Consider the following 72,089-nt stretch of genomic DNA (forward strand, 5'->3'; position numbering starts at 1 on the left):
CTACACAGAGAAACCCTGTCTCAAAAAAAAAAACCAAAAAAAAAAAATTAGAGTTAATATTTGGGCTTTACCATTTTTATTTAGAAATAACTTAAACTTACATAATTGAATATATTACACACAACTCTCTATACCAGTGGTTCTCGACCTTCCTAATGCAAATCTCTGTGTTTTCATATAGTCGTAGGTGACCCCTGTGAAAAAATCATTTGACTCCCTCAAAAAGGGGTCAAGACCCACAGGTTGACAACTGCTGCTCTATGGCTTTATATGAAAATTATTAGCATTTTTTACATTTGTGTTATGTGTGCATGTGCATTCCCACAGAAATATTTCAAGGTAAAGAAGTTGACAGCTGCAGCTAATTTCAGCACATATTTCTTAAAAAACAAGGAATCCTCTTACAAAACCATGGTTCATAAATCCTCTTATAAAATCATGGTACAGTACAATACCAGCCAGCATGAACAAGGTGGGGTCTGGTAACATACACCAATAATCTTAACACTCAGGAGACTCTGTCTCAGAAAGAGAGAGAGAGAGAGAGAGAGAGAGAGAGAGAGAGAGAGAGAGAGAGAGAGAGAGAGAGCATTCACCTTGAAGTGGTCCAAATCAATGTTTAGTACAGTGATTCTCAACCTTGTGAGTTATAATCCCTTCTGGGAGAGGTCAAATGACCCTTTCACCTAAACCCATCAGAAAACACAGATATTTACATTATGATTCATAACAGTTGCAAAGTTACAGTTATGAAGTAGCAATGAAAATAATTTGATGGTTAACGGGTCACCACAGCATGGGGAACTCTATTCAAGGGTCACAGCAGTAGGAAGGTTGAGAACCACTAGTTTTGTGGACATTTTCCCATTGGCACAATAGTGGTATGTTGGTTATGGAGGCAACAATCTGCTTTCTGCAGAGCTACGAGGCCTGCTCCACAAGGAGTGATTTCATACCTGGTTTTGTAAACTTGGTCAAAAGTTCACAACTGGGAAATTGATAGGCCTAGTAAGGAAACTAAGCTGTTTATGGTTGTGCTATATCAAGCTGCCTTCTAAATATATATGCAGATTTGTGTTATCTCAACTTTGGCCAGAGAAGCTTCTTTTTGCAGCGGGTTGCAGCTCATGCAGAGATTCATAACTGGTCAAAGTGCTTAGTAGAAGTAACTGTGAGTGCTCACCTGTGGATGAATCATCTCTATCAGTTCCTCCTCCGAGGCTCAGGGCACATTAGAAAAGGGAGACACAAAGAGTGTGAGAGCTGCGAAATGAGGGGAGAGGCGCGAAATGCTGACTTCTGGACTGGCATGGCTTTCGCATATATTAACTCACAACAGCTGTGGCTGTTTGCACATGATCAAGACGGTTAAAATCCCTGTGTGTATGGGGGAGGGGTCCTCAAAACTTCACCCTTGGAAGAGGAGCTATTGGCAGTTGCTGGATGATGAGGGAGGGACAATCACTCTCATTTGGGGACATGGGCTAATGGTAGGTTGCACAGGCCCAAGTGGATGGCTCCATACTCATGTGGGCAGCATTAATTAGACTCAGGGGGTTATTTTAACAAAAAAAATGGAGGATGTGAAATTGAGAGGGAGACAGAGTAGGGAACACTAAGCAAGTTGGAAGTAGGTAGATAGTGGTGGATAAATGTGATCAAAATTCATTGTATAAAAAATAAAATATTACTTAAGAAAACACAAAACAAACCCATAGTTCAAATATTCAGTTCAGGAAATCTGATGTTGACACCATTCTATAAATTAAATAATATAGAGTTAATATTCGGGTTCTGTCAATGGTAACAAAAATGTTTTTCTGATTTTTTTTCTAGAGCCAATCAATGTTTCATAACTACACGTAGCAATCATTTTTCTCTAGCCAATTTTAACAAGGATTAATTCTTAGCCTTGTGTTTTCTGAAGCACAGATGTTCTTGCTGAGTACAGGCCAACTGATTTTGTAGACTGTCTCTCGTATGATTGTATTATATTTCACTATGATTAGATTTGGATTATGTGCTCTTCTGACATAATTATGATACAAGTTACTGGCTTACCCCAGTAATCAGATCAATGAACACCCTAACTGCCATCATAGAGCCTTCATACAGTAACTGATGGAAGCAGATGCAGAGATCCACAGCCAAGCACTAGGCCGAGCTACAGGAGTCCAGTCGAAGAGAGAGAAGAGGGATTCTATGAGCAAGGGGCATCAAGATCATGATGGGGAAACCTACAGAGACAAGCAAACCAAACTAGTGGGAACTCATGAAGTTTAGATCAACAGCTGTGGAGCCTCCACAGGACTGGACTAGCCCCTCTGCATAAGTGAGACAGTTGTGTAGCTTGATCTGCTTAAGGGGCCCCCTGGCAGTAGGATCAGGATCCATCCCTGGTGCATGAGCTGGCTTTTTGGAACCCACTACCTATGGTGGGACACCTTGCACAGCCTTGGTGCAGAGGGAGGGGCTTGGAACTGCCTCTACTGAGTGTACCAGGCTCTGCTGACTCCCCATTGGAGACCTTGCCTTGTTTTTTAATATATTTTTATATTAAGAAATCTTCTATTCATTTTACATACCAACCACAGATTCCCCTCTCCTTCCTCCTCCTGCCCCCTCAAGCCTTCCCCCAAGCCCATCCCCCATTCCCACCTCCTCCAAGGCAAGGACACTAAAGTATTGTAAATTACATGTAATAATTTTTCTTAATCACACTTTGGTTGAAGGGATAAATAAATGAACCCTTTTTAATTTCCCCTGGGCTACAAACTAAATGAGACATAAAGCAGAATAGTAAAATAGATATGAATAAAATCTCAACTTTATCACTCCAAGAATGAACTGTAGAGCAAAATTGGACCCAATTATACTGTAACTTCAAAATGTCCTTCCTTAAGCATATACCAATAATATGACCTCCTACTTCCAGGGGAATATCATATCATTCCCCACAAAAGTTAGACTACATGGATCAGAGACGAAGACAGAGACAGAGACAGAGACAGAAAGAGACAGACAGACAGAGAAAGACAGACAGAGACAGAGAGAGAGCTGTGTGTAAATTGGATCTTTGGATCTTTAGGAAGAAGAATGAGCCAGAGTTAGAAGGGAATAAAGTTTATTTGTGTGGCTAAAACTTGTGAAAGATTAAAAACAGGAGGAAGGAAATTAGGCAGGGAAAGTCTTTAAATATGTTCTCAGTAAAGAAAAGTAGAGCAGAATTCAACAGGGAGAGCTTGAGCTCTCACTGCCGATTTGGCAAGGTTTTAGAGCAAACAGTGCCTTTAATAGAGTCTTGCATTAGCAAAAAAAAAAAAGAGAGAGAGAGAGAGAGAGAACCAGATTCTGGAGTTTTTGCTGTGTTTAGCCACTGACCGTACTGCCCAAGAAGAATGTGGCCTTCAAAATCTCAAGGCTGCCAAGTAACTATGTTTTTTCAGTGGAATGGTAAGCCTGACTTGATGATGATCTGGGTGCAAGCTTTCATGCCTGGCATACACACCTACCTGTTCTTTTTCCTACTGCCTGTGATTTTAAAAGTTACTTCACTACTACTGCAAAGGAATGTAAAAAAAGTTCAGCGAGAAACTAGAAGTGTTGTCCTCATGATTGTCTGCCTCAGAGAATAAAGTGGAATCCCTTTGGCACAAAATACAGATTAAAGTAAAGTCCCTTCTGGAAACCAGAAGCATAAGAAATAATCCCATTTACTTGTGTAAGATGGAGAAGAAAAGACAATGCAAGATGGAAAAGAAGGTAAGTGGTGAGGAAAATGGAGTCAATGGTGTCCATTGGATAAAGGAAGGAGAGAAAGTGGATGGGCACTAAGATAAAGAAAAGAGAGAAAAAACAGTGTATCAGGACAGCAAACTTTGGAGAACATAAATGTTAGTTAGACATTTTTTGAAGAACTAGGATATATACCCCTTCATTTTCACTGTAGAATTTTATCAAAATCTTCATTGATTTCAAAGATATTTATGAGAGCGGAAATTTTTGAACATTTTGTCTTACATTTTCTTTATCATGTATGTACATGTACGTGCCCTCATCATGGCACATACATAAAGGTCAGAGCACAACCTGCGGATGCCAGTTCTCTCTTTCTACCATATGGAGCTTGAGGATTGAACTAAAAGCATCAGGCTTGCTAGCAGGTGCCTTTACCCATAAAGCCATCTTTTGGGCATGCAAGTAGATTCTTCACAGGAAATTCTGAGAGATTTTGACATTTTTACTAAATGTATAGGCCATGTGGATGCATTAACTAGCCCAAACAATAATGTACCCCAGCTCTCCATGAAGATGAAGCCCACGCTTTCCACTACAAGGCTTAAACTGCTTTAAATGGCACTGATTTGCAAAGGCAATGAAACAGCCCAGGAAGTTGGCCTTGAACATGCTGTGTGGGCACCATGTGCTTGTGGAGTCCAGAAGAAGGTGTTGAATCCTCTGGAACTAGAGTTATAGCTGATTGGTCTCTGCAAGAGAAGCCTGAGACATGCCCCCAGCCCAAAATTCAACTTACATTTGCTCACCTACTTAACATTATGGAGAAGAAAATAGGTTATTTTCTACAAGACCAATTTTACTTATTCAGAAATATTCTCATAACAGAATTTTTATTCATTAAGTCATTACCTCATTAATATTATTTGGGACAAATCCAAATGTAACAAATGCTATTTGTGCCTCATCATATCCATTTGACATTTGCCGTGTCCATACATTCTGCTCAAAGTCAAGATGCCAGTATCTGATGTCCTTTCTATGATACCTTTATCTGGACACTAGAGCTCTCTCTGCCCCTCCCCCAAAGCAGCCATGAACCAGTAACTGAAGAAATTACTGGATAATTATCCCTGTCTCTCTCATCGTGGGTGATAAATCTGAGGGAAACTTGGCTCATTTTTCCATTCTCTGATTTACTTCTTGATTTCCTTGCTGATATTTCCTGGATTATCTACCAGATAAGTACTTGCACTTAAAACTGTTACCTCAGAGTCTTTTCTAGAAAAACATAAACCAAGATCTAGTGCTTGCAAAGCAAATTTCTGATTGGAAGTTGATTTTCTTTAGAGGTCAGTTTCTGATAACCATGCAGAGACTCTGTACTGGTTGTTTGCGTTGGAAATGGTGGTGGTGGTGGGAGTCAGTCCTCTTGGACCAGAACTGACAAACTATAGTGTGTGGGCCAGATCTAAGTCACCAGTTGTTTATATACAAGAAAGCATCATTGCAGCAAGGACACATCTTCGTGTCGTCTGTGGTTTCTTGCACACTATAATGGCAGAGTTAAATAGTTGTAACAAAAATTGCAAAGCAAACACATTTTAAAATATTTATACTTTACAGAAAAAGGTTATCTCTATCATTAAACTGCTTACCCTTAGATTCACTAAGGAAAAAGAAACCCACAGGTTTATAAATATAAATATCAGAACTTGTGGCAGTGATGTCTCACTAAGTGGCAGACCAATGAAACTCTCAGCTTGAAATCCAGCCTGGTAACTCATGGTTTAATACCTTCTGGCTTTTGATAATGGCATGCTGAGAACCATGGTGTGGTAATTAGGGTAGTAGCAATTAGGAAACATGGGTGGGAAAATTGAAAATGCCTTTTGTGTGTGTGAGACAGGATCTCACTATGTAGCCCTGGCTGGCCTTGGACTTACTAAAATGTCTCTTAAAAATGAATTCCAATAGTCATTAGAGAGGCTTCCTCTGGCAGCTAATGGAAGCAGATGCAGAGACCCACAGCCAAACATTAGGCAGAGAGAGAACTAAAATTTGAGATCTCCTTTGGGTTCCTCCCCTTGGAAGTCAAGGAACCCTGTGGAAGAAGGAGTGGAAGAATAGTTTGAGCTAGAAGGATCAAGGACACCACAAAAACTCAGCCCACAGAATCAACTAACCAGGGCACATAGGGGCTCACAGAAATTGAAGGACAATCATGGAGCCTGCATGGGTCTAAGCTTGGTCCTCTGCATGTTTATTAGGTTGTTAGCTTGGTGTTTCTGTGGGACTCCTAATAATGGTTGTGGGGGTGTCTCTAACTCTTTCACCTGCTCTTGGGACCCTTTCCCCCTACTGGGTTGCCTCATTCAACCTTGACATGAGGGTTTGCCCATAGTCTTATTGCATCTTTTTATGCCATGTTTAGTTGATATCACTGCTCTTTTCTGAAGGGAAATGGAAGAGAAGTGGGTCTGGAGGAGAGAGGAGGTGGGGGAACTGGGAGGAGTGGATGGATTTGAAACTGCAGTCAGGATATATTATATGAGAGAAGACTAAATTTCTTAAAAACCAAATAAATAAATTGGAGTTGATCTCTATACTTGAACAATGTTTCTTTACAAAAATCTTCTATTTTACAATCTAGTTCTTGCTAATCACTCTATAATATTCCTTCCAATCTCAGTAGTAATAATGAATTAATTTGAAATTAATAGACAAGTTATATATATATTCCTAAGATGTGCTGTTCTTACAGCTAGTTTGAGCTTTCGTAACAGTTTCTACACTTACTTGTCAAACTTGTAACCTCCAAGAACTGATAGCACAGTTCTGTGTATAGTATGTGCTCAGGAAAATTACTTGGCTGCTCCACATCCACCATCAAGACCTATAGATGATGCAACATAGTAATCAAATGAGAAGCATATATCAAATATGAAATGATTTTACATGACTTATCTTTAGAGTGTTAATATAGGTTTCACAAATGCTAACACAGTGTATGAAATCTTTAGTCCTGCCCATGAAATCTTGTTTTCAGTTATTTCATTGAAAGAAGTTGCTAAGTCACTAATTTAAAATCTGAATGCTTTCTTAGTACACAATAATGAAACTAGTAAAGAATGTATATGACCCATTTTATAAATTAACTAGATTAGATGAACTGCAGATGCATATATAAGAAATCCTTCTTGACAGACTAGTTACTAAAGACTTGGTTTTTGCTTTGTCAGTCACAATTTAATTGGGAGAAAAAAATGGGTGACCCAGTAATGACAGTCTAGGGTAGGGCACACGGCGACATTAGAATGAGCAGCCTGCTGTTATGTGTATTGTCTCCACACCTCATATCTACTCATTATTTGAAATGCTGTGATCTGATCTTTATTTTAGATTAAGTTCAACTTTCCATGTTATTGATAACATATAGATGAAGATCTAAAGAGAGCTAAATATGCATGTTCTTCGCACTCAAGGACTCTGTAGCCCATTAAGGAGCGAAAATGTGAGGGGAAAATGCCATACAGAATTGTAAGAAAGAGTAAAGTCAGAATAACAGCAACACAAAAGAGAAGGTATTCAACTGTATTTGATGATGAAGATTCCTGGCAGCAGAATCTGAGAGGAGGATGTATTGAAGGAGTGCACTCAGGAGAAACGCATACAGCAGAGTAACTCAGGAGACAGAGTCAAGTAAGGAAGTGATTTTAGGCAATCTCTAACCCTAGCCTGATTGAAAAAAGAGCACGGCACACAAATCTCACTGTTTTTTGTAGCTCTGTGTTGTTTGACCTCTTACTGTTCCAGTTAGCCAAGGGTAATCCTTCTGAGAAGGTCACAGGCATGAGCAATCAGCTGCAGTTCTCACAGGCAGCTGGGCATTTGGATGCCCTGTTTGTCAAGTGGCTCTGGGCAAAGCACCAACCTCATCTCCTAAAAGAAACTAGGTTACACATGCATCTCTTTGGTCCATCCAACATCTGAGCACCTTTCCTGTTGAAGGAAAGACGTCAAGACAAATGAGAGAAACAGGGTCCACTCCATATCAAGCTTCTTATTTTTTGATTTGGTTCTAAATTTTTCCAAGAATGCTACTGAATAGCCTTCTAAAATTTCCTTTTTGTTTTGTTAAGTCAGAGTAGAAGTTTGCACAGCTTTAACTGTATGGTCATCATACTGTAGTTTGAAATTACCTAGACAGCTGGAAAATAACAACGATGCCTGAATTTACCCAGATGTACCTTCACACAAGTACTAGACCAAATAAGTAACATTTTACAGTGACTTCAAAAACTTACTAAGTAATAATTGGTCAAGCCGAGTATAGCTTATGTCTCTAATCCCAGCACTCAGGAAGTAGGGGCAGGAAGACCACTGGAAGTTCATGCCCAGCATGGGCAAAAGAGTGAAATCCTATCTCAGAAAACAAAACAGAATAGTTATTCATCAAACACACACACACACACACACACACACACACACACACACACACACACGTACTTTTTTGGTCTAATAAAAAGCTGAACAGCCGATAGCTAGGCAAAGGAAGAATAGGTGGGGTTGGCATGCAGAGAAAAAGGGGGAGGAAGCCAGCCAGCCATGGAGGAAGCAGGAAAGCAGGATGGGCAATACATAGATGAGGTAAATGAGCCTCAGGGCAACACATAGATTAATTTAAACGGGTTAATTTAAATTAAAAAAAAATGCTAGAAACAGGCCTAAGCTAAGGCCAAGAATTCATAATTAATAATAAATCTCAGTGTCATGTTTTGGGGGCTGGTGATCCAAGAAAGCTTGCTACATTTCATTTTATATAATCTCAATAAATATCCTGTAATAATTCAGATATTTGACATATTTTGTATACGTCCCTGTCACGTTCACAGAAATTACAATTGCATCCTCTAGATTAAAATGTTTACATATTTCAGCAAGTCAATGTGTTGACTTTCTCTGTAGCCTGTCTCTCATTTTGCCTTCATTAATTGAGGACCATTAGTCATCTTGCTTTGAAGGCAACCAAGTGGAACAATACCTCACTAGTCCTTATTGGCGGGTCCTAAATAGTTACATATTCATCACTGAGGCTGCTTAAGGCGTACTCATTTTTAAGTCATTACAATCTATTCCAATTGTGTTTCTTAGTGTGCAGCATTTACATTGCTTTATTATGCAAAGAAAGCTACTGCCTTGAGTGGGGAGAAGTAGACTTCTTCTATCTTATCTGTATTGCCACATTTGTGTTTAATAATATTGCTTTTGGTTTACATGTATTACATATAATATTAATTTTACCATGTGCACTAGGGAATTTATTTATTTTATCATGTGGGATAATTTATTTAATTAATTTATTTATATTTGTCTTAAACTTTTGTTTTGTTTTGTTTTTGTTGTTGTTTGTTTGTTTGTTTCCTGGAGCTGAGGACCGAACCCAGGGCCTTGTGCTTGCTACCACTGAGCTAAATCCCCAACCCCTGTCTTAAACTTTTAAAAGGTTTTAATTTATGTGTATGTCTGTGTGAGAGCATTCAAATGTTTGGGTGCTTGAAAAGGTAAGAAGGAGTCATTGGCTACCCTAGGGGAAGAGTTATTGGCAGTGTGAGCCACATGCCATAGGTACTGGGAGTTGAACTGTGGTTCTCTGCAGGAACATCAAATGCTCTTCACAGCTGAGCCATCTCTGCAGCCCCTGTGGAATGCTTTTTTTATGTATGATTTTTTTTTTCCTTAAAGTTCAGCTTTTGTATTATGTTTATTGAGAATGAAAGCCCAAATTTTAAATAAATTTTAGAAATATAAATAAATATACCTAAATGAAAAACACTACGAAAAAAACACCCATTCAAGGATTTTGTTGGTTTGTCTTTTAAGCTAAATAGATATTCATTTAACAAAACGTATTGGGTTCTGTGATATGTTATGCACCACCATTCTCACTCTCTAGGGTCTTCTCCATCAACATTATCCATCTTCTAACCTTTTCTTCTGCCTCTCTACTGGTTCTGCTGCAGCAGATAAGCATACCTACCCAGGTTTTCCTCTCTTCTTCACCTGCACAACTCCACCCATCCTTCAACTCAATGCCACTTCCACAGCAGGTGTTCCTCAACTCCTTAGGAAGAACTTCTCCTTCTCTGTGCTTGCTTCTTTAAATCTCACCACATAGAATGGTGATGATTTGAGATTTGCCAGGGCAGTGAGATTTTAAAAGCTCTGCTTCAAGATGCAGAATGGCTTGAGAAGCTCCACGTTGAATCTTAAGGAGATGTATATATATTTTAGTTACAGCATTATCAGTAGTCTTCGTGGACTTCCTTTTGCTCATTCTCTTCCCATCACTGACTACCAACTCCTGTCTCTTGCAAGCCCAAACATGTAATGTCAGTGGGGGTAAGAGTTGGCACTTCAACCTTCTGTCCTTGTGCATTTTAGAAGCAAGAGGAAGCTCAGGCTAGAAGCAGGGGCCTCAGGCAGCCTGAGTTGGAGATTATGTACAGAGTTCTAGGGGAGAAAATAGAAACAGAATAGGAGGAGATCACTATGGAAAATTGCTACAAAATTTGCCTACAGTCTCCAGTTTGAGACAGTGAAAATAGTAATGTACCTTTCCCAAATCTGGCACCTGACAGGCCAACAGCATTAAGGCTTTCCTTGGGAAGCATGCAGGACAGAATATTATTTTTTCATTTTTACATATCAACCACAGATTCCCCCTCTCTTCCCTACTTCCACCTTCCAACTTCCCTCCCCCAACCCACCTCCTATTCTCTCCTCTGACAAGGTAAGGCCTCCCATGGGGAGTCAGCAGAACCTGGTACATTCAAGTAGAGAAAGGTCCAAGCCCCTCCCCCTGCATCAAGGCTGTGCAAGGTGTCCCACCATAAGTAATGGGCTCCCAAAAGCCGGCTCACACACCAGGAATGGATCTTGATCCTACTGCCAGGGGGCCCCTTAAGCAGATCAAGCTACACAACTGTCTCACTTATGCAGAGGCCTAGTCCAGTCCCATCGAGGCTCCATAGGTGTTGGTCTAAGTTTCATGAGTTCCCACTAGATTTGTTTGGTTGTCTCTGTAGGTTTCCCTATCATAATCTTAATGCCCTTTGCTCATAGAATCCCTCTTCTCTCTCTTCAACTGGACTCCTGGAGCTCAGCCTGGTGCTTGGCTGTGGATCTCTGCATCTACTTCCATCAGTTACTGGATGAAGGTTCTATGATGACCGTTAGAGTGTTCATTGATCTGATTACTGTGATAAGCCAGTTTAGGCACCCTCTCCCCTATTGCTAGTAGTCTTAGCTGGGGTCATCCTTGTGGATTCCTGAGAACTTCCCTAGCACCCAGTTTCTCCCTATCCCCATGATGTCTCCCTCTATCATGGTATCTTTTTCATTACTCTCCCACTCCATCCCTGTTCCAGCTCGACCATCCCATTCCCTTATGCTCTTATTCCCCATCCCCTACTTGGTATTGGCATAAAAACCGACATGTGGACCAATGGAATCGAGTTGAAGAGCCTGACATTAGTCCACACACATATGAACACCTAATTTTTGACAAAGCAGCCAAAACTGTACACAGGAAAAAAGAAAGCATCTTCAACAAATGATGCTGGCATAACTGGACGTCAACATGTAGAAGACTGCAAACAAATCCATTATCTATTGCCATGCACAAAACTCAAGTCCAAGTGGATCAAAGACCTCAACATAAATCCAGTTACTCTGAACCTGATAGAAGAGAAAATAGGAAGTAGTCTTGAATGCATTGGCACTGGAGATCACTTCCTATATATAACACCAGTAGCACAGACACTGAGAGCAACAATTAATAAATGGGACCTCCTGAAACTGAGAAGCTTCTGTAAGGCAAAGGACATGGAAAATAAGACAGAACAGTATATTGTTTTAAATGCAAGAGAGACACCCAGTGGCCAAGTGTAGATATCAACTCTAAATTCTCAAAGTAAGTGTCCCAGAGTTTACAGTTAATGCTAGTGATGACGAGAAAGAAAGGAAGGAGAACACAAAAAGCATTTAACTGCTATGGGCAAGGCATTCTTACCAATTCCTTGCATACACTTCTGTGTCACCGTTGCGAAGTATCTGTGAAATGAACATTTAAAAAGGACAGAGCTGTTCTGTCTCAGACTTCCAGAGGGTTTTGTCCAGGTTGGTAAGGCGTGAGTGGTGGTGTGGTGGTGTAGAGCAGTTCACATCATGGAAAATCTATGTAGGCCGTCATCCCCTGGGATGGTGCCCTCTGTGTCCAGGGTGCTTTCACTCACTTTTCATTATCCTTCCTGGAAATTCTCTGGTAGAAGCATTTAGAAACATTAGTGTGCTTTACTTGTCTCCTATAAGTAGTTCCAAATCCAATAAAGCTGACCATTAAAATCAACTATTAACCACACCTTAACTCATTTAGTGTCAACAGCTAGATGGGACTGACGTAGTATCCATACATTTCATGTGAAAAGACAGAGTGGGAGGACCTAAAGACTGACCTCAGACCACCCAAGTAAGCAGCTAAACTGAGATTTGAACCCAGGGGATCTGAGGAGAGAAGGCACAACACCAAATTTTATCACAGAAACAGAAAGAAAAGATTCTTCAGGAAAGTTAAAATCTGAAACACTACGAAACTGGATGCTCCGTTTATGCTTTCTTTTCTTTTTTATCTGCTAAACTTACTTTTTAAATGTCACATATGTATACTGTATTCACATCTTCGCCCCACTGCTCCTTTCGTGCCCTCCACTCCCTCTCAAATTCATAGCTTCTTTTTCCTTGATTGTCATTGTTTTACACACTCACACATGCACACACACAAATTCAACCTGCTAAGTCAGTTTCCTGTTTTTATTTGCTTATATGGACTTTTACAGAGACTGCCCTCCTAGTATTGAATAATCAGGGGGGTCATCCTGAGGAAAAGTGATTCTCCTTCCCTCTGCAGTTGTCAATTGCCTGTCATGAAGCAATTTCCCCCATGAGATTTTCCTATCCATATCGACATGTCAGCTGGGGGCGGAGTGCATGCTTTCTTCAATGAAGCAAAGATCAATGAATGGATATGTGTTTCAACAGAGAACATTGGAGACAAGCTCAAATGTCCTCAAAACAAAGAAGTACAGTAAGAAAAAGAAGTATTGCTAGAGCATTTCCATTTCCTTGGCACTAAAAATGATGCTATAATCTTAACTTTTAATAAAATGCGCAAGTGTTATGGGAAAAATGAGAAGGATAATACAGAACAGCTAAATGTGTTGGAATTTTTTTCATAATAAATTTTTTTATTTAGGTTTGGTCAGTACAAGTGAGATACAGTGGAGTCACAGGGCAATATGCATTAACAGGACACAACAGTTCATAAAAACTTAGTAACTACGCCGGGCGGTGGTGGCGCACGCCTTTAATCCCAGCACTTGGGAGGCAGAGCCAGGCGGATCTCTGTGAGTTCGAGGCCAGCCTGCGCTACCAAGTGAGTCCCAGGAAAAGGCGCAAAGCTACACAGAGAAACCCTGTCTTGAAAAACCAAAAAAAAAAAAAAATAAATAAAAATAAAAACTTTAAAAAAAAAAAAAAAAAAAAAACTTAGTAACTATGTACACAGATTTCTTAAACATTGAGTCACCTAAAGATTCATGCATAGATATATGGTGGAAAAACTGACACTGAAACTACTATAGGACTCCAAGTCCAAACTACTGTACTGGGCAACCCTGGCAGTCCTAAACCCACATCTACTCTAACAAGCCTGAATGGTGCATAAGTATATAACAGCAAGAGGAAGAATGCCCTTACACAGCACGGGCTCTAGATAGACACAGATTTATACAGACATCGTCGTTATAGATTCCCGTTTACAACTTCACATTAACTCATATGAAAATAACTTGACCCTACACAAAATGTTCTTTTAGCAACGTTCAAAGTAATTAACTGTTACAATCTTCAAAGTGGCAGAGGTATTGAAGCACTAAAAAAGAAAAACAAAACAAAGCAAAAAAGGAACCAAAGAGGAAACACACCCACAAAAGGGCAAATTGTGACAAAAGTATGCATTAATTTTTGACAGTATCCTCTCCCAAATTAAACGACACTGTGTAAAAATTACTGGAAAAATATTACAAAACTGAACCCTGTATATTTACACTTGAGTCCAAGCCATTCTGAATATGGAGGGAACCCACAGGTCGATTACTTTTCCCACTCACTGCTTTCTCCTCTTGGGGGTGGGGACTGGAAGTCTGTGTCATTTGAGTGATGTGTGAGAGAGTTTTCACTGCCCATGGGAGAGTCTACACTTTCATACCCCGAACTGAGTGGGTTTATGTAACTACTACCTCCTCTGCCAGTTCTCTCCTCTGAGCTGTTGGAGGCCTTATTACCATTCCCTGAAGAAGAAGGAAAGTCATCCTCAGTTGTGTTCCCCTCCCTGTGAAATCCAGACCCAGACGTCCGCTGGCAGGAGGAGCTGCCATTACTTGGTCCATTTGCCAGACGACTGCAGTCCTTGCTTGTGGCCTCGGCCTGACCTACAGGTTCAGGATATGTAGTCCTGCTGGTGCTTGGGGCTGACGCTTGAGAATGCGGCTGGTGGTACTGCTCCAACTGCTCCCGTGTCTCGTTCAACTGTTGCTGAAGAACTAGAACGGTGCTCTGCATGCCCTCTACTTCTTTGTCAAGTTGAGTGATGAAGTCATTCAGTTCATCCTGACTGCTTTTAACCTCCTCACTCTGCTTCATGCTGTGCAGTACGGCCCTGGGACAGCTGCCTTCTAAGCTCTTGATTCTCCTGGATAAGCATTTGACACTTCACCGTTAATTTTTTGCCTGTTTGGAAATGATTTGAACAATTAAGAGAACTTAAGCCACCCTTGTTTAAAACTGCACTTAAACACTGGGACAAGCTGGAACATTTATCTTCTATTCATCTCAGACTCCATTATCACCAAGTGGAAATTCAAACTGGTGACTTATAGATGAAAATAAATTCACCTCCAGGCTTGGGTGGAAGCATGAATACTATAATGCCTCGTTTATCTCAATGAGCAAGTCAGTCTGCTAGAATCATCACACCAAGTCTTACTTGGGCCAGCCCAGAGTTCCAACACATTATTTCCCCAATCTTCTGGCAGAAACCTTGTGAAACTGTCCCACATTATGGTCTACTGCAATATCCTGGGGCCAAATGCCAAGTCTCCTTGTCTTTTATACCACCTAGAATAAAGTCCTTTCAACAAGACAGCCTTTCCCTCCACTTTGAAGAGCACAGAATAATTTTCCAAAGTGTTGATCTGCTCTCCACAGCGCCCCCAAAGTAAAATATTAAAGAATACAACAAAATTATAAAAAAATACAACTATTTCAAGGCACATTTAATTTAATATCAAGAATTCAATACAAAAGGCCCAAATGCAAATGAAAGCTCCATTATGTAATAGAGGGCTCAGAGCTAATGGATAAATATATGCACTACCTATACTGGTAGTTATGACTTGATTGTCTCACAGCTTATTAGAAGTTGGTTCTTAGCATGTAAATCCTTTAATGGCAAAATTCTCCTCATTTGACCCAGTAGTTCAACGATCATGAAGTCCACAGTCTTATTGGCATAACTGATGTACAGTGTCTCTAAGTCACTATGTTCAAGGTTAAGAGCAATGCATATTCCACTTTTACATTTTACTGGAATTTTACATGTCCAATTCATGATTTAAAACCTCTAGGTTTTCAATCCCCCAAACTGTCTGAAGACACAGGGTACCACAGACTTAAGACTTCTGCTTTCCCCTCTATTTTCTTCAAACGGAAACATTTCTCAAGTGTCTACATGTTCTAGAAGGGGAATTTTTCGAAGGTGGCCTCTTCTTTGGAATAGTCCAACAGCATCAGGCTCTGAAGCAAGGGGAAGGGGAAGAGAAAAGCTGAAACACAAGGTCCATCCGGTAAGTTTTACATTAACCATTACAAGCTGGACAGTATAAGAATGTGGCTGTTTTAGCCGGGCCGTGGTGGCTCACGCCTTTAATCCCAGCACTCGGGAGGCAGAGGCAGGCGGATCTCTGAGTTCGAGGCCAGCCTGGTCTGCAGAGTGAGTTCCAGGAAAGGCGTAAAGCTACACAGAGAAACCCTGTCTCAAAAAAAAAGAAAAAAAAAAAAAAAAAAAGAATGTGGCTGTTTTGGGTCAAAAAGTCTGAGTCTTGGTGTGGAAACGAGTCCTTGGCTGTCCCACCACAGCTTTCTCGAGGTGGGACTGTCATGTCAGGGAAGTCTTGACTGGGGAGTATGATTTGTTTACCTATCAGGTGTAAACGTCCAGGCACTCAGTCCATTTGGGGCTTGTTCCAGCTTGTCTTAGTCTGTTCCAGTTCACCTTTCATTTTTAGGAAAAAGAGGTTGGTCACTGGGTCTACCATCATAGATCGCAGTTGGGCAACACTCGGCTGCTGGACTTGCTTGAGGTACTGGATTTGAGTAGTACACTCTTGCATCTCCTGTTCCTTGGTTGCTAATCGCATGACAAGAATGTTTTCCCTGCGTGCCAACTCCTGCTGTTGCTGCCTTAGTTTTTCTTCACATTCTCCTAAACCAGTCACATGGTTTGAATTAAGGTCTGTGTACTTTCCCTCCAGAGCTTGAACGTATGCTTCCTATTGTTTCCATCTTAGAATCAACTCATCCCATGCCATAACTCTGAAGTCTGTTTTCGCTCAAACGGACCTTTTTAGGAAGAGGTTCTTCTTGGTCATCTTGCACCCTTTCCAGTCACATAGGCCGAGGCCGCGCAGCAGCCGCCCTCCCCACCCCCCACTCCCACCATCCCGCTCCTCCCCCCTCAGCCCTGGCAATGGCCTTTAGCCTCCATTTGCGGGTCGCGCAGCCACAAAATGGCGCTGAAGGAGGAAAGCAGGCCTTAGGATTTACATGAGAGGAATTTCATGCAGCCAAGTAAGGAATGGAAGGAGAGAGGGAAAATATTTTAAGGGAAATGGGAAAAAGTAGGGTTAATGTTACATATTTTCTGAGTGGAAACTTCTGTTCACCTAAGACCATCAGAAAACACACCATTCATGACAGTAGCAAAATTACAGTTATGAAGTAGCAATGAAATAACTTTATGGTTGGGGTCACCACAACACAAGGAACTGGATTAAAGGGTCGCAGCACTGGGAAGGGTGAGAGCCACTGGCTTAGAGAGAGGGTATGGACATGTCAGTTGTAGATCTAGGGCAGCTGGCTGTTAGAGGAGGGCTCCTCTGAGAGTACTCAGGGGGCTGCTCTTCCCACTTTGACTATTACCTCTTTACCTTACCAGGTCCTAGTCTGTCTAAGGGAAGTCAGGGCAGGAGCTGACGCAGAGGCCGTGGGGGAACACTGCTTGTTCCCCATGGCTTGCTCAGCCTGCTTTTTTTTTACATCCCAACCTCAGTTTCCCTTCCCTCCTCTTATCCCAGTCCTTTCCACTACCTTCCCTCTGCCCCACCTCCCATCCACTCCTCCTGTTTCTGATCAGAAAGAGGCAGGCCGCCCATCAACAAAGCATGGCATATCAAGTTACAGTAAGACTAAGCACCTCCCCATGTGTTAAGGCTGGGTAAGGTGACCCAGGATGAGGAGTGGGGTCCCAAAAGTCAGCAAAAGAGTCAGAGACAGCCCCTGCTCCCACTGCTGGGAGTCCTGCAGGTAGAACAAACTGTACAACTGTCACCTAGGGCCTAGGTTGGTCAGATGCAGGCTCCCTGGTTGTCAGTTCAGTCTCTGTGAGCCCAGGTTAGTTGATTCTGTGGGTTTTCTTGTGGTGTCCTTGGCCCCTCTGGCCCCTAAAATCCTTCCTCCCTCTCTTCATTCCCTGAGCTCGGCCTAATATTTGACTATGGGTTTGTGTATCTGTTTCAACCAGTTGCTGGATGAAGCCTCCCTGATGACTTTTGGGGTAGGGATCAATCTATGAGTATAGAAGAATAAGGTTGGGCATCACTACGTTGACATTTTTTTCTCCAGTCATGTTTGGTTCTCTCCTAGGTCTCTGGGCCATTCAGCCTCTGGGTCCTGGCACCCCAGACAGTGTCAGGGGTGAGCTCACTCTCGTGGCATGGGTCTCAGGCTGTACCAACTGAGCCACATAACCTTCGACCTACAGTCTGTCCGACCTATATGATGTGCTGGGGTAAGGATGACACAGATTGTGGGAGTGGTCAGCCTGCTTTTTTTTATACAAGTCTCCCCATCTGCCCATGGGTGGCACTAACCACCGTTGGCTGGATCCTACCACATCTAACATTTAACAACAAAGGGCCCCCACATACTTGCCTACAGGCCAATCTGATGAAGACATTTTCTCAACTGGGGTGGTTCTGTGTTCGCAGGTGAACCTGGCTTGTGTCAAGTTGACAGGAAATTACCCAGAACAGGGATATTTATTATTTTGTTATTGTTGTTCCTGCTGCTATTGCTGCTTCCATAGCCTGTGGGCATTTATCTCTGGGTTTTTCAGCCTTTTAATTCCAATTTATGCCTGGGGGGGCTTTCAACTTTTTAGCACTGGGTCCCAGTTGCTCCGTTAGTTTCTCCAGACCTTAGGCTCCCAAATTCTTGCGCTGAGCAGCTTCTCTGCCCCTTAGATTTCTAGCCTGAAGATGGCCATTGCAGTGATCCCCAGCCTCTACCCATAGAAGCAAAGCTAACAAATCCACTATTATACATACACGTCCTTGCAGGTCTGTCTTGACAGGTTTGTAACTGATTACCCACCTTCAATGTTCTCCCATGCTTCCATATTGCTATATTATTCAAAGCAGCCTGAGTCACTTAGGGGGTTATATTTTATTTTCAATACCACAAATATGGATACCTCTGGGGACCTCAGGTATTTTAGCCCTTCTGTGGAGGTCGTAGAGTTTTTGTGGTATTGGGTCACTTCAAGGGAAGAGAGATGTTATTTGGAAATCACAGAAATAAAAGTAGTATGAAAGGACTGTGTGTGCACCCGCTGGTGACACTGTGGTTATGAGGAAGCCAGGTTAAGGTTGACTCACTTCTATTAGCCCAGCAACCCAGGGTACTCTAATCACAAGTTCTGGGTCCTTCTCTCTCTCTCCCTAGAATCAAGAAACCTAGTGTTTGTATATGTTATTGTATGAAAAGTCTTCAGGTGAAGTTGAAGGTCCCCGTTTTTAGTTTATGGTAGTGATAGAGATAAACTTGAGGGCCTCATAGGCCAACTAAACACTATAACTGAAGAATACCTGGTCTAACATCCTGTCTTTTCTTCTTCTTCTTTCTTCTTCTCTCACACATCCCAACCAGAGCCTCCCCTCTCTCTGTTGCTCCTAATTTCCCCTCCCTCCCCTCTCCCCCAGATCCACTGCTTATTTTAAGCCCCGCCCACCTCTGCTCTACTTGGAGCTCAGGTGCATCATGTGCTTACCACACAGGTACCAGGGTTTCAGGGCACCCACCCTGTCACACCCCACCTAACCACCTATGCTCACAGGGTTTATAAAAGAAGGTGGTCTCTGGGGGCCCTTGGATCACCTTTCCCCTCCACCCTTTGGAGATTTTGAGCTGTAAGAGGATGGGCCAGGGGTGTGAGAAGGGAATCCTGGATAGACATCTTAAACCTGCAAAGGGATAAGCCTTTATTCTTTTAAAGTAAGTAAACATAAGTAAACTGGACACTTTAATTTGACTGAGATCAAGTAACTTTATTGGAAACAATGGTAAAGGGGGAAGGAAAAAACGAGGGAACTTGCTGGAAGGGCAATATGGCATCCAGTCAGGTAGCCTGGAGAAGAATCCAGGGTTGTGAAGAAAGTCCAGCTCAGTTCTCTTTTTTGATGTCAGCCAGGGTAAGTTTCCCAAATAGATATTCAATCGTGCGGTCTTCTGGAGAGCCCATCTGGCGCATGTTGTTCACGTAGCGGCTCATCTCCTTCAGGACTTCAACTTGCTTGTTCAAAAAGTTCTTCTCCAAGAAGTTACGCAGATGGGCATCACTTTTGCTAGTGGCTAGCTGGTGCAGGGCCACAAGGCTTTGGTTGAGGGTCAGCTCCAGTTGAAAGGCACGCTCCATGGCTGGAAAGGCGCCAACCCAGTCGTCGCGGTCTGGCTTGTTGACGGTGCGGAGAACGATGCGGCCACCACGCTGGTTTTGCAGTGCCAGGAACATCTCAGCATGCGCGGTACACTCGTGCGACTTGTTCAGGAAGAAGCTTGTCAAGTTTCCCAGAGCCACATCATCACGGTCAAAGTAGAAGGCCATGGACAGGTAGACGTAGGAGGCATAGAGCTGCTCTTGAATGTGGCTGTTGACAGCGATCTCGCAGTCACGGTGGTAGTTCTGCCTCACTTGAGACACTGGAAAGACCATCGGTGGTGTTGTAAACAACAGCGGATAGAGAGCCCTGGTTCTCGAGAAGCGAAGTGGGCAGCGGTGGCGTCGACGGTGGCGAGATCGTCGCAGAAAACCCATCGTGGGCAACAGGTCAACCCAGCAGCTTGGGCTCCTGGCTGAACTAGTAGCGGAAGCACGAAGTGTATAATGGAGATTCAGATCCGTTAAAAGGCGTTAGAACGTGAGTCTGAAGTTCTATAGCAACCCATGTGACTTCACTGATCATCTACCATACAGCATTTTGAAAAGTTTTAATAAGTACATTTTAATAAATCACCCAATTTCTTTAATCAAGCTATGTGAATATTGTTTAAATGTGATTGTTTCATTAATGCAGTGCTTTTCATGATTCCAGCAGTTATGTGTAATATAAAGTTTTAGTTCAGTGACAGCTCTCCTCAGTGACTTCAATGTACATACAAATGACATTCTTCAGTGAGGAGTGACAAGTTGAGTCCAGGGGTCATAGCCTGGTAGACAATCAATGGATTCAGCAGCTCTATCCGGCCTCTCTGCATATTTCAGCTTTGCAGTAGCCTAGGCAGCATCCAGGGCCCTGCTTTCTTTCTTGCATTGCATGTTTGTTCCCTCAGAACTAGATACATTCGTGTATCCAGATTGCCTCTTTCTACTTTATTGATGTAATTTTTTCTGTGTATCGTGGTGTCAGAGTGTTCTCTGGGGATATACATGGTATGCTTTCGAGTGGACTGAGGACTACTCCACTGGCCAAAGCTGGGGCCTAGCTAACACTCTGCTTAAAATTGTGTGCTATTTTGGCTTTTCTTTTGACTCACAGTTATTTCATTATAGTTTCAGGAAATGAAAAGAGCCCATACTACTGCAATGTATTGCCCTCACTACACAGGAATGGGAAACTTCACAGGGTTAGGAAACTACACAGGCCTGGGAAAAGGTCGACACAAAGATGAGGAAGACAGAGTCTTGTGTTTGGAGAATTAGAGACACTTATTAATCTCATAGTCAGTCCAGAAATCTTGATTTCATTGTCACTTAGCTTTCTACTGAGGTATTTTTCATTCTCTAAGTTACCCAGTCTAAAAACATACTCTATTTCTGTCCTTTAAAGAGTCCCAGCATTTTCTAATTTGCCACCTGTACCTTCTCAAGTTTGTTTTTGTTTGTTTGTTTGTTTGATTTCCAGAGCTGAGGACTGAACCCAGGGCCTTGAGCTTGCTAGGCAAGTGCTCTACCACTGAGCTAAATCCCTAACCTCTCCTTCTCAAGTTTGTTTGTGTAGTAGGTATGTTTTGTGTGACTAGTCAACTACCATGTCTCAAGTGTCCTTTAACATTCTCTTGCAAATACAGATAATTATTTCTTGCACAGTTTTCATAAGTTTTAAATGCTGGCATGACTCCTTTATTCAAGCAACCATTAGACTATTATATGTTATAGTCATGACTTATATAGTCATAGTTATATGACTATATAATATTATATGTTATAGTCATGACTTATATAGTCATAGTTATATGACTATAACATATAATAGGGAGAAAAGAATATAAAAAGGAAAATAATAGTAGTGATAAGCATAATCAGTGATATAAATAGGGAATATTTAGAAACATGTTTTAGTTTTGAGAATTTCATGTATAAGTACTGTTTTACATCCTATCTCCCCTTCTTCTCTTATCTCAGACCCCTCCCATGACCCCCTAACTTTACCTTCTCAAATTCATGACCTATTATTCTTCAGTTATTATTGCCACACCCATTCATAAATACAACCTGCAAAGTCTGTTTTAGTACTGCTCATATGTGTATGTGTTTAGAGCTGACCACTTGGGATTCAATAACCAATTAGGGGGTTCATACCTGGGAAAGACTGATACATTCTCTCTCTCTCTCTCTCTCTCTCTCTCTCTCTCTCTCTCTCTCTCTCTCTCTCTCTCTCTCTCTCAACAGTCATTAATTGTCTCTAGCTCTTCATCTCTGTGTGTGGCCTTGTGAAACTTCCCCCTTCCACACTGGCATGTCAACTGATGTTGTCATAGTTTAGGTCTCATTTAGGCGACCATATTGCTGAAATTTCACGGATGCAGCTTCCCTGTCACATATAGAAAGCACTATATTGGAGCAGACACTCTGGAATAACACATTTCCAGAATCACCTTTTTTTTCAAATGCACTTGTATTCTGGACAAAGATGAGACTTATACAAACATAAATTTAAGTGGATGTAAATTTTGTAACTTATGTCCTCTGACATCAATGGCATTAGGTCAGAAATCATAAAAAGATATCCAAGCTGGGCATGGAGGCTCACACCTGTATTCTTAGCACTCAGAACACTAAGATACTAGCATTGGTGTTAGTTTAAAGTCAACCTTGGCTACTTGGTGAGTTCAGGCCAACATACACTATAGTGTGAGACCCTCTCTCAAAACAAAATAAGCCACCAAAAATGATATCTGAAAACCTAAAAGTGTTTAGTGACGAATAATACACATTTAAACAATTCTGGTGTCATTAGGATCTCAGTCTTAACTCCTATTATTTCTCTGGTCCTTGTGATCTCCCATGACAGTATCTGGGTGAGATACACAAAGTAGGATTACTATAGAAGACAGGTCATGTTGATTTCACAGAATGGTGCATGCTCAAAAGATAAGAGTTTACAATGATCAGAGAGATCACTGTGAGGACCTAAATTTTAGGTAGGCATTACAGCATTTTTCTTTTTTAAATTGGTTTATAGGATAAAAATGCACAATCATGGGTTTCATTGTGCCACTTTTATTATACACTTTGCTCTTATTGACCCCCCCCCCTCCTCTGCCCTTTCTTCTACCCTGCTTACAACCAACAGGGAGCTAATTCTAGAATATTTAAGGAATACTAGATAATTAAATACCAAATGTCAATAAGTGGGCTAACAAACTGAGTACACAGTTCTGAAAAGAAGAAACATAAATGGTCACTAAATACTTGTAAAAGTGTTCAATCTTCTTAGCCATCTGGGAAATACATATTAAAAATTCTTTATATTATTTTGCTAGGAATCTCCAAAATAACTAACTTTTCTGGAGGAACTTTGTCCTGCCCAGGTGACTGACAAGCCTATTTAGATTGACTGTCTCTAAGAAGGGAGATATCGTGCCTTTGTTCTTTATCTGAAAATCTTCTGTTGTATAGTAATCATATAAATTTTAAGGCTCCTGGAGCCAGGTTTATTTATATACTAATGACCTTCTGAGCAGTTTTGGGTGTCATGCTTTCTTCTGGGACATGAGCTATAACTCTATTCCCATTCTTCTTTTCATTCATTAAAGCCCTGCTGTCCTAGTCATTGATTTTATGAGATGTTTTTATAAAGGAAAGGTCCAAATCCAGTGTTCTCCAAACCTGTTAGTATCTGTCCTGCTGGCTTTTGTCAACTTGACACAAGCTAGAGCTGTCTGAGAAGAGAGAATCTGGAATGAAAAAATGCCTCCGTAAGATTGGCCTGTGGACAAGCCTGGGGGACATTTTCTTGGTTGGGGCCTGATGTGGGAGGGAGGCCCAGCCCACTGTAGGCTGTGCCATCCCTGGGCAGGTGGTCCTTGGTTGTATAAGAAAGCAAACTGAGCAAGCTAAAAGGAAAACAAGCCAGTAGGCAGCACTCCTCCGTGCTTTCTGTTTTGTTCCAGGCCTGACTTCCCTGGACTACAAACTACAAAGTTGCTTTTCATCATCACAGAAACAGAAAGCAAACTAAGACAGAAATTGGTACTAGAATCATGGGGCATTTCTCTAAAGACTGAACCATGTAGTTTGTGGACCAGGGAGGATTGTGGGACCGTATGGACCTTTGGACTGGAATAAAAACATTGAGTGTTCAGATCTTAATAAGCTTTCATAGGGACTTGGAAGATAATCCCGAGAGCAGGGCAAATGACAGGTGCCTGGCTTGTGAAGTTCCAGAGGGAAGTTTGAGGCTCCCTTAAAGACTGTACCTCTCAGTGCTATTCACGTACTATTTTTAGTTAAGAACCTGTGGTTCTTGTCAGTAGGGTCTGAAGAATTGTCTGTGTCTAACAAGAGACCCAAGACAGTAAAAATTCAACTTCCTTTTCTGGGACCATGGGTATTGGTCAGTGAGGGCTGAGAAATCAGCTGTGATTAAGAACAGACCAGCATAATTGAGGTGAAATCGTGTTAAAATATTTTCTCAAGGTAAGCATACAGAAGCTGTGGTCCAGAGGAGCCCAAGGCTCCATCCCATGCTGCAGCCAAATTTGGGCAGTGTCCCAGTTGGTACTAGTTTTAAAGGCATGGAGGAGTCACGAGGAGAAGGCAAGGCTTGGTGCCATGAGATCCCAGAAGAGGCCATTAGCTGTAGCAGAAACCCTAGGACTGAAGGGGTTGTGGAGAGAAGCTGGGGTTTGGGACCATGTAGCAAGGTCAGAGTCCCCGAAGACAGGCAGAAAACCATTAGTGAAGGTGCTGATTGGGAAGACACTAGCAAATACTGGGGATGCCAGGGCCATGAGATGACCACCAAGGACAGCAGCAGCAGTGCAGTGGGGCCAGCCTGAGCCTGGGAGACAACTATGTGAGCTCTGAAGGACATATGCAAAGAACTGGAGCTGCCCAAGCCCTTGGGAGCCCAGAGGATTGTGAGTGGGTTCCAAACATTAGACCCTGCGCTTTTGATTTGACTTTGATTTGGTTGTGACTGTGCCCTGATTCTTCCCTCTTGAAATAAAAAAATGTGTAGCTTACTTTTTACTTTACAGGAGCCCACAGTTAAGAGACTTTGGATTTTTAGAGACTTGGGATATTTTAAAGAGACCAAACTTTTAAAGATTGTGGGACTTTTAAAGTAATATTATGTTCTGTATTGTGGTATTAATATGAAGGCTGGGGAGAAAATGAAAGTGTATGGTTTTGTTTGTTTTTGTTTTGCGGGGCAAGGAAAGGGTTTGTTTTGCTTATGCTTTCAGATTGCTGTTCATAAGGGCAGGAACCTGGAAGTAGGAGACGATGAGAGGCCATGGAGGGGTGCTGCTTACTGGTTTGCTCAGCCTGCTTTCTTTCCTCCTTTTTTTCTTTTATTTATTCTTCTCGAATACAATACATCCCGCTGCTGTTTCTCCTCCCTCCACTACTCCTCCCCGACACCCCAGCAACCTCTTCTCTCCCCCAGATCCACTCCTCCATTTACCTCCAGAAAAGAGCAGGTCTCCCAGGGATATCATCTGAACATGGCATAACAAATTACAACAAGACTAGGCAATTGGGAACCAAAATGAAAACTCTGCCAACTTAATTATTTTTTTAATTTTTAATTTTATTCTTTACATTCATTACACCCCAACTGCAGTTTCTCCTAACTCTACTCCTTCCAACCCTCCCTTGCATGTCTCACCCCTGCAACTCAGACTAGGCACAAACCCTCATGTCGAGGCTGAACAAGGCAATCTAGTAGGAGGAAAGGGTCCTAAGATATGCGGAAGAGTCAGAGACACCCCCTCTCCCACTGTCAGGAGTCCCACAAGAAGAGCAAGCTACACAACTGTCACATATATTCAGAGGACCTAGCTCAGACCCATACAGGCTCCATGATGAGTCTCTGTGAGCCCTATGAGCCCTGGTTAGTTGATTCTGTGGACCGTGTTCTCTTGGAGTCCTTGACCCATCTGGCTCCTACAATCCTTCCTCTTCTTCTGCATGGTTCCCTGAGCTCCAGATTTTTGTGTCAAGTTCACAAAAGATCAATTGCACTGGTTTGGGGTTTTTTTGGTTTTTTGGTTTTTTATCAACTTGACACAAGCTAGAGTCATCCGAGAAGTGGGAAACTTAACTAATACCTAAAATTGGCCTACAGTAAAGCCTTTGGGGCATTTTTTTAACTGATGATTGATATGGAAATCCCAACTCCCTGTGGGTGGTGCCGCCTCTGGATCCCAGATTGTATAAGGAAGAAAACTGAGCAAGCCAAGAGGAGAGCAAGCCAGTAAGAAGCATTCCTTCATGGTCTCTGCTTCTGCTCCTGCCTCCAGGTTTCTGCTTTGAGTTCCTGGCCTGACTTCCCTGGATGATTAACTACAAACTGAAGTTGAAATTAACCCTTTCCTCCCAAAAATGCTTCTGGTGATAATACTTATCACAGCAGTAGAGCTGCCACTGAGGGCCATGTCTGTGTCTGGGCCCTACACCAGGGTCTGCATTGATGTCCATGGCTCCTGTTACCACCAATGTCCATGCAGATACCTGGGATCTGGTCAGCCACCTGAGACCTTGTTGGTGTACAAGGGCTATGCTGCCACTGGCACCATATTGAACTGGGTGACTTGAGCTTCCACCTGACCATGGTGACATCTGGGACTGAGCTGCTTGCTGAGGACCCTGTCTGAGTCCTTGGTCTTCCTGCAGCTGGGGTCTGTGTTGACCTCCATGGCCCACTTTACCACAGGGGCCACAGGAACCATGGGTGTTGAAATCTGAGGCTCGTGATGAGCCAACACCACCCTTAGCTGGAGCTGGGAGAGCTGGCCCTGCCCCTTGCTGATGACTGCAGCAGAAGAACTGGCCATGGCCCTCATGGGAGTGCTGGTCCCACCCCTCACCACGTGTGGGGGGGTGTAGAAGATCTAGCCCCTCCCCTTGCATGAGACGGGTGGTCCCAGCGGCCTGGACAGACCAAATCAGCTACCACCCAGACCCACATCCAGGGCTTTAAGTTGGCCCACCCCAAAATCTACCCCATCCATAACCTGCCAGAGTGTGTGAAGGGACCGGTCCTGCAGAACTATAGCCACAGGATCTCCATGACTCGGGGCAACAGCAGGACATCTGAGAGGAATTCCAGTGAGGGTCCAGTATTGATGGTGTCCAAAAGCTAGAGACTTTGAACCATTACAATGAACATTTGCAAGTAAAGCAGAGTGGACAAAAGGGTATACTGTGTGACACATTGCAGCTCCCAATGCCACTAAGACGAATGAAGAAGTGTTGGAGAGGTGGGAAAGATGGAGGAATGTTTGTTTTGTTTTTAATTTTTTTATTGGGGGGGCACTGCGGGGATGAAGGGAAGATATGCAAGGACTTGGAAATGAGTGGGATTGAGGTACATGATGTGAAATTCCCAAAGAATCAATAAAAATTTACATTTAAATCTTAGTTTTCTATTATGCTGATAAAACAAACCCCATGACCAAAATCAACTTATGAAGAAAGGATTTCTTTTCTCTTAGAGAATTTAGTCCATCATCCAAGGATGTCAGGCCAGGAACTCAGGGCAGAAACCTGGGGATCGGAACTAATGCACAAAGCATGGAGGAGTGCTGCTTAGTGGCTTGTTCAGTCTATTTTCTTATACACACCAGGACCACTTGCCCAGGGGTGGCACTCCCATATCAATCATCAATCAAGAAACTACAAGATATCTACTTTGAGAACTGCCCACAGTAACCGGAGTTTTAAGGCAATAATAGCCTTAGTTCCAATAGCCCCAGCAGAGTAGAGTAAGCCAACTGCTTCAATATGCCAATTAAAGAAACACACAATACTAAAAAAAACAGAGAAAGGAGATTTAAGCTGTGTGTATTGGACAGAGGAACAGATAAAAAGGATCCAGTGACCCCCAAGTTCATCTGAGTACCACTAAAAGAGCTTTAGGTTTTACTATAGGAAGAAATGTATTAGACAAGAGGTCAGGGTCAAGGTGTGGTCCCACCCATCATTGCCTCTACTCTGTCCTGCAAGGTGGTCCAATAAAAAGTTGTTCATCTGTTAATATTAATCAATGGCTGATGGACTCAGTCTGGTTCCTACCAGATGACCTGTTCCCAGTCATGTGTAGCCTCTCATTCACAGACATCATTATCTAAAAGAAGAGTCTATCCTGTTTTTGAAGATTTGTTGTTACTAGAATCTAAGGTGAATAGTGGTTTAGGAAAATGACTGTACCTTTAGCATTAAAGGAAGATAGCAGGTTACGTATTACTAGGATTCCAGAAAGATATTCTGTGCCTCAGGAGCGTCATTTGAGTAAACGTCTGAGTAAATGAAGCGTCTGTGGTAAATGAAATGGGTGCAAATGGAAGCAAAGATGCCAGGCTTCCATCCTGCTCACAGATACATTTTGGACTCAAGGGAGGAGTCAGTGTTTTTTCTCTTCTTTTGAAAAGCAGCTTCTAAGTGTTTGTTGCATCTCCAATTACAGGTCAGGGAGTACCAGACAGTTTGGCTGGTAACTTTACATTAGGTCTAGGTCAGAACTTCCTTCCCACTGCATTATATCAAAAGACATTGGATCAAAAGCATGGGGTAACTTAAAAGTCTCTGACAGGCTATAGGTCAAAGTAAGTCATATTACTCAAGATTTCTTTTTTGAATGATATGACTTGCATGGATATAACCAAAAAGCAATTTAAAATAAGATGACCTTAGAGGTTGGAGAGATGGCTTAGTGGATAGGAACCCGTGTTGCTTTTACAGAGGATCAGACTTCAGTCCCAGGACTTGCATCAGGTGGCTTACAACCACTTATAACTCCAGTTACAGCAGAGGGGATCAGACCCCCTTTTCCCACTGTCTCAGGCACCTGTACATACGTGGTATACAATAGCAAGCAGGCATACACACATAAATGTAAATAAAAATTAAACATGAAATTCTATATATTCTTTTTGTAAATTATTTTCATTTCTCTGTTGTTAAACAAAAGATACAAATCCTATATTTAGATTAGAATAATGTTTGACTAATAGTTTTTTTCCTTTTTAAGTTCCTTTTGCAGTTTCTCCATGTAGTTTCTTTTCATTGTGGTTTTGTCGTATATGCTCAAACAAGAGCTTTTGGAACAGTTTTGCTAGGCCCTGTCCTTAGGTCAAATTCTGTAAGCAAAATGGTATGGCTTTTATCTACAAGTAAGAACACAAATAAATAAAAGAACACAATAACAGACTCTGAGAAAAAATAGTTAACCAACTGAGAATTTAAGGGAATTTTATTATCCTGATAAAAGTCATAAGTAGCATCTTAGAAGTAAAAATATCACAGCTTTCCTCTGAAGATCAGGAAAAAGACAAGAATATTTCTCTTACCCTTTCACTTGACATTGTACTAGAAGTTCTACCCCAGTAAGGTAAAGCAAGAAAAATAAATGAAAAGAAAATGATTATATGCTAAGAAAATCTATTTAAAATAGGAAATAAAAAGACATTAATGCAGGAAAGAAATACATAAGAGTATTGCTTATTTGCAGATGAAACAATCTTTTGGGGTGGGGATTTAGTTTTTTTTAGACAAGGAAACAAAAACTAGCAGTCATCGCTTTTCAGACAATGCACAATTATTCAAAATTAACTAGTACTGGAAGGGCAGGGAGGCACACCAATGGGCCTTGTCTCATGTGAGTGCATGTGGGTAGGTGCAGGGCGTTTGTCATTATTGCAGAAGCAAATTTCAACTTTTAATCTTTAGTTTGATTTAAACATCGCTGTGCAGAAAGAGCTCTGGAGAGGCGTTCATAGCAGCACACACCTGCGGCTCTTCTTCGGTTCTGGAGGCTCGAGGGCAGCCAAAATTGCTTCATCAAACACATTCTTCAGGCCTTTCTGTGTGAGGGCGGAGCACTCCACATACTTGGTCGCCTTCAGATCCCGGGCCAGCTTTTCGGCAATCGCGGCAGTGATAGGCTTCTGCTTGCTCTTGGCAAGTTTCTCAAGAGTAGAGGGGTCATCTCTGAGATCAATTTGGGTCCCAACAAGCAAGAAAGGAGTCTTGGGACAGTGGTTAGTTATCTCAGGCACCCACTTTTCTTTCACGTTTTCAAATAAGGATGGAGAAACCACGGAAAAACATACCAGAAAAACATCTGTGTGCGGGTAACTCAGCAGTAGCAGTTGGTCATAATCCTCCTGCCCTGCAGTATCAAAAAGTCCAAGAGTGTATGGCTCTCCACCAATCATAACTGTGACGGCATAGTTGTCGAAAACAGTTGGCACATATTCCGATGGAAACTTGTTTGTTGTGTAGGATATCAGGAGACACGTTTTACCAACAGCCCCGTCGCCGACAACAACACACTTAATTGTCTGCATTGCGGAAATAGTTCTGTATCCACTTTCAATACTTCAAATTAGATGTTGGCCTCCGCTTCTCCTCCGGGGTGTTGGTAGCCGAAATAATCTTATATGGAGAAGATAAAGAAAAACAAATAAAATGATGAGCAAGTTCACAATGCTTCAGAATACAAAATACCACCCCCAAATCCTTGTACTTTGAACAGTGGTGATGAACAGTGTGAAAATGAAGTTAAAAACACAATTCCAAGCCGGGCGGTGGTGTAGCACGCCTTTAATCCCAGCACTCGGGAGGCAGAGGCAGGCGGATCTCTGTGAGTTCGAGGCCAGCCTGGTCTACCAAGTGAGTCCCAGGAAAGGCGCAAAGCTACACAGAGAAACCCTGTCTGGAAAAACCAAAAAAAAAAAAAAAACCCACAATTCCAGGCCTCATCCCCACCTCTGTGGTAGGAAACATGCTGTAGTCTTCCTTTCCTTTCTGACCCCCTCCCCAATGGATCACTAAGATCTCCCCCAGCATTCCTTTTCCCAATTCATCCCATTTTTCCAGCCTCCAACACCAGCATGCATTTGCTGTGAACACACCAGGTGAGCAGACCAAGGGAAACAGATAAGCTAACTGAATCCCTCCTCTCCTCCAAATCCAGTCCCCCAGTCTCATCCATAGCACTGCAACAGAACACCAGCTAAAGCCTTCCCTTCGCCCCTAGCCACATCTCCTGTGGATCCCAGAGATCTTCCCCTTATAACCTCACTCCCTCCACTTATTGCTTTTCCCAGCCCCCAACTCCAGCAGGCACCTCTGCTAACCCAAGGGCAGCCCCTCCCAGGGCAACAGTACGTGGAAGGCAGACACACAGCTCTCCTACTGCTCCTGAGATCCAATCGCTCCAGTCTCATCCCCAGCTCTGTAGCTGGAAACCTGCTGTGCTCTAGCTTTCCTCTCTGACCCCATCCCCAATGGATCACAAAGACTTCCTCCTCCAACCTTCCTTCCCCCAACTCATCCAGTATCCCAGCCTCCAACACCAGCAGGCTTTCCCTGTGAACACACCAGCTGAGCAGGCCAGGAGAACAGGCAGCAAACACACAGCCATCACACGCTCCAAAAATCCAGAGAGGAAACAGAAACCAAGGGACAAAACACTCACGGAACAAAGACAAATCCAGAAATCAACACCCAGACCTATAATCATCTCAATCCCAGATGCTCGGTCTCCAGCATAAAAACAAAACCAGTAACAGCTAGGGCAACACGTCTCCTTCAGAGCCCATCTATCCTACACAGCAGGCCCTGAATACTCCAACATAGCTGAAGCACAACAAAAGACCTTAAAAACCAAACTATATGAAGATGATAGAGGTCATTAAAGAGGAAATAAATCCCTTAAAGAAATCCAAGGAAACAAATAGTTAAAGGAAATGAATAAAACTATTCAAGACCTGAAAATGAAAACAGAATCAACAATTAAAGAATTATTGTTATAATAACAAATTATTTTAATAATAAAGAAAGAAAACCCAAACTGAGGAGATTCTGGAATTAAAAATTTAGGAATTTGAATAGGAACTACAGAGGCAGGCTTCATTAACAGAGATGAATGAGAGAATGTCAGGGATTGAAGATACAATAGAAGAAATGGTTAAAATATGTTAAATCTAAAAAACTCCAGACAGAAAACATGCAGGAAATCTGGGACACTATGAAGAGACCAAATCTAAGAATGCTAGAAATATAAAAAGAAACACAGGTCAAAGCTACAGAAAATATTTTCAGCAAAGCCATAGAAGAAAAATTCCTAACCTAAAAAGGAGGTGCCTGTGTTGGTTGGTACAAGAAACATACAGGGGGCTGGAGAGATGGCTCAGTGGTTAAGAGCACTGGCTGTTCTTCCAGAGGACCTGAGTTCAATTCCCAGCAACCATATGGTGGCTCACAACCATCTGTAATGAGATCTGGTGCCCTCTTCTGGCCTGTAGGCATACATGCAGGCAGAATACTGTATACATAATTAATAAATAAATAAATAAATAAATAGAAACATACAGAACATGAAATAGATTGAACTAGAAAAGAAAGCCCTCTTGCCACAAAATAATCAAAACTCTAAATACACAGAACAAAGAAATAATATTAAAAGCTGTAAGGGAAAAAGACCAAGTAACACATTATATATGCAAACCTATTAGAATTATACCTGACTTCTCAATGGAGACTTTAAAAGCTATAAGGGCCTGGACAGATGTGCTACAGACTCTAAGAGACCACAGATGCCAGGTCAGACTACTATACCCAGCAAAACTTTGAATCACCATAGATAAAAAAAAAAGATATGCCATGATAAAGTCAAATTTAAACAGTATCTATCTAATAAATATAGCCCTACAAAAGGTACTAGAAGGAAAAAACTCCACATAAGGAGATTAACTACGACCATGAAAACATGGGAAATAAATAAGTTCACATCAGCAAATTAAAAGAATGGAAATACACACCACCACCACCAACAACAAAATAACACGAATCAACAATCGTTGGTCTTTGGTATTTTTCAGTATCAATGATCTCAATTCGCCAATAAAGAAAAAGACTAACAAAATGAACGTGAAAACAGTATCCACCCTTCTGTTGTATGCAAGAAACATACCTCAACATCAAGGATAGGTATTACCTCAGAGTGAAGGGTTGGAAAAAGATATTCAAAGCAAATGGACCTATGAAACAAGCTGGTGTAGCCATTTTAATAGCTAACAAAATAGGCTTCAAACCAAAACTAATAAAAAGAGGTTGGGAAGGACACTACATACTCACCAAAGGAAAAATCCAACAAGATGACATTTTGATTCTTATCATCTATACCCCAAACACAAGGGCACCCAAGTTTGTAAAAGAAGCACTACTGCAGCTTAAATAATATATTTACCCTCACACATTGATAGTGGGAGAGTGCAGTAACCTCCGCTCACCAACAGGCAGGTGATAGGTGATACAGACAACAGCTAAACAAAGAAATACTGTAGCTAACAGACATTATAAACCAAATTGACTTAGCAGATATTCACAGAACATCTCACCCAAACGCTGTCAGAGCCTGAGGACCAGTCGACTGGGTAGCTGGTTGAAGGCGCGCGGATTGAAGAGACAATGAAGAAGACAGAACAGAGTCGAGAGGTCTGCCAGTCAATGCCGGACAGTCCCGAGTTTATTTCACAACCAGCTTATATACGGTCTTGAAGGACAGAGGTAGAACAATGCACAGCACAGGCATTCAACCACTATCTAGCCTGTCCTTGAGTCAAGGAGTAGGCAGTTTCATTTTCTATCTCAGTGTGCCTTCCCATGGGCTAATCAGGTCTTTCTCACAGCCCTTCAAGGAGACTCTACGGGCTAATCAGGACTTTCTCACAGCCCTTCAAGGAGACTCTACGGGCTAATCAGGACTTTCTCACGGCCCTTCAAGGAGACTCTGTGGGCTAATCAGGACTTTCTCAAGGCCCTTCAAGGAGACTCTACGGGCTAATCAGGACTTTCTCGTGACTCTGGAGCAAGCAAGCCTGAACTCGATTGACTCAGAATAGGCTTCAGATTCAAACTGGGAAACTGAGTCAGTTATGAGCTCCCACAAAACACAGAAGAATATACCTTCTTCTCAGAACCTCAAGAAACTCAAAACAACTGACTACATACTTGGACACAAAGCAAATCCCAATAAATAAAAGAATCTCAATAAATAAAAGAATCCCAATAAAAGAATCCCAAAGCAAATCCCAATAAATAAAAGAATCCCAATAAATAAAAGACCACCACGGATTAAAGCTAGATAGAAACAACAGAAAGCTTGCAAATTAATGGAAACTGAACAACTCTCTACTGACTAAAAAATGAGCCAAAACAGAAATAAAGAAATCAAAGATTTTCTAGAATTCAATGAAAATGAATATACAGCATACTCAAACTTATGGGACACAATGAAAGCAGTGCTAAGAGGAAAGTTCATAGCACTAAATGCCTGTGTGAAAATTGGAAAGACCTCATACTAGCAACTTAACAGCACACCTGAAAGCTAGAACAAAAAGAAGTAAGCACATGCAAGAGTAAGACAGCAAGAAATAATCAGACTAGGGGCTCAAATGAATCAATAGAAACAAATAGAACAATATAAAAGTAATGAAACAAAGAGTTGGTTCCTTGAGGAAAATCAACAAGAAAGAAAAAAAAACCCTTATCCAAATTAACCAAAATGCAGGGAGAGGATATCCAAATTAACAAAATCAGAATGGAAAGTGGGACATAACAACAGACACTGAGGAAATACAAAGAATCATTAGGTCATACTTCAATAAATTATACTCCACCAAATTGGAAAATCTAAAAGAAATGGATAATTTCTTCAATAGGTACCACTTACCAAAGTTAAATCAGGATCATGTAAACAATTTAAACCAATCTATAACCCCTAGTATAATAGAAGCAGTCATTAAAAGTTTCCCAACCAAAGAAGTCCAGAGTCAGGTGGTTTTAGCAAGAATTCTACCAGACTTTCAAAGAAGAATTAATACAAATACTCCTCAAATTTTTCCACAAAATAGGAACAGAAGGAACATTGCCCAATACATTTTATGAGGCCACAGTTACTCTGATGCCCAAACCATACAAAGACCCAACAATGAAAGAGAAAAACAGATCATTTTTTCCTTTATGAACATAGATGCTAAAGTACTCAAAAAATACTTGCAAATCGATAGCAGAGGAGCCCCCAACTGGATCAGGCCCTCTGGATAAGTGAGACAGTTGATTGGCTTGAACTGTTTGGGAGGCACCCAGGCAGTGGGACAGGGACCTGTGCTCATTGCATGAGCTGGCTGTTTGGAACCTGGGGCCTATGCAGGGACACTTTGCTCAGCCTGGGAGGAGGGGACTGGACCTGCCTGGACTGAATCTACCAGGTTGGGCTGAATCACCAGGGGAGTCCTTGCCCTAGAGGAGATGGGAATGGGGGATGGGCTGGGGGGAGGGAGGACAGGGGAATCCGTGGCTGATATGTAAAATTAAATCAAATTATAAAATAAAAAATACTTGCAAATCGAATCCAAGATCACATAAAAAAGATCATCACCATGATAAAGTAGGCATCTAAGAGTTTCTATTGCTATGAAGAGACACCATGACCATGGCAACTCTTATAAAGGAAAAAACATTTATTTGTGGTGGCTTACATTTTCAAAAGTTTAGTCCATTATCATCATGGTATGACATGGTGGTGTGCAGGCAAACTTGGTGTTGGAAAAGGAGCTGAGAGTCCTACATCTTGGCCAGCAGGCAACAGGATCTGAAATGAACTAGGCATAGCTTGAGCATAGGAGACACCAAAGCCAACCCCCACAGTGACACACTTCCTCCAACAAGGCCAAACCTAATAAAAGTGCCAGCCCCCATGAGCTTATAGGGGCCAATTATATTCAAACTACCACAGTAGGCTTCATCCCAGAGATGTAGGGATAGTTTAATTTATGAAAAATAAATACATGTAATCCACCATATAAACAAACCAAAAGAAAAAAAAACACATGATCATCTCATTAGATTCAGAAAAGGCTTTTTGACAAAAATTCAACATCACTGCATGATAAAAATCCTGGAAAGATTATGGATGCAAAGGACATACCAAAACATAATTTACAGCACAAGTACACAATTTACAGCAAGCCTATAGCCAACATCAAATTAAATGGAGAAAAACTCAAAGCAGTTCCACTAAAATGAGGACTAAGTCAAGGTTTTCTACTCCTTCCACATAGATTCAATTATAGCACTAGAAGTTTGAGCTAGGGCAATAACACAACTGAAGATCAAGGAGACACAAATTGGAAAGGAAGAAGTCAAAGTATCTTTATTTGCAGATGATATGGTAGTATACATAAGTGACCCTAAAAATTCGACCAGGGAACTCCTAAAGCTGATAAACACTTTCACTGAAGTGGTTGAATACAAGATACACTCAAAATAATCAGTAGCCCTCCTATATAAAAATGACAAATGGACTGAGAAAGAAATCAGGGAAACAATATCTTTTACTATACCCGCAAATAAAATAAATACCTTGGGATAACTCATAAAAGTGAAAAACTTGTATGACAAAACCTACAAGTCTTTGAAATAAAATATTGAAGAGGATATCAGAAGATGGAAAGATCTCCTATGCTCATGGATCTGTAGGATTAACATAATATAAATGGCCTACCAAAAGCAATCTACAGATTCAATACAATCTACATCAAAATCACAACACAATTTCTCACAGACCTTGAAAGAACAATACTCAGCTTCTTATGGAAAAACAAAACACCCAGGATAGTTAAAACAATCCTATACAATAAAGGAATTGCTGAAAAACTCATCATTCCAGATTTCAAGTTGTACTACAGAGATATAGTAATAAAAACTGCATGGTGTTGGCACAGAAACACACATGTTGATCAGTGGAATCTAATTGAAGGCCCAGACATAAATACACACACCTCTAGACACCTATTGTTTGATAAAAAATTCAGAAATACACACTGGAAAAAAAAGCATCTTCAACAAATTGTGCTAGTCAGATTGGAGGTCTGCATGTAGAAGAATACAAATAGATTCATACTTATCACCTTGCAACTCTAAGTGGATCAAAGACATCAATGTAAATCCAGTTACATTGAACTTGATAGAAGAGAAAGTAGGAAGTAGTCTTGAATGCATTGGCAACAGGAGACCACTTCCTAAATATAACACCAATAACAAAGACACTGAGATTGACAATTAATAAATGGGACCTCCTGAAACTGAAAAGCTTCTGTAAGGCAAAGGACACAGTAAATAAGACAAAACGACAGCCTACAGAATGGGAATAGATCTTCACCAACTCCACATCTGAGAAAGGGCTGATCTCCAAAATATTTAAAGAATTCAATAAACTAGACATCAAAATACTAAGCAATCCAATTAAAAATGGGCTACAGAGATAAACAGAGAATTCTCAACAGAAGAATCTCAAATGGCTGAAAGACATTTAAGGAATTGCTCAACATCCTTACTCATCAGGGAAATGCAAATCAAAATGACTCTGAGATATCATCTTACACCTGTCAGATGGCTAAGATAAAAAACACTGATAACAGCTCATGCTGGTGAGGATGTGGAGCAAGAGGAACACTCCCCCACTGTTGATGGGAATGCAAACTTGTACAGCCACTATGGAAATCAGTATGGCAGTTCCTCAGAAAGTTGGGAGTCAATCTACCTCAAGATCCAGCTATACCACTCTTGGGTACATACTCAAAGGATGGTCAATCACACCACAAGAACACTTGCTCAACTATGTTCATTATGGCTTTATTCATAATAACCAGAAACTAGAAACAACTTACATGCCCCTCAAACAAAGAATGAATAAAGAAAATATGAAGAAAAGAAAAAAATAAGGAAAAGAAAAACATACATACAATGGACTATTACTCAGTTGTTTAAAAAATGGCATCATGAAATTGTTAGACAAATGGATGAAACCAGAAAAAAATAGTTCTGAGTGAGGTAACCTGCTGGTAGCCATTAGCTATTTCAGAGGAACAGCAGGTGGCAATTGAAGTTCAAGTGTCAGCCTACCAAAAGAAAAACTCTGATGGGCATGTCTTGCTTAACCAAAGCTTGCGAGAATACACACTCTGGGATGTCTTTTGTTTCTGTTGTGTCCTTACATGTTTGCTGCTACAATGTGTAGGTATAGGGAGTGCCTACTACCTGTATTGTAGTATGTCTATCTCATGATAACATCTTGATATACTGGGCATCTATTATGTGGATTGTCAAAAAGATGACTCCTCCATAAGCTGTATAATTTTAATGTATAAAAATGAATACAAAGATTTTGTTACATAGTCAAGGCCCAAAATTCCCCCTAGAAGCTGCTTCTGATCACAGCTCAAATTAATGATAAACTGGGAGCCAGATTAGCTCAAATTCCTCTAATTTTATTGCTGAAACACCACTAGCTGATATAAAGCTTCAAAAGAACTTTAAATTAGACCTGATGTCTTGCTAGTGTTTTTTTAGATAAACGTTTCCAATATTTTTATTCACAGGGGCACACAGCTGTACTATCTGGCTAGGCTGTAAATACAAAGACAGCCCAATTATTGCTAGCTGGCAAATGATTAAGTCTTTGCACCCATTCCTGACCTTAATTTGTGAAAATAAATTCTGACTAGTCAAGGCTACAGAAAGTAATTTGATTCTGAAGTCCCAAATGAGGGCTGCAGGTGTTCTTGGATAATTAGAACTTTTATATTGCCTGTAAAAAGACATGATAGGACAGAACAATGCAGGGGAGCAACGAGAGAGTACAATGTGAGGTAGCAACAGAGTAGTAGAACATGAAAGAAAACAGCATAATAAAAAGAACAAGATGAGAGAATAAAGAAATGAAACCATCAGAATAGGTAAGTGTGCTTTTTTCCCTAACCCCTCAGATAAAAAAATCTCAGTTTGTGCTACACTATGGACTTTCCATTTAAGCCCTGTCTGCAGCCTGGAAACTGGTTACAGGCTGTGCTAGTAACCCAGACCCAGGAAGATAAATGTGGTATGTATTTGCTTATAAGTGGATATTAGCCATTAAGTGAATGATAACCAAGCTACAATCTAGAGACCCAGAGAGGTTAGGTAAAGAGACAGACTCTGGGTGGATGCATGGATCTCAATGGGAGGAAGAAATAGAATAGATTTTATCTGGGGATGAATGGGATTGGGAGGGGGGGAATCAGATAGAGGTGGACATAGGGTAAAGGGAGAGAGTGCTGGGTTATATCCAGGAACTTTGCTGTACTCATTTTGTATTATTTGCTCACATTTTCTTTTTTCCCAGCTTTAGCCAGGACATCAGTGGTGGGAGTAAATATTCCCCTTTTCCTCCAGTTTAGATGTCCCATGTGTTTTCTTTTGGTCAGTGGTATGTGAGAAGATTAAAAGTTTGTCACATTTTAACAGAAGCTGAAATGTCTTTACATGGTTGGACTTTGCCTCTCATATTTCTCAGATTTTCTACTTAAAAGACACGTATACAGTTGGTGTGTCACAAAGTAACACAGAGAGAAAACCTCTACTCAACCCTAACTCAACTCAACCCATAAACAAGCCTAACAGATAACAGTTTAGTTGTAGAAGAGTCACTTTGTAGATTTCTGAATAATTTGGGGAATGTTTGCTATATGACCAGAGGTAACATTTCAAAAGGCAAGATTAATCAAAATTTTATTATTAAAGTGATTCATTTCTGTGCAATGATAGCCAGAATTGGGTTATTCTCATTGATGATCATATGATGGCTATAAGTAATGTAAATAATGGCAAATTGATAACCAAAAAAGTTGCTTTAGTATTGCAATTCACTTTAGGAAATGCTTTATCAAAACTTGGCCAAAGAAGAATATTCTATGTGTAGTTTTCAAGACTCAATGCTGTAAAGATTAATTTCTATATACAATATGATGATTTTATTTTTAAAGTAATGTAAAGGAAAAATTCCTCATAGGTGTAAGGTTTTTTGTCTTTTGTTCTCTGCAGGGTATGTGAAGTTAGGGGGTTTTTGTGGGGGAGGGTTGGTCTTTTACTAAAGTATCATTTGTAGGGCTGGACAAATGGCTCAGTGGTTACGAGTACATACGTCTGTTCCATAAGAACTGAGTTCAGATCCTAGCACCCACATTGTGTGTCACAAAACATCTGTATCTCTAGCTCCAGGGGATCCAATGTCTTCTTACCCTCTGAGAGCACTGGTACACACATTCACATATACATATACACATATGTACATATACACATATGTACATACACATGTATATACAAACATACACATATATGCATAATTAAAAGAAAAAAAAAGTAGCATTTTAAAGACATAATAATTCTTCCCACCTGAAAGATGCCTGTATCCTAAACCTTGGGACTTATGAGTACATTACCTTATCTGATAAAAGAGAGTTTTCAGATATGATTAAAGACCTGGAAATAGGGATATTATCATGACTTCCTTCAATTGGCCATATCTAGGTCCTTTAAAGAGGAGAAATTTCCTTGAGGAGAAGAGACTTACTGGAAGACTGAATACTAAGCCCACAAGGCACGTAGTGTAGGCAACGTTCAAGGTGAGAACAAACAAGCAAATTATAAGCTGGAGCCTCAAAAAAAAAATGAATCATTATTTACATCCATGTTGGACTCCTGATCTACAGATATAGAAACAAAATTTGTGGTAATATTGCAGTAGCAATGGGAAACTAACGTTTGATGTGTCTGTCCTCTCAAAGGCAAGAGAGTAACAGTTTCTTAAAATGAGAATATCTTTTGAGAACTATTCACTTCATTAGCCAATTTGTTGCTTGGGCTTTTTGAGTTCCTGTCTAGTTTTCTGAGTTCTTTGTACATTCTAGATGTTAATCTTCTGTCAGATATAAAGCCAGCAAAGTTGCTTTTTTTCGATCTTTATGGCCTATTTCTTTATTAATTTAATTAACTGTTTCCTTTGATAGATGAATGTTTTTAATTTAATGAGGTTCCATTCATCAATGGTTGGAATATAAGTAGAATATAATATAGAAAAATTTGTAAACGTACTAATTGTATTAGTTGCTATACTGAAACACCATCATCAAAAGGTACTCATGGAGAGTTTATTTGACTTACGCTTCCTGAGGGAGAGTCCATAATTGCAGGGGAGGCATGGTAGCAGATGGCTAAAGCAGGAAGATGAAAGAGCTCTTCTTCAATCAGAACGGGAAGCAGATGGTGAACTGTAAGTGGGTTGAATCTGTAGCCTCTCAGAGCACTGCTCCAAGTAATGGACCTCCCTCAGCAAGGCTGCACCTCCTCTCCACACAGGGCCACCAACTTGGGACCAAGTATTCCAATGCCTGAGCTGTTGGGGACATTTCTCATCCAAACCACCACACTATCCATCAGAGGAATTCAAAATAAAATGACAATGTGACAATGAGATTACATCTTACCCCGTCAGAATGGAAATCCTGAAGATAGCAAATCACAACAAATGCTAGTGGTGACATGGACAAAAGAGGAAATGGAAATGTATACCCACTATTGAACTTGGTACAGAAGTAGCTCAAAGACTAAAAAGAGATCTCTGTATAACTCATCTATATAACCCCTGTGTATTTAGTCAAATGACTTCAAGTTAACATATCAGAGATCCTTACACATCAATGTTGATTGCAATACTATTGATCAATAGCTATTTTGTGGAATTAACCTAGGTATCTATCAACAGAGGAACGAATAAAGGGAATGTGGCATATGCACACAAAAACAAAATTTTTCCAGCCATAAATGCGAATGAAATTATGCTGTTTCTAGAAGGGTGGAGTTTAAATGCTCTAGGGAGAAAGGAGACTAATGACAAGGGATGGTGCTACAAAGGGGAAGGAAAGGATACAACAGACACACACTTGCATGAAAATATAAATAAATTTGTAAAATGTTGATGTGTTTTAACATCAAATCACCTCATAGTATGGAAAACTTGCCAATTAATATATACTATTTTAAGTACTTTTATGTGGATTCCATTCCTTTTGAAACTTTGTGAATGTAAAGACACATGAAGCCTGCTCCATAGGAGAGAATACACTCCTGGTACAGTAAATCTGTTTAAAAGCCTATGACTGGGGAGGGCACAGGTCGTCAATCTGCCTTTTAAATGTGTCTGCTTATACCAATAGTCTGTTTATGTCACTGCTCTCAGCCTTGATCAGAGAAGCTTCTTTTGTAGAAGGTGATGATTAATGCAAAGACTAATTGAAATGATAAAACTTGGCAAAGTGAGTACCTTCAGTAGGCCCTGCCAAAGTATGCCACCAAAAGAACACGACATGCACAACAGAGTTAGTGTAAGAGGTTTATTGGGGGACAGGGAGAGTGTGTAGCTCAAATCTTAAACGGTCTCATTAAAACAAACCTGGGAGCCAGGTATTGGGGTGAACTCTGAAAGATCAGAGAAGCAGAACAAGCCACAGCTAACCTCACCTCAACAACTCCTCATCCGATTCTGTTTCCTCAAACTGGAAGCTTCTGAGTCCTCATCCGAATGGATCTCAGCTAAAAGCCTAAAAGCTTAAAAGCCCTAGTTCCTAGTCCTCACACCTTATATGCCTTTCTGCTTCCTGCCATCACTTCCTGGGATTAAAGGCATGTGTCCCGATGCCTGGCTGTTTCCAGTGTGGCTTTGAACTCACAGAGATCTGGATGGATCTCTGCCTCCAGAAGGATAGGATTAAAGGCATGTGTGCCACCATTTTCTGGCCTCTATATCTAGTGGCTGTTCTGTTCTCTGACCCCAGATAAGTTTATTAGGGTGCACAATATATTGGGGGACACAATATCACCACATTTGTGGAAGAGTAAAAGGCCATCTTGGAGTAGAGACCTGAGATACGCAGACAGACAGATAGACAAGAGAGCAAGAGGAGCAAGAGAGAGGCCTGTGACTGACAGACAATTTTAAGGGGTGCTCACATCACATAACCAAAGGTGGAAAGGCACTTGGCAGCAGCTGATGGTGTAATTGCTGCTGCCTGCTAAGGCAGGCTTCCTGTTTCCTCACCTTTATAAAAAGATGAGAAAGTAGGAAGGGGTGGCTGGTGAGGCAAGAATGAGGGAGCCGTGTTCTCGCGACTGCTTCCAGCTGTCTGGGGACATCTGCATCTTTGTGGACCAGAGAAAGCTGTGATGCTGGCCAAGTCCTGGCATAGCTGACTGTTTCACTCACTGTCCAGGCTCTGTGGGACCTTCAGTCACTAGGAAAGTGAAGGACTAGTTGAAGCAGTCTGTGAGGCTGGACCACTCAGGGCTAGCCACTTTGAAGCTGTCTGGGATGTAGATTTTTGAGGCGACACCTGAACCTGGCATGATGCTGGAACAGATATATATGGGGCAAAAAAATAAAGTTAAAGTGTTTAGGGGGAAATTTTTTCTTAGGTCCTGGTAATTGAGGAAGGGGAGTCCCAAGACCAGAAAAAGGTGGGGGAGATCCCACCTTCAGGAATAAGAGGAATAGGCAGGTGGGGAAACAGGCTGTTAATTGACAGTACTTATCTGGAGTCCATTTGACCCATGAGAAGTGGATTCAAGTTGATTCCCCAAAGTTTACAAGAATTTTGAGTTACAAAAAGGTAAGTTTTAGACAGATTCCTGGAGCTTGCAAGAATTTGGAGTTTACAAAGAGAGCTGAGTTTTATACACATCAGCATTCCCACTGTTTATAATCTGTACTGAAATCCACATTGTAAACAAGGCAGTAGACTCATGCCTTTGAGTCACAGTAAAATCTTGGAGATACAGAAATGAATCTGGGTTAAAAGCATGAACATTCTTTCCTCTATCCAGAAGACAGGGTATATATAGACTAAACAGACACTTTCTGCACAATGAGAAGCACTTTTAAGTCTATACTTAGAAGACAATCAAAGGGAATTTAAAATCTTGAGCTTGTGATTATGATCAAAATAGTCGTGCTTTACCAGAGCTAGATTAATAGTCTATCAGAACTCTATTGATCAATGTTAGGACTATGGACTTTTGAGGTCTTAATATAACAGTAGCATAGTGAGAGGAAGAAATCTGAAATGTTTTCTATTCTTTTTATACACCTTTAATCACTTTTAAAAATCACCACTTAAGCTTTCACATCCTCAGACCTCTATAACTTGCATTTATACACCTTAAGTCACTTTCTTATGACAATTTAAGCTTTCACTTCCTTGGACCTTTATACTTGCATTTACATGCCTCAAAAAAAATACCTTCTTAGACCCTAAACCATTTTCTTAGATCCTCACAACTTAAATTTTCATATCCTCACATAAACTTTACACCTTAAAACACCTCCTTTCTACCTAATCATTCACCAGGAGACACATGTGGTTGATTCCTGAGGGTAGTCATTGTAGGGGGAGTTCCTTAAACTAGGAGAGTAAGGCCATTCCTTAACTCTAGGAGAGTAAGGTCCATGACCTGAATTTTACACATAAAGGGAACTGAGAAGGTAGCCGAAGCCTTGATTGCTGTTGTTTAAACTGGCAAAACTATCACTAGCCTAGTTGTCAATGCCATCAGAGTTCTTAGAAGGATAAATTTCACCTGAGTAAGCAGAAGTGCAGACTAAGCAGCTTCCGAATCTATTCAAAATGACAGAGACTTCCCCATTACTTAGATGGGTTACTTTAGGTTCTGGTGGTCTCCAGAGCTTCATTGGGAGCAGTAGTCTTAGGTCTTTGGCTGTCATACAGGACAGCATTTAATCTTTGCCATACAGAGCAGCATAGGTCTTTGGCTGCCAGACCCAGGTCTGAGATTTTTCTTTAGAGGAGTAACTTGGGGGACTGACCTTACTTTGACCAGGCAAAGTAGGGCAGTCTACACAAAAGCATCCACAGTGTGGACAGAGCTCTGGCAGCAGGCGAGGCATGGGGCAGTTTTCCCCAGTGGCTAGCATTAGCACAATCTAGGTGGAGTTGTTGTGCCCCATCTGTCTTTTTTGGATACTTTAAGGGTTCCCACTAGGAGGGGGGGAATTTCTGTCTATTATGGGAAGCTTAAACATTTTAAATGCCATATTTTGCAGATCTCTGAAGCATTTGAGGACCACCTATGTATTAAGTATATCTGAATAGACAAACTTTGCTTGTTTCTAATTAGTTGTTTTAGGGTTAACTTTGAAAACATACACAGGGGGCTAGGTAAAGCTAATTCTTGTAATTAATTACATTAGTACTTATCATGACTACAATTAAAGAATTTGATCATTTATAAGGTGACTGATTATTAACTGATATTCCTTAACTATCCATAACAGTTTACAATAAGTTAGTAGCTTTCATAAGGCAAGGACTTTAAGTTCCATTCCTGTTTGGTTTAACCTTTAAAAATAACAAATTTTGAAAGGAAGCTCTTCTAGCATCAAAATAAAACTTTTTAATCATATATACAATCCATCGAGAGACTGGCAACTTTACTGATCCTTTTATAGTATACCATGAAATGAAAATAGCCACTCCATGGTGAAAAAGGGAAAAAGTTCATTCCAAACTGTCAAGGCTGTTTCCTGGGAAAGCAAGGAGAGGCAACAGGGCAAAGATATTCAAGGTTAAATGGGAACAGGAGAAAGGGGCCTTGTGAGCTGGGGTGGGGCCCATGAGCAGGGGCTGTGGGAGCCTGAAGACTAGCATTGCCTTGACACGTTAATAGGCACCACAGTCATACATAAATGGAAGGGCCACAAGATCCTCTTGCCTGACATAAGAAAAATGACTCCGTTTTTTGCAAGCAGGAACTTTCTTTAAGCCTCCGAGGAAATAAGGGCTTTTGTTTAAATGCCTGACCTTGGGAAGAGGACTTTCTTGGGGAACCAGACATCCCATTATAGAATATTGCAGGGGTTTTTGTATGGCTTAATTTATCCAAATAGCTAAAGCTTAAAGTGAGTGAAGACAAAGCTAGACAAATATTACTGTGAACCTAAGTAGATGTTAGGAATTTATAAATCTTGATTATCAAATGTACCTTATTTATCAAATATATGTTGTTACCCATTCAATTTTTCTACTAGCTTGGTGTTAAACATTTAGCAAAGATATAAGTAGTTAGACATGTCTTAAATCAGCTTTTGTTAATCTGAATAGACCTTCACAACCTTAATTTTTTATCACCATATAGAGTAGATTGTAAACCAGAGTTGAATCCCATATATAGTATGTTGTTGTAAATATAACCTTAAATTTTTATCATCATATAAAAATCTATACCAATCCAAAATATTTGAGACTTATTGTTGCTTCCTTAGTCTAAAAAGAGATTCAATGATAAACTAAGAGCTCAGTAGGACTAAGAAGTTTTATAATTGTTGCTTTATAACATATGGTCATCTTAAGATGAAGTCACATGATCTGCACTCTTTAACCTTAGTAAAGATGGTTGCCAGCCATGTGGCCACCTACATCCTGATGAGGTCACCAGACAAGATGGAGGAGAGCTGCAACTGGCATCTCCAGCTCTGACTCCCACTTTCCAACAGTTTAAGGAGGGAGAGCAGACAGAAACAAACAGGCCTTGAGCGAAGAAGAAGAAGAAACAGGGAGTGGAGAATTCCTTCTCGTTCCCCTGATCACTTGGTCTGAGGTATATTGAGGCCAAAAAGGAGTGGTCAGAGGTTCTCCAAAAGATATCCCATGGGGATCAAGGAGGTGTATGACACAGTTCCCATCCATGAGGAAGAGAGAGCTCTGAAGCCTGAGCATCCTCAGGATCCAGGGAGGACCAAATAAAGAAGGCAAAGCTGTCTAGTGGGTCACAGCTGTCCAGGTGAGACAGTTGTCTGGTACCAGGCTTCTGAAAAAAGTCAGAGGGTGAAAACCATGCTCAAGAGCAAATCTTATCCAGGGAAGTGGTCAGAGACTCGGGGATGTGTTTAAGCCAACGGAGGGGGAGGACTTAGCAGCTGCCACTGTGGAATGGAAAGCAAAGTGATCGGTGGATGAGAAAGCGGATCTGTTGCAGGAAGAGTGGGTGGGTAGGATCTAGACCAAATGCCAGGAAAGTCTCGGAAGTCTTGGCACCAATGAAAGGATGAAACACTGCAAAGTGGCTACCTTCAGCGGGCCCTGCCATGGTATGCCACAAAGAGAACGCGACACACACAACGGAGTTAGTGCAAGAGGTTTATTGGGGGAGAGAAAGAAGGAGAGTGAAAGAGCAAAAGGCCACCTTGCTGTGGGGACATGAGAGAGGCAGACAGACAGATAGACAAAAGCACAAGAGGAGAGAGAAGACCGCGACTGATGGACACTTTTAAGGGGTGCTCATGTCACTAACTGATGGTGGAAGGCACCTGGCAGCAGCTGACGGAAGACGTAACTGCTGCAGGTGCTGAGGCAGGTGGTGGTGGGAGCTAACACACTAATAGCTGGAAACAGGAACACAAGTGCGAAAGCCAAAAAGACATTTACTGAACAGTAGGGGAAGAAGGAGAGAGCAAGTTCCTTAGAGTACCACAAAGGTGCTGTGACCAAGATAAAATCATCAGAACTGCCCAACAGGACAGTCACAAGGGGGACTTGCCAATGCCTCGCTTTTTGTTTGGGCTTTTAGAAGGAGCTGTTCAAAGAGGAGTGGGACTGTAGTGGGTGTCGCCATGACTTGCCTATCAGCATGCTGACAGCTGCCTCTGTAGTTTTTCCAGGAAATAGAATGTTGTCAGCTGCTGCCTGCAAATGATAGTCCCCAAGAAACAAACTGCCAGAGCAAGAGCTAGGCAGTGAAAGCTCTCCTATGCTGAGAGACACCTACAAGTCTTGCAGGAACTCTAAGGATGAAGCATTTGTGGACTTTTTGGTTGTTCACACTCCTGCAAGTATAGTCCAGTAAGAAACTCCAATAAAAGTCTTCATTTGCCAAGTTGGACTTTCATAGAATTGTTACTTTAATCTGTCATGAGATTGCGTGAATAGAAGTTTCTCCTCAGGAGAAGAGACACAACACCTACATAAAGAAGACTCAGTTCAAATTAAAGACAGCAACACACACTTCAGACACTGGACAGCGTGTGTAAAGGATATGTCTCTCTGGAAGAGTGTGTAGCCTCAATGGACGGCTGCATCTGAGAAAATAGTAAAAGAAATAGCAGACCAAGGCAGATCATTAAAATAAGGAAGTTTCAAGCAAAGTCTAACATTTAAAGGGAGTAAAGACAGAAAGTCATTAGGTAAACTAAAACATTAATTTGGTGCCATTAATGTCATACAGAACACTGATAAGATTGTTTGGAAAGTATATGATATGTTTCCATATTCTGGAAAAAGTAATTAACAATGTACAGCTTTTTCAGACATGAAAGGCAGTGAACAATTCATAGAGGGTAACTAAATTAATGGCTTGTGTGGGTGCAGCTCTAGGTTTGAGGATCCACTTCCTGGAGAGGAAGTACGGTACATGGCATCATGCACCAAACAGTTGGTATTAACTGCTTCCATTCTTCAGTCACCACAGACCAACTGTGCCACAGAAATTCAAAGTTTGGGCTGGGTTTGCACAAGAACATACTGCATGCCTCTATATGTTGGTGGAGAGGAAGGAGTCTGTGACAGCTGGAATGTTTGGGGCACTGCTGTCTTTGCATATAGAAGATATATTTTGCATGGAAGGAAAAAATTCTTTGGTGTTTGAGATTGCATTCTATATTTTTGTCCATTGAGACTCTTAAATATGTCTACAATTTGGAAACAAACCTCATTTTCTATACTCTTCCATGTTAGAAAACTAGATTTAAAGTATATTTCATTATTTATAAATTTAATGTTAACCCTTGCTGTTATCACTAAGTAAAATGGATACTCTGAATAACTTGGAAGTGATTTCAATGACAATCACCTACATATTAGATGGGTTAAGTAAATACAAATCTACAATTTTGTAAGTTGGATGTCTCTCCTTTTCTTTTGAAGTCTCATTTGTCAAAGTGAATGACATAAAAAAGCTAATTTTAAAAGTTAAAATTAAAATATTTTTCATGTAGTCAATGAACATTTCTAGGAAAAGTATAACAATATGTTTCTTATACATAAAAACAAAACTGCATACTTTCCTATTTATTTTAATTCTGTATGGTAGCCTTTTTATATACAATAAAAGTTTTCCATGTGGTTACTTTCATCAAAAGTGAAAACAGCCATCCCCCTGTGACCTCAGAGGCTCCCTGAGACACAGACTCCACCAGGTCTGACTGGACCAAGAGGTGAATGTCTCCTCTCCCAGCCTGAGAGTCCTGTCTTTAGGACCCATGCCCCAGGGCCACAACTCATGCCTTCCTTCCCCCACCCATCACTGCCCCAGGTACAGGCCAGCAGGGAAGACTCCTGCGGGCAGGCATCCACACCAACACCCCCCATCTGACCAAACCCTGCAATCTACAAGACCCACTCTGTACCCCAAACCCACCACCACCACCCCACCCCTGGCAACCTCAGCGGCTCCCTGAGACACAGAATCCTCCAATGCTGTTTGGACCAAGAGCTCTGATTGGACCCAGAGGGGACCCCTGGCACAGACACAGCCAGCACAGAGTGGATCAAGAGCAGCTCGCTCAGACACAGGCACCTCTTGCACCTATTGGAAGAAGAAATGAGTAGACACCAGTACAAAAACACATACAACAACATAAACAGCAATATGGCACCACCAGAACCTAGCAGTTCTACATTAAGACCTGAACATCACAACATAAAGGAACCAGAAGAAAACAACCTTAAAAATAACTTTAATGAAGATGATAAAGGCCTTTAAAGAGGAAATGAAAAATTCCCTTAAAGAAATTGAGGAAAAGATAAACAAAAAAAATTGGAAGAAATCAATAAGTCCCTTAAAGAAAAAGCATTAAACAGGTGAAGAAAACAGTTCAAGACCTAAAAATTGAAATAGAATCAATAAAGAACACAAACCAAGGGAATGCTGGGAATAGAAAGTCTGAGTAAATGAACAGGAACAACAGATGCAAGCATAACCAACAGAATATAAGAGATGGAACAGAGAATCTTTGGCATGGAGGATATAATAAAGGAAATAGATTTGTCAGTCAAAGAAAACACTAAAGCCAAAAAAAGTCATAACACAAAGTGTCCAGGAAATCTGGAACACCATGAAAAGGCCAAACCTAAGAATAATAGGGATAGAAGAAGAAGAATACCAACTCAAAGGCACAGAAAATATATTCAACAAAATCGTGGAAGAAAACTTTCCCAACTTAAAGAAGGAAATATCTATGAAGATACAAGAAGATTATAAAATACCAAATAGACTAGACACCCAAAAAAAAGTTCCCTCACCAAGTAATAGTCAAACCACTAAACATACAGAATGAAGACAGAATACTAAGAGCTGCAAAGGGAAAAGGCCAACTGACTTATTTTTTTTTAATCTATTTTATTTAAAACGTATTACAAAAACTTAGATTTATTTGAAAAATCAATGATAAATGAAAATAATGTAGACCTTTACATGATTACCAAATAATCCACACTGTGATCATTTCTTTGAGGGTGTTTTGTTTACTTCTTATATTTATTAGGCAGGGGTATTGCTCCTGTTGGCATATGAAAAATCATCAAATAGAAATACGGGTATTTACTTTGTTTTAAAATCAACTGTGTAGTACTACAGGCATTTACGTGATCATCTCTGTTAACTCATTCCTTCTCTGATATTTCCTTCCCTGATAATGTCTTACAATTTGGCAAGTGACTTAAAAACGCAGACCAATCAGAATAACACCTGACTTCTCAATGGAGGCTCTGAAAGCCAGAAGGTCCTGGACAGATATAATGCAGACACTAAGAGACCACAGATACCAGCCCAGACTATTATACCCAGCAAAACTTTCAATTACCATAGACAGAGTGCACAAGACATTCCAAGACAAAACCAGATTTAAACAATACCTATCCACAAATCCAGCCCTATGGAAAGCACTAGAAGGAAAACTAAACTGAAGGAATTCAGATGCACCCACAAAAATACAGGCAAAAATAATCCCACAGTAGCAAATCCCAAAAAAAGGAAATACACACACACTACTACCAAAAGAGAACAGGAATTAACAATCACTGGTCATTAATATCCCTTGATATCAATGGACTCAATTCACCTATAAAAAGACACAGATGAACAGAACGGACATGAAATCAGGACCCATCCTCCTGCTGCATACAAGAAACACAACTCAACTTCAAAGACAGATATTACCTCAGAGTAAAGGGCTGGGAAAAGACTTTCCAGTCAAAGGGACTTAAGAAGCAAGCTGGTGTGGCTATCCTAATATCTAACAAAATAAACTTCAAACTAAAATCAATCAAAAGAGATCAGAAAGAACATTACATACTCATAACAGGAAAGTTCCACCAAGATGGTTTCAATTCTGAACATTTATGCCCCAAACACAAGGGCACCCACATATGTAAAAGAAACATTACTAAAGCTTAAATCACACATCAAACCCCATACATTAATAGTGGGAGATCTCAACACCCCACTTTCACCACTGAACAGATCTGCCAAGTTGAAACTTAATGAAGAAATAAGGGAACTAACAGAGGTTATAACTCAAATGGACTTAATCAATATATACAGAGCATTCCATCCTAACAAAAAGAATATACCTTCTTCTCAACACCCCATGGAACCTTCTCTAAAATTGACCACATACTCGGTCACAAAGCAAATCTCAACAGATACAAAAAAAATGGAATAACAACCTGTGTTCTATTAGACCTCCATGGTTTAAAGTTAGAATTCAACAACAACAGTAATTACAGAAAGCCTACAATCTCATGGAAATTGAATAATGCTCAACTGAATCACCAATGGGTCAAGGAGGAAATAAAGAAAGAAATTAAAGACTTCCTAGAAAACAATGAAAATGAATATACCACATACCCAAACTTATGGGACACTATGAAAGCAGTGCTAAGAGGAAAATTCATAGCACTAAATGCTCACATAAAGAAGTTGGAGAAATCTCACACTAGTGACTTAACAGCACACCTGAAAGCTCTAGAACAAGAAGAAGCAAACTCACCCAGGAGGAATAGATGCGAGGAAATAATTAAATTGAGAACTGAAATCAATGAAATAGAAACAAAGAGAACAATACAAAGAATCAATGAAACAAACAGTTGATTCTTTGAGAAAATCAACAAGATAGACAAGCCCTTATCCAAACTAACCAAAAGGCAGAGAATATATCCAAATTAACAAAATCAGAAATGAAAAGGGAGATATAAAAACTGATAATGAGAAAATCCAGAGAATCATCAGGCCATAGTCATGTATTCCAAAAAAATTAGAAAATCTAAAAGAAATGGACAATTTTCTGGATAGCTGCCACATACCAAAGTTAAATCAAGACCAGATAAACAATTTAAATAGACCTATAAGCCCTAAGGAAATAGAAACAATCATTAAAAGTCTCCCAACCAAAAAAAAAAAAAAAAACAGAGCCATATGGTTTTAGTGAAGAATTCTACCAGAATTTCAAAGAAGAGCTAATACCAACACTCTTCAAATTGTTCCACACAATAGAAACAAAAGGAACATTACCAAACTCCTTTTATGGGGATACAGTTACCCTGATACCCAAACCACACAAAGATTCAACAAAGAAAGAGAATTATAGACCAATCTCCCTCATGAACATTGATGCAAAAATACTCAATAAAATACTGGCAAACTGAATCAAAAAACACATCAAAAAATTATCTACCATGACCAAGTAGGTGTCATCCCAGAGATGCAAGGATGGTTCAACATATAATAATCTGTCAATGTAATACACCATATAAACAAACTGAAAGAAAAAAAAAACACATGATCATCTCATTAGATGCTGGAAAAGCCTTTGACAAAATCCAACACGCTTTCATGATGAAGATCTTGGAGAGATCAGGAATACAAGAAACATGCCTAAACATAATAAAAGCAATTTACAGCAAGCCAACAGCCAACATCTCCAAATTAAATGGAGAGAAACTCAAAGCAATTCCACTAAAATCAGGAACAAGACAAGGCTGCCCACTCTCCTCATATCCATTCAATATAGTACTTGAAGTTCTAGCTAGAGCAATAAGACAACAAAAGGAGATCAAGGGGATACAAATTGGAAAGAAAGAAGTGAAACTTTCCCTATTTGCAGACAGTATAATAGTATACATAAGTGACCCCAAAAATTCATGAGCATGGAACTCCTACAGCTGATAAACACCTTCAGCAATGTGGCAGGACACAAGATTAACTCAAAAAAAATCAGTAGCTCTCCTACATACAAATGACAAACAGTCTGAGAAAGAAATCAGAGAAACATCACCCTTTACAATAGCCACAAATAATATAAAATACCTTGGGAACTCTAACTAAGCAAGTGAAAGACCTGTATGACAAGAATTTTAAGTCTCCGAAGAAAGAAACTGAAGAAGATATGAGAAAATGGAAAGACCTCCCATGCTCATGGATAGGTAGGATTAACATAGTAAAAATAGCAATTTTACCAAAAGCAATCTACAAATTCAATGCAATCCCCATCAAAATCCAAACACAATTCTTCACAGACCTGGAAAGAACAATACTCAACTTCATATGGAAAAACAAAAAACCCAGGATAGCTAAAAACAATCCTGTACAATAAAGCAACTTCTGGAGGCATCACCATCCCTGACCTCAAGCTCTGCTATAGAGCTATAGTAATAAAAATAGCTTGGTATTGGCATAAAAATTGACATGTGGACCAATGGAATCTAATTGAAGACCCTGACATTAATTCACACACCTATGAACACCTGATTTTTGACAAAGAAGCCAAAACTGTACAATGAATAAAAGAAAGCATCTTCAACAAATGGTGCTGGCATAACTGGATGTCAACATGTAGAAGATGGTGAATAGATCCATATCTGTCACCATGCACAAAACTTAAGTCCAAGTGGATCAAAGACATCAACATAACACCAGTTACACTGAACCTGATAGAAGAGAAAGTAGGAAGTAGTCTTGACTGCATTGGCACAGCAGACCACTTCCTAAATATAACACCAGTAGCACAGACCCTGAGAGCAACAATTAATAAATGGGACCTCCTGAAACTGAGAAGCTTCTGTAAGGCAAAGGACACAGTAAATAAGACAAAACAACAGCCTACAAAATGGGAAAAGATCTTCACCAACCCCACATCGGACAGAGGGCTGATCTCCAAAATATTTAAAGAATTCAAGAAACTAGACATCAAAATACTAATCAATCCAAAGGAGCTACAGAGCTAAACAGAGAATTCTCAACAGAAGAATCTCAAATGGCTGAAAGACATTTAAGGAATGCTCAACATCCTTAGTCATCAGGAAAATTCAAAACAAATGACTCTGAGATACCATCTTACACCTGTCGAAATGGCTAAGATCAGAAACACCAATAACAGCTTATGTTGGAGAGGATGTGGAACAAGGAGAACACTCCTCCACTGTTGGTGGGAGTACAAACTTGTACAGGCACTTTGGAAATCAGTATGGTGTTTTCTCACAAAATTGGGAATCTATCTACCTCAAAATTCAGCTACACCACTCTTGAACATATACCTAAGGAATGCTCAATCATACCACAAGGACACATGCTCAACTATGTTCATAGCAGCTACTCCATAATAGCCAGAACCTGTAAACAACACAGATGCCCCTCAACTGAAGAACAAATAAAGAAAATGTGATACATATACACAATGGAGTACTACTCAGCAGTTAAAAAAAAAATATCATGAAATTTACGGGCAAATGTATGGAACTAGAAAATATGATCCTGAGTGAGGTAACCCAGACTCAGAAAGACAAACATGGTATGTATTCACTCATAAGTAGATACTAGAAGTAAAGCAAAGTTAAACAGACTACCACCCACAGCCCCAGAGAAGCTAGCTAATAAGGAGAATCCTAAGAGGGACACATGGAATGTCCTGGGAAGGGGAAATGGATGAGCTCTCTATGAGTAAACTGGGGGTGACAGTGGGGGTAATAGAGGGTAGGGAATGGGGGATGAGAGCATGGGAGAATGGGATGGTCAAGCTGGAGCAGGAGTGGAGTGGGAGAGCAATGAAGGAGATATCTTGATAGAGGGAGACATCATGTGTATAGGGAGAAACCTAGTGTGAGGGAAGTTCCCAGGAATCCACAGGGATGACCCCAGCTTAGATTACTAGCAATGGTGGAGGGGCTGCCTGAGCTGGCCTACCCCAGTGATCAGATTAGTGAATGCTGGAACTGTCATAGAGCCTTCCTCCAGTACCTGATGAAAACAGATGCAGAGAGCCACAGCCAAGCACCAGGCTGAGCTCCTGAAGTCCAGTCGAAGAGAGGGAAGAAGGATTCTATGAGCAAGGGGCATCAAGACCATGATGGAAAAAGCTAGAGATACAACTGAACCAAGCCAGTGGGAACTCATGAACTTTGGTCTGGCAGCTGTGGAACATGCATGGGACTGGACTGGGCCCTCTGCATAGATGAGGCAGTTGTGTAGCTTGGTCTGTTTGTGGGGACCCTGATAGTGGGAATAGGATCTATCCCTGGTACATGAACTGGATTTTTGGAGCCCAGTGCCTATGGTGGGACACCTTGCACAGCCTTGATGCAGGGGGAGGGACTTGGACCTGCCTCAGCTAAATGTGCCAGGCTTTCCTGACTCCCCATGGGAGGCCATACGTTTTCAGAGTCGGGGATGGGGATATGCTGAGGGGATGACTGGGAAGGGGGGCAGGAGGAGGGATGAGAGAGGGATCTGTGCTTGGTATGTGGAATGAATACAAAATTTCTTAATAAAAAAGAAGTAAAAACATAATGTCTCAAAGTTAAGTTATCCAGCAATGGTGTTATTTGAGTGTTGGAAAATATTACCAAGGAAAGTTGTAGAATACACTTTAATAAATACTATAAACGCTGGAGGTAATTTTTATGTGGTCTGTGAGTATAAGCGTTGTGAAATACCATGATCAGAGTATGGCATGTTTGTTGCTGTCTTAAAATCATATTCCCTACAGAAGACCCTCAGAAGACTGTGCATACTAACACTCCTTCTTGGATGGGGGGGGGGCACTCAGTAGATGATGCTCAAGTTTCTGCCCCTTCATGAAGGTTTATTATATGTTATCAATTGTTGGTGGGTAAGGTTCTTATTTTGTAGTATAGCTACTCTAAAGTTGCCCATATTCATGTAGGAAAGCCCTCATCCATCATCCTGTAAGTAACCCTAGTTAAACTCTCTGGTTCACCAAGCTAGACTAGATACTATATATGGACAGGTCTAGGACACTGGTGAACTTTGATTGCTTCACCTACTTTAAATCCACTCTTCCTGGATTAACAGGATCTTCTCAATCTTACAATATTTCACATGTGTGTGTAGTTGTTTTTTGTTTTGTTTTGTTTTGTTTTTTTACTCTTTGGGGGCCCTGCCACCCAGGTCCCAAATAAATACACAGAGACTTATTCTTACTTAAAAATGCCTGGCCTTAGCTTGGCTTGTTTCTAGCCAGCTCTTCTAATTAAAATTATCCCATTTCTCTTTAACTACATTTTGCCTCTGGGCTTTTTACCTTTCTTTATTCTATATATCTTTCTTTCCTTCTTACTCCATGGATGGCTGTGTGGCTGGCCCCTGGTGTCCTCTTTCCTCCTTTTCTCCCTCCTCCTCTCAAGCCTAGATTTCTCTCTGCCTGGCAGCCCTTTCTTGCCTTACTATTGGTCATTCAGCTCTCTCTTGGACCAATTGGGGTGTTTTAGACAGGCAAAGTAACATAGCTTTACAGAGTTAAACAAATACAACATAAAAGAATGCAACACATCTTTGCATCATTAAACAAATATTCCACTACATACACAAATGTAACACATCTTCAGCTAATACTCCACAGCATGTATTTACTGTAATAATAGTACTATATGTGCTATGCCTTAGGTCTTGATTTATCAGTATACACAGGAGTCTACCTAATGAAGCACAGCACTCATAAGCTGCCTCTCTAGACTCCTATTCCTTCTCCTGGGACAGGCCCCTGATTTGAGTACTTGATACTAACCACCCACAGCAACTCCTCTTCCTGCTGACTCTGAAAGCACAGATATGTCCAAGGCTTCTTGAATTTCTCCTGGCATGGATCCACGTTTGTTTGAACTTGAACTTCATGACAAAATTAGGACCCTACTGTTACTGCTAATCTGTGGAAAGTTAAATGGTTCTGGCAAAGAAGGGGCTTAGGTAAGGTGGGATGCAAAGTTACCAGGGGTAAGCAAGATGGTGTGTGGGGATTGGTCAGTAAGGCAAGTCAATTCCTGGGTTGAAGACCACTCCCACAAGATGAAGGACACTAGCCCAAGCCATGGAAGCCATGCTGCCAGAGTGAAAGCAACATCTCTGACAGGGAAGGCCTTCAGGCATCTTACCTGGCATCCCCACCAACTTTACAAAAGCTTCCTTAGTTCCCAGAAGAAGTAGGACCCAGACTAAAGCCTCCATGAAGAAGAGAGCACTGAGGAACACAAACTTTGAAGAGGCAACATAACCACAAAAATTTTAATGGTTTATCTAGTTTCACTTTGTGTGCATTGGTATTTTGCCTGTGTGAGGGTATCAAATCCCCTGGAGCTGCAGTTATACACAGTTGTGAGCTGTCATGTGGGTGCTGGAAATTGAACCAAGTTTCTCTAGAAGAGCAACCAGTGCTCTTAACTGCTGAGCCATCTCCCCAGCTCCACGAAAAGTTTTCTTAATTTTCAGCAATAGAACCATTGAGTATGATAGAATATGAGACTATCACAACAGATTACGTCATCAAAACCTTTTTTTTTCCTTTGGATTATCAAAACACCCATTTCCCTTTTATGAATACACTCCTCTTTTATAAATATATGCTTAGTACGAATTGTGTGCTACCTCTGACCATAAGCAATTATAGAAAATAGTTCTATGATTCTCATCAAAATGTCTTTGAGTTTAATGGCATGGATTCCTTTTTATATATGAGGAAACTGACTCCGTGAAGTACAAGGTCACAAAGCTAAAATAGAAAAATCATCTAATTGCAAAATTGATTTCTGACCCAAAATATGGTGCTTTTTGATGATGCATGGACAGCATTGAATGAAGTTTTACAATAGGAGTCAAATTGGCATTATTTTGATTATGTGTTGAGGGAGGTCAGAGACTTAGTCCATCTTTGCCACCACAGCTCTTCCAGTGAACCACTGCATGCTGGCATATTTCTAATCATTGCTACATTTACTGATATTTGACTTCCAAAAGAAGTTCATTCATGTTTGCATTCAAATATTTCAGTGGTTATGTTAAAAATGGAATGGTATGTATGAAGATACATATCATGGGATAGGGGGGAGGTTAACATACTGAATGACCCACATCATTAAAGTCTCCAAGGCATACGTGGTTATGAAAAATTATGACAAATGCATGTAATGCAATAGAAATTGTCTATTATATACAACCAGGAAAATGACTTTGGGGAAAAAATAAGTCACCAGTGGCAGAGACAACTTCACGATATTTGTGAAGGGTGAAGATTATAGAAATGTGTGAATTGTTAACAAGCCAAGGAATGAAGTAGAATTAAATTCAATCTAATATTTGAAAGTGTTTTCCCCATATCTGTTCTTCTACCAACTATATGAGCATCCATTTTGTCCTCTGCATCTTCTAGTTATTAAGAACCTAACTTCAGGAAAAAAATGAATCCAAAATGGACTCAACACTTAAATGTAATATCTGACATCATAACACCACTATTTGGAAGAAAAGAGCACAGGGAGAAATGACTTGGATATTTGTATGAGAATTAACTTTTTGGATATGATATTAAAAGCATAGTCTATGAATGCAAAGAAACACAAATGAGGTACTTCAACACTTTCTTCAGGGAAAAGAAACAAATAGTAAAAGGTGCTATGAGATTGTAATATTTGCAAATCCCATATGTGATAAGGACTTAATTGTGAAAATATTAAATCATAACTGTGGGAGCCCGTTTTCAGGTTCCTTGTGGCTTTACCCAGCAGGTCCGCATAGAGGATGATTAGGACCACGGGCCTGAGTGCAGGTGTCTGAGATGGTCTGCACTTGGCTGTGCTGGGGGAGGAGGTCTTTTGCTCCACCCATTGGCGTCTCTATAAATACCCTGGAGCAGAGACAGTCAGGGCCCATTGGAAAAGGTTCAAGGCCCTCTCAAGGCTATCCTTTATTTTCTATCTGTTTATCTTCACAATATTCTCTGCAATATAAAGCTTTCTATCAAATATTTCCTGCTGCTCACACTCAAGAAAACGCTGGGGAACTGTGGGGTTGGTGGGTAAACGCCCCAAACATAACTGTTCTCACAAAACATATACAAAGAGAATAAATAAAAATATCCACTGCTTTGTTAATGTTCTGTACAGACAAACAAGTTGAAATTAATATTGCAAAACACCAAAATGAATTTGAAATTAAAATAATTAGTAACAGCTACTATCACAGAAGATGAATTCACATTTATTTGGCTATTGATTACAAGTTTTGGTGGGCAAAATAGTTGCAACAGTTATTTCATTAAGTTTTAATCCACAGAGAGCTATTCAAGTTTGCTTTTATTCTGTGCAATTGCAGTGTTTTCAGATTCTTCACACATTGTATCATCACTGGATCTTATTTAGACTAATTGTTTTTATTAATGGTTTTATGCATTCTTATAATTGATTCATGTAATGATGTAATATCTTCAATGCTACAAAAACTGTGGAAAAAGTACATGTGAATGTTGATCCCATAATTGATAAAGTATCTAACATATTTGTGAAGGCATGACAGATCAATGAGAATTATTTCATTGTGTATAATTTGATTGATGGGTAAAATTCAAGCAAGATATAGCCAAATAAGACATAATTAGAAAAACATCTAGTTATTTTCTTTCTTCTGTTCCTTTGCTTTTTCCCCTTCTTCTTTATGTTCATCATCGTCGTCGTCGTCGTCATCATCATCACCTGTATCCATGATCCAATAACAATCTTTAAACGTGTTTGATGTAGGAGTACATTCATAACCCCATCTCCTCTTCATAAACATCTGCTCCAGGGAGCTCGGTGTAGTTTCTTCCTTGCTTATGAAGTATCTCCAGTCAGTTGGTTCATAAGTTTCTCCAACAATTTCTGAATTACCAGTGTTTTCACCTTGAAGTTCAAGTTCAGTGGAATCTGTTATAGAGTCTTCATTTTCTAGTGTTTTCAACCGGTGATTTTTCAGGTATGATGATGATGATGATTCATACCTAATCTCCTTGATGGTTTTATGAGGATCGTGTTGTTTTTGGAGTTTTGTGTCGAAGTTGGAGTCCTGTTTGGAGGGTCTGATGTCCTTCCCTTTGCTCGTTTTCTTGCCATACTTGACATCAAATGTAGGTGGATCAGTTTTCTTGGCAGATGATTCTTCATGGCTCGGTTGATTTTCATATCCTGTGTCAGTTTGTTTCATGGCATCTCGATAATGTTCAGCCCAATCACGGACGTCATCCCCTCCTTTGTATATATATTTGTAATAAATAGAGCTAAGCATGTCCTGGCCTCTGTGTTTGCCGTCATGGAGCCAAGTGCCTTCGCATGACCAGGGAAGCTTGTGAGGTTCCAGATCTAATTTGCCTTGGGACTGTTTGCCGGTGTTGGTGGGCTGCTTGGTTGCTTCCCTGTAATCTTCCCAATATGGCCACTTGTACTCCAGAATCCGGTTAGGTCTTGGTGTTTCCAGCATTTTGATTAGTATGTCTGCAGAATTCTCTTCTCCTCGAGGCCAGGGAGTCAGCAGATTCTGATTCTGGCGGAAACCTATGTCGTCCCAGAAGGTTCTTCGTGTTTGCTGGACCGGCAAAAGTGGATGATACACTCCTGAGTCATCAATTTGCTTTCTCGGGCTCTTGTTGGCAACTGGACTGGGCATTCCGCGAAAAATCGTAGGGAAAACGGTACCCTCCATGCTGCGCGGGGTCAGCTCTTCACTTGCTGTGCCGACTTTCCTGAAGTCATCTGGCCGTTCCTTAACAGAGGGTCGGTGCTGGCCCTCCACAGAGGTGGGCAACCTCAGCGGCTCTCTCTTGTGCTTTACGAAACACTTGGAAGAGTCCTTCCACCCAGACTTGCCAGTCGTGTCTTGAGACTTTATTGTCCGCCGGGCCTGGTTTCCCGGCATCCTGTGGTCTCCCATATTCCTGACTGTGGGGCCACTGCCTCAACCTCAGGAATTTGTTTTGTTGCGCCTACTCAGTTGCTAGGAGATCTGGACTGAATATCTAGGATTCTACTGTGACAAGCAAGGGAGTGTCCGCCAGCAGACTCCTCCATTCTGTTCTACATAGTGTGGGCAAAAAAAACACAAAAAACAAAAAACATGCTTTATTTATCAGTCTTTTTCATGGACTTTCAGATTGTTCCTGTCTTGACCTACATTTCAAAGAATGTTTCTATGGAAATGTGTATTCAATATTATTTTATATTTACTTAAAATCATACACAATATACATAAGTGTGTGGGGGCGCGCGCGTGTGGGGGCGTGTGGGCACGCGCGTGCGTGGGCGTGTGGGCTCGCGCGTGTGTGGGCGTGTGGGCGTGTGTGTGTGTGTGTGTGTGTGTGTGTGTGTGTGTGTATGTGTGTGTGTATTAAAGAAAGTTGAGAACTGGGCTGGCAATGCTCCCCTCAAGAATGATAGATTAGCAAACCCCAAGAGTGGGCACCAGAAACTTCCTTTTGAAAGGTTGTTCAGATAAGTACAAGTAACTCCCTAAACAAAATAGATTATAGACAACCTCTTGCCTCTCAGGGGTTGAGGGTAGGCCCCTGTTGCTGAAGACATCATATACTTAAGATGCATGACTAAGATGATTTGACCTGGATCTAGCCAGAAAACCTCTTTTCCTACAGTCTCGCTTGCATGGTTCCAGAAAATACAATGCAAAGTGCCTAGGGAAGGAAGCAATTAAACACCTCCCACCCAGCTGCAGCGCTCATGAACCATGACAATTACCAGCATGGCAAGCTAGGCACAAAGGTACAGCATTTGATTGTCAGACTATATAGTGACTATGTTAATCCTTTGCAGAACAGATTCTATTGAGAAAGAATATGGGAAGCAAGACATTCCCAGGATTATTGCAAGGAACATTCCAGTCCATATTTTCTCTTAGCCTTGTCAGAGGACTCAACTATTTTTCACAATGAGCTGCCATTTTTATTAATGTGTAAATGATTCTGTGATAATAAAGTTCTAATTTAGCTTTTTAAAAAACCATTGCGTGCAGCTGCCCTGTGTCAGCTGAGAAGATGTTCTATAGTTTCTTCCTGGGGAATTTTTCTGTCCCTTAGAGTAAGAAAGCCTGTATCTGGCATGGCAGGGATGTTGGAGAGTTGTTGCTCACCGCATCAACTCTGAAACCACAAGGACTCTGTTGCCTAGGTTTTACAGAGCTGTTCAAAGATAGAACATTGAGGTTGGGTGCTTCATTTGTTCCCTAGCACTGCCTAGGAACCCTGAATGCCAGCTGCCTTCTACAGCTACATGGAAATTAACCCATACCTTGGCAGATTGGACTTATGCCTTACTTCACTTATGTACTACTCTATTTCTGCTTCTGAAGCTCGCCTCCTTTATTGTATGTCATCCAGTTCTAGCCTTAAGTGCCTGTTTCTGGGCATCCTAAGACTTGTATATTATGTGTTCCTTTTCCTCACTATGAATAGTCTCAATTTTATATTAGAAATATTACTCACTGTTATGTTGTATGTGTGTATGGTGTGTGTGTGTGTGTGTGTGTGTGTGTGTGTGTGTGTGTGTGTATGTATGTATGAGAGGGGGAGAGAGAGATACAAATCTTGCATGCTTTTATAAAAGTTAAACATTTAAACCCTGTGATGTTTTGAACATGAAAACTGACTCCGGTAACTCAGTTCATTAACTTATAGTAATGACATAAATTACAAAGCCTCTAACACATGATTTATTTACAAGCATTAACCTCAAAACTGCAAAACAGCTTCCTTATAACATGTAATGTTAAGGATACAAAGCAAGGTCTTTCTAAGTTTTATGGAAGTGTCTCAGTAGCCCTTACACATGTAATGTCAGGCATTAAGATTTGGAGATGAAAAGTCTGAATTTGGAGAGAGTTCCCTGATGTGTGCCCAGCATGGCAATGGGGGAAAAGAGGCAAAAATAATCTCTTAACATAAGAGATTCATTTTGAAAGGGCATCCAACTTTTCATATTTTGCCTTAGGAAATGTGGCATCACTAAAGAGAAAAGTATTTCAGTGAATGATACAGTCAGTATAGTAATGGATGCCTATTGTCTTCTGTCTATAACCTTAGAGGAAGCTAAGAATGACGTGATGCCCTTGGTTACAGAAGATCCATAGGCAGCTCAGACATTGCAGGGGTAGAATCAAATGTCAAGGTCAAAGGTGGCTATCTAGCCTGGCAGGATAAAGGACAGTATGCAAAGGTTCCATCAACACCCTCTTTCCATGTAATGAATTTACTATCAAATTCAGGAAATATTTTCTCTATAAAGCAGTGTTCCTCCACGGCCTCTACTTCAGTTCCTGCCTTGAGTTCCTGCCCTGACTTCCCTCAGCAGTGGAGTGTGACCTGAGAGTGTTAAGGCGAAATAAACCCTTTTCTCCCCAGTTTGCTTTTGGTCGTGGTGTTTTTAGCACAGAAAGAGAAAGTAAACTAAGATGGGGACCCGCCCTTGGAAGGACTATGTGACTCCTGCTTTTCCTCTTCCTGGAACAGCAGTCAAAGCCTAACACGGAAACTCAGTCAAAAGTCTACAAATCAAATGCACCAAAGTTCTTAACCAATTCTAATGAAAAAGCTGTATCACCTGCCAGTTTTGCCTTTGTAAGATAGACAAGCCAAAATTAGGTGACTTGAAATAGTCATAGAAAGTATATTTGGTTCCATCTGCTGTTTCTAAAAATGTAGTAGGTATTTTGATAAATAAACTATATTTCTGTTCCAAGGTAAACATTTGTAAATGGGTAAAAAACAAAAGAGAATGAAGATATAAAGATACTCAATGAATTAAAAAGAGATGGAGAACTATGGAATTAGAAGAGACATTAGTTCAGTTTCCATCATTTATAATAAAGTCTCATACCAATGAGCTAGTTGACAAAGAATGGGTCTCCTTCCAGTGTGTGAACTATAAATAGTGGTGATCGGTGTCTACAAAGGCCCACAATGCATATCATGTCCTGTTGTTTCTGATCTTGTGTTGTTACACTCCACAAAAGAGTTGACTGCGTGACCAGTAGAGGATGTGGTGGAAGTAATACTCTGGAACTGAAGGCCTGAGACTATACCTTGAGAAGAATTGAAGCTTCTGCTTGGCATGAGAGCCCGAATTACTCAAGGTCAGATAATCTGAGCTTGCTTTGCCCAGCAGGGCTGTATAATGGGATGATTTGGTCATGGGCGTGTTTGCCAGGTGTTTGGAAGGGTCTACACTTGGCTGTACCGTGTGCTTTGATCTTGAAAGGGGGGGGTCTTTTGCCTCTCCCCTTGGCATATTATGAGAAGCCTTTTGAATAAACGATGAGGTATTTGGGTGTTGATCCAGGCCCTCCCAAAGCTATCCTGTGTTTTTGTCTTTCTTCTCGTCGTCTAGGTCTCTCTTTCTACCTAATATTTCCTAATTCCTCTGTCCTCCAAAGATGGGAGCTGGACACCCATAGCTTGGACCTTTCTAACACTCACCTTTGGGAGATCTCTTAAGACCCATTTGTTGAGCTGTGAGATCAAGCAACATGGATGTGGTTTAAATGTTCTAGTCATCAGGTCTAGTTACAGCTCGGTCAACAACCCAATACTGTCAGCTTTGAGAGCATACTGTCTGTGAGTGCAGAGCTCTATGAAATCTGCAGTCTGAGCCAGCCACCAGCTCTGACTTCATAAGCATTTCCAAGTAAGACCTTAACTTGCTAAGGTGGCTCAATCTGCAAAACAGAAAGGGATAAAAACAAAGAATTGTCTTGAGCCACTACATTTAGGGGTGGTTTGTGGTGCAGAAACAGATAACTGTAACTGAATAGAACTGAGGAGGGACCCAGATTTCCACTCCCTTACTCACAAATGCAACACGTAGTTTCTTACATGAACTACTTATTCAAAGGAAATATTTTAAGCAAAGCCAAACAAACTTATGCATTCAACTGCATTCCTTGATTATTTTTTCCTACTTCTAACTTCACTAATCCTGTACTTCCTTTTAAAATTAGAGTGTCAATAACCAGGTGTGTCAGTTGTTAATAGTGTGCTTACATTCATGTAACCTCATAAAACCCTCATGAGGTCTTTTCTGTAGCTAGCTCCATTTATGGATGAAGAAGCTGATCCAAAAGACTATAGGTTGCTCTTCACAAACTGATGACAAGGACCCTTTGCTAAAGACAACATCTACATGATTGATTGAACACAGAGAGTTTGAGCTGGTGCCTACCTAGAGCCTTCACCCCTGCTGACTAGTATTCACAGTACTGGAAGGTACTCTGCATACTACCAAGACAGAAACTCAAATACCAACCCAGCTACAAACCCTTCCATCTACAATGCTAGTCAATGGTGGCATGTAGCTTGTGGGAGTAACTACCCAATATCTGCTTTGACATAAGGCCCCCTCCACGATATGGAATCCTTATGAGATGCTGCTTGGGTGACCAAGTACCTAAAACTAAATAGCCCAGAGACCTAGAGGAAAACCAAATACTACTGCTCTACTAAAGGAACATAGCAGTAAAATGACTCCTAATGACATTCAGGTATACTCCTAGATTGGTGTCTTGCTCATCCATCATCAGAGAAGCTTCTTCCTACAGCAAATGGGAATAAACACAAAGATCCAGAGTCAGACAATATACAAAGAGAGACTTTAGAACACTCAGCCCTAAACACAATGTCTCCATCAAATCCTTCCCCTCATGGCTCAGAGCCCTGAAACAGAGGGCATGACAAGAGTCTAAGAGCCAGAGGGGATGGAGGACATCAAGAAAACAAGACCCTCTAAACACAACAGGACCGATGCACATCGGAACTCAGAGAGACTGAGGCAGCATGCGCACAGGGCCTGCACAGGTCTGCACCAGATGAGTCTCTGCGTCTATATCTGTTTCTTGTGCCTTTCCGTGGGCTCTTTTCTTTCTGTTTGTCCTATGCCGATTTATTTGGTTTTTATTTTATCTTTTATTTTGTTTTGTTTTAGTATTATCCCTCCGATGCCTGTTTGTTTTCTAAGGAGTGACAGAAAAGAAGTGGATCTGGATGGGAGGGAAGGGGAGGAGGAAGTGGGAGGAGTAGAGGGAGGGGAAACCGTAATCAGTATAGATTGTATGAAAAACAACTATTTTCAATAAAAGAAGCTGAGGCAGAAAGTAGTTTAAGATTTTCTTGCACTATTATACTATTAAATATTCACAACTGAAACAGAATCAGGCCCTGAGTCGTCCCTTTCAATTAACAATATATTTACTATCATACTAGACTTCAGACCCGGAAGTTTGAGTTGCATAATTCTTTACCAGATAGTTAATAAGCCCTCAGACTGGACTAGCACTACTCTATCATACTCGGTGGAGTCTTCAACAATTCCTTTACTACTAGCAAATTATAGCCTTCCTCTAAATATGTTATGTGCTAAATAAATTACCAGTAGAACCAAAGACCATTTTGACTGGGGAAATTTTGTGAAGATTAAAACTTGAAATGCAGAATATTTCAGAATAATTATATATTGGCCTGGAGAGATGGCTCAGAGGTGAAGAGCATTGGCTGTTCTTCCAGAGGTCCTGAGTTTAGTTCCCAGCAACCACATGGTGGCTCACAACCACCTATATTGAGATCTAGTGTGCCCTTCTGGTGCAGAACACTGTATACATAATAAATAAATAAATCTTTACAAAATTTTATATTGACTTCCTTCACCTTTGCCATGAGTCTTAACTTAGTCATTCACTTGTAGAACATTTCGCGCATTTCTATTACCTAGTCTTTCCTCATTTGTGGCTTTTACATTCCTAGATGTGTTACAAAACACAGAAACAATATTCGATTGAATCTGGGGCAGTGCAGCCTTGATTACTTCAAGAAAGTACAACCTTGATTGTGTTCTGTCCTTCACTGCTCTGGTGTGAGGGAATCACTTAACACCAGCAGTGCCCTTATAGCACAAGGCTTGAGACAAGGCCTAGAGATAAATGAGCCAAGAAAGGCTGCTTCTGGGTATTGTACCTTGATATATCCACATTGCAATATAGCTTGGTACATATATTTAATGCATTAGGGATTCCTCACATGGGGCACCAAAATGTGGCCGGTTTGAATGCATTAATAATAAACTCGGAGTCACCAATAATGCATCCATGTCCCATTAAAGACAGAAATCAAAGCACTTGACTTTGGTGTTATTTAACCAAGAACTGGACAGATTTGAATTCTCTACATTGTTCTCCCTGTGTCTCCTGTCATTCCTGTCTGTCTGTTGAATTAGTGTGAAACTGTGCCTGCCTGAATGGTATCTTGTAATTCTGTCTCTGTCCCTATGTGTGTGTCCATCCCTGTGTGTGTCCCCAACAAAGAGCTTTGCTCATTTTTTTATTGAACAGCACAGAAATCACCGCTTGTGGAAGGAATCAGAGATACTTTACAGAAATCTTTAACAGAGTTTTATAAGAGATTAAGTCACTGACTCCAATTGATCCCAACTTACCCAGATAACAAATAGTACTACAAACACCATTGTTTATCAAGTAATATCCATGTTACTTTCAGCATTAATGGTGAATATTCATCTTACAAGATTTTTTCAAACTTTATTTTCTGCTTTTAGCAAATATTTATCACAATACATGCCCAAACACTCAGGCATTACTCTTGGGCCAGGGGAATGGAAGAGTATATAACTTAAGATCACAGCTATCCATTATCTTGGGTTGTAAAAGTTGGTTACATGGGAAATCCAAGGCAAGTAAGGTTGGCTGCTACATTTTCCCTGAAAATCAGGTTAAACAAACAGGCTGAGTGCACAGCAGGATAGCAGTCTTAAGTCTTAAGTGACCTCAAGATGTAGTTATTATTAACCATGGCAGTGAAGTCCAGCAAAAGTTCCAGTCTGTTGGACTGTAAGAGACATTTTCATCAAAATATTTCATCATCTCATCTTGATAGTATTTAATAAGCTGACTTGGTCCCATGAATGTTTTCAGTATAGTAAAATACAGTGGCATTTTACCTTTCACTCAATTGTGAATTCACATTATACCACAATAAAAAGTCAAACTGTATAAAACAGCATATTTCATCTTTTGGGACTGCTGTAACAAGATAGTAGCAACTGAGCAACTACCAAAACCCAGAATTTGATTCTCACAGTTGTGGTGTCTGTGGAGTGCATGATCAGAGAACTGGCATATTTGATGCCTGATGGAGGGCTGCTTCTTGGGACATGGAGACTTCTCATTTCACTCTTGCATGGAAGGTACTGGTGAGATGTTTCTACTGCAGCTCCACAGACCTGGTTTCATCTTTCATCTCCTGATGAAAAGTCATGGATGAGCACCTGCGTCACCAGACAAGGCAGTAGCAGGATTGATGGTGGTGAGTTTTGCAAACCTGACATTGGAGTGAGCCAGGAGTAGGGCCTGCCAGCACTCTGTCGCTCCTGGGGGCGGGGGTCTCAACTGTGTTGTGGGGTGCTATGAGTATGAGATCTTGACCCAGAGTTAACTTGTTTGCCTTCTTTCATTAAACCAGCAGTAACTGCCACAACTCTCAAACAGGTGCTTATCCTGCGCCCCAGAGTCCAGTTGTTTGGACAGGTTTGTCACAGGGCATTTCCATGACCCCAAAGTTTGGGTTAAACCCCCTTTGTCTTTTGTTTAGTCTCAATCCAGATTAGGGGCTCAGTACCCACACACACACTTTTGCTGGAGTATAGAAACCTCTGGTTCCCAGAGGCAGCAATATCCAGCTGCACCTAAGAACTCTGGGACCTGTCTCTTAGTCTTTGGAGTTGGGATCTGAGGATGGCAGCAACCCTACTCTGAGACAGGCTCCTTTTATCCCCCTCCAGGTGGTGGCCAAGATAGGTAGCCATCTACAAAGTTGGGCTTTCTTAGCTGACATTTTGTAGCCTATGGCCTGTAACTCTTACAGCAGTCCCTCGGAGGCCTTTTTATAATCTATTTTCCAGAAAAACTCTGATGGAAGGGCTGGAAGTCTGCATTTAGTGTCTCTAAATCCTGGGACCACCTGGTCTAGGTATATTGTCCACTGTAACCTCCCTCTGGGTCTGTCCATTTAGAGACAAAGATGGGTTGATGTGAGAGCCAAATTTTAAGTCTTAATTACCATGCCTAAGAGATCCATGAAACAAAAATGCCTCTGATCTGCAAGCCCCTTGCCCAAGGACAGATAGTTCCTGAATTTCTGGCAGCTAGTGTTTATGGGAGATAACAAGGCACATGTCTTCACTCCCCTAAACAAATCTGTTTGGCCCATCTGCACAGAATGTGCTTGATCACATGTGGGCAGGAGGTATGTGAGCAGGAATATGTCAGGATGTACCCTTGACCCTGATTAGATATAGGCAGGAGGCATGTAGGAAGAAGTACATCAGGATGTATGCTTGCCCCTGATTGAACCTTGTGGGAATGTGGTGAATTATGGATTTTGCCTTTTTAAGCCCCTGCAAAATGTGGTTTGGGGCCATTTTCTTGGAAACCAGAGATGGACTTGGCCAGAGAGTACATCAACCTGGCCAGTATTTAATTAAAGCTTGCTTCAAATTTGGCTTTAAACTGTGGTAGTGGTCTTATTCACAACTGAAGGGATTAACATTGACTCACTTCTGCCAATGGGAGGCTGAAGAATGCATCTTTCAGATCCAAAACAGTATAGACCTGTTTCTCTGGAAGAATCAGATTCATGAGAATCAGAGGTCCCAAGTTTCTTCACAGGTGGGAGAGCTGTATTCCAGGGTGACTGACAGGGCACCAGGATGCCTGTCTCTTCAAGCCAGGCAACATGCACTGCAATTTCCCTTTTGTGTCCAGAGTCATTGGGTATTGTTCAATATGGATGGGGTTAACTGAACTGGTAGGAACTTAGTGTTGGGGAGTCCTGGGGTTGGTTTCTGCCCATACCCCAGGAATCTTTGTTGTCAGTCTGAGAGACAGCCCAACTGTATCTTTTGATTGGAGGTACAACTATCAGTTAGGAGATATTCCTCTGACAGAGGGTGGAACACCAAAATTTTGCTGGCTATCTGTAAGTCCAACTGCATCTCATCATCAGAGAAGGTGATGGTGAGTTTCAGTTTAGGCAAAACGCCTTGTCTCAATCAGTTCTCTGCTGTTAAACACCTTTGAGCTACCTCAGGCAACTGGGACCTGCTTATACCTTGAATTTTTTAACTTTTGTAACTTATTTTGATATCTGGGGTTGACTGGGAGATGAAGGAAATAATGTCAGCAGCTGTCTTTAATCTTTTAAAAAGGACCTGGTGAATATTGCTGTAAGTCTCCATGGTCAGTATTGGACAGAAGGGAAAATTCCTTCTGCCCAAGCTGTGTTGCCTGGCAACAACACCCCTGCCCACCTGTCCAGCCAGGGGGCTGTTTGTTGTTGTTGTTGTTGCTGCTGTTGTTGTTGCTGCTGCTGCTGCTGCTGTTTTAATTTTTCTTTCGAAGAATGGTGGGGTTTACAGATCATTGACTGAAAAATAGACATAAACCGTGAAAGAGGAGGGTAATTTTTGCTTTTCCTTCTTGCTCACCCCAGGGGACCTTTTCCCCTTCCCTGGGGTTCCTCAGAGCAGGCACGGAGCTGAGGGAATGCTCACCTGGGGGAACTGTTTCCCCTCCCTGTGTGCACTCTGCTCAGGTGGCAGGGCCCCGATGAGAGGCCCGGCCCCTCCCCCTCCACACAGGCTCCACCCCTGACTGTTGCAGGGGCCAAGCAACAAAACAAGCAAGCCTTCTGCTGCTGGAGTTGGGCAGGGGGAGGGTGTCTGGGGGTTCTCGGGTGACCAGGCAAAAGCAAAAGGATTTGGGTCCCCAACAGGAGTGGGCACATGTCTTAAACCATGTGGAGGGAGGGTCTCACACCAGAGAAAGCCACTGGTCAGTACAGGGAAACAAAGTGGCAGAAACACACACACACACACACACACACACACACACACACACACACACACACACACACAGTAAAAACACCATGGGTGGCCGCCACACATTCATACACTTAGACAGAGGGATCCAGTGACGTCTTACATGGATCCTCAGACACTGGATCAGCAGCCATGTCCAACCTCTCTCCCATGTGTCCAAACAGAAGGCGCCTTAACCAGACTCTGGAGATGACAGACCAGGAGACTTTCTAATTTGTTTCCTTTGGAGGTGGAGGCATCAGACCCCTCTGAAGTGTTAGGCAGTGATTGATCAAAGGGAGCTCTGGGGACCTGGAACATCTCAGGTTGTTTACCTCCTGGGAGTCCTCTGACCACCACACTCTTCCTCATTCCAAGGGGCTCTGAGACCCCAGTGTTTTAAGTCTGGTCTCTGGAGTCTCGGTGGGACCTCCAGAAATGCTGTGGGGTATTCACCAGAGAAGACTGCTCAGACATAGGTCTAAGCCAACAGAAAGTGTTTATTAGACCAGCAACTACACTAAGTGTTCGGGATCCCAGTGTAGCCCAGAGGTTTCTCAGGGTGAGCTTTAAGCACACACACACACACACACACACACACACACACACACACACACACACACTCCATGTCCTGGGTTGACATACTCCAGTTAACAAGAACAGTGAGCCAGAAGCAGAACTGCAGAAACCAAAAAGCAAGATTGATAGATTTAGAGACTTTCTCAGAACTATGGACTTTGATGGATTAGGTCTTTGTTTTTATTTTGGCCAGTGGTGCTGTCTATGTGCTGAGTTTTACAAGCTAAATAGCACATCCATCATGGAGTCAGTTGTGCTAAGATCTGGGGGCCTGATATGTAAATACACAGGAATATGAGGAAAACATGAAATGGAACTCTCCGTAACCTTTGACCATACACTCTTAGGAACCACATTATTTGCCAAGCTCTAAAATACTAAGCTCTGGAGATTTCACAGCCTTTCTTTGGTTTGCTTGGATCTGTCCCAGGTAGGAAATTGGCATCACTATATTTATAGATATTTTGACATTG

At 41.0% G+C, this 72,089-nt stretch overlaps 1 protein-coding gene and 3 pseudogenes across 2 annotated transcripts; all 4 read right to left on the reverse strand.

Annotated features, from left to right (window-relative positions):
* Positions 1-13,874: 13,874 nt before the first annotated feature.
* Positions 13,875-17,142, reverse strand: LOC102923072 (pre-mRNA-splicing regulator WTAP-like; annotated as a pseudogene).
* Positions 17,143-19,431: 2,289 nt separating this feature from the next.
* Positions 19,432-20,304, reverse strand: LOC102923385 (ferritin heavy chain pseudogene; annotated as a pseudogene).
* An 8,786-nt stretch (positions 20,305-29,090) lies between these two features.
* LOC102917845 (cell division control protein 42 homolog pseudogene) lies at positions 29,091-33,392 on the reverse strand (annotated as a pseudogene). The gene is made up of 2 exons (XR_013048031.1): positions 33,262-33,392; positions 29,091-30,292 (listed from the first exon to the last, which is right to left on the reverse strand). The product of XR_013048031.1 is annotated as a cell division control protein 42 homolog pseudogene (transcript).
* A 25,931-nt stretch (positions 33,393-59,323) lies between these two features.
* LOC102918152 (uncharacterized) lies at positions 59,324-61,100 on the reverse strand. The gene has a single exon (XM_015995772.3). The coding sequence runs from the start codon at positions 61,043-61,045 to the stop codon at positions 59,750-59,752; it is 1,296 nt and encodes a 431-aa protein (XP_015851258.1). The 5' UTR covers positions 61,046-61,100; the 3' UTR covers positions 59,324-59,749.
* Positions 61,101-72,089: the final 10,989 nt, after the last annotated feature.

The sequence above is a fragment of the Peromyscus maniculatus genome, chromosome X, assembly GCF_049852395.1.
Source record: "Peromyscus maniculatus bairdii isolate BWxNUB_F1_BW_parent chromosome X, HU_Pman_BW_mat_3.1, whole genome shotgun sequence".
Classification (NCBI taxonomy): Eukaryota; Metazoa; Chordata; class Mammalia; order Rodentia; family Cricetidae; genus Peromyscus; species Peromyscus maniculatus.

Bases quoted from the DNA above. Each gene is read 5' to 3' on its own strand.
- LOC102918152 (XM_015995772.3), bottom strand. From the start codon at position 61,045: ATGGGAGACCACAGGATGCCGGGAAACCAGGCCCGGCGGACAATAAAG.